General features: G+C 49.3%; 4 protein-coding genes and 1 long non-coding RNA gene across 11 annotated transcripts in view; 3 read left to right on the top strand and 2 right to left on the bottom strand.

The window, feature by feature from the left end:
* LOC306814009 (kin of IRRE-like protein 1) overlaps nt 1–11385 on the bottom strand; it is a gene marked incomplete at its 3' end in the record, with an annotated part of 29557 nt that extends 18172 nt beyond the window's left edge. The window contains exon 1 of the mRNA XM_079329706.1: nt 11112–11385. Coding sequence (XP_079185832.1) covers nt 11112–11163 — 52 coding nt within the window. The 5' untranslated portion in view covers nt 11164–11385. The remainder of the gene's footprint in view (nt 1–11111) is intronic.
* A 4584-nt stretch (nt 11386–15969) lies between these two features.
* LOC306813899 (uncharacterized protein) lies at nt 15970–21555 on the top strand. 3 transcript variants are annotated; one of them, XM_079329579.1, is made up of 5 exons: nt 15970–16083; nt 17718–18059; nt 18775–19083; nt 19825–19963; nt 21428–21555. In XM_079329579.1, the coding sequence occupies exons 1-5, from the start codon at nt 16011–16013 to the stop codon at nt 21477–21479; spliced, it is 915 nt and encodes a 304-aa protein (XP_079185705.1). In that variant the 5' UTR covers nt 15970–16010; the 3' UTR covers nt 21480–21555. The 3 variants fall into 3 exon arrangements, with proteins under 3 accessions (XP_079185705.1, XP_079185706.1, XP_079185704.1); XM_079329580.1 differs by having other exon boundaries at nt 17733–18059; nt 19825–19959; nt 21340–21549; XM_079329578.1 differs by having other exon boundaries at nt 19825–19959; nt 21340–21549.
* Nucleotides 21556–22595: 1040 nt separating this feature from the next.
* Nucleotides 22596–27840, top strand: LOC306813961 (uncharacterized protein). Of its 2 annotated transcripts, none has more exons than XM_079329645.1 (9): nt 22596–22709; nt 24361–24687; nt 25091–25390; nt 25504–25629; nt 26151–26224; nt 26858–26923; nt 27013–27072; nt 27435–27494; nt 27610–27840. In XM_079329645.1, the coding sequence occupies exons 1-9, from the start codon at nt 22637–22639 to the stop codon at nt 27658–27660; spliced, it is 1137 nt and encodes a 378-aa protein (XP_079185771.1). In that variant the 5' UTR covers nt 22596–22636; the 3' UTR covers nt 27661–27840. The 2 variants fall into 2 exon arrangements, with proteins under 2 accessions (XP_079185771.1, XP_079185770.1); XM_079329644.1 differs by having other exon boundaries at nt 24346–24687.
* Nucleotides 27841–30022: 2182 nt separating this feature from the next.
* COPA (COPI coat complex subunit alpha) lies at nt 30023–68723 on the bottom strand. Of its 4 annotated transcripts, XM_079329625.1 has the most exons (31): nt 68647–68723; nt 67790–67870; nt 67032–67108; nt 64353–64462; nt 60200–60309; nt 59179–59278; nt 58339–58474; nt 58173–58255; nt 57019–57169; nt 54920–54986; nt 53965–54040; nt 52060–52142; nt 50599–50738; nt 49430–49515; nt 48007–48145; nt 46392–46554; nt 44669–44815; nt 43229–43418; nt 40966–41061; nt 39585–39673; nt 38630–38753; nt 37941–38030; nt 37176–37285; nt 36983–37060; nt 36757–36825; nt 36398–36534; nt 34997–35183; nt 33417–33527; nt 32637–32798; nt 31862–32056; nt 30023–30423 (listed from the first exon to the last, which is right to left on the bottom strand). In XM_079329625.1, the coding sequence occupies exons 4-31, from the start codon at nt 64432–64434 to the stop codon at nt 30364–30366; spliced, it is 3261 nt and encodes a 1086-aa protein (XP_079185751.1). In that variant the 5' UTR covers nt 64435–64462; nt 67032–67108; nt 67790–67870; nt 68647–68723; the 3' UTR covers nt 30023–30363. The 4 variants fall into 4 exon arrangements, with proteins under 4 accessions (XP_079185751.1, XP_079185752.1, XP_079185754.1 ...); XM_079329626.1 differs by lacking the exons at nt 57019–57169; nt 58173–58255; nt 58339–58474; ... (4 more) ...; nt 67790–67870; nt 68647–68723 and adding an exon at nt 56856–56924; XM_079329628.1 differs by lacking the exons at nt 57019–57169; nt 58173–58255; nt 58339–58474; ... (4 more) ...; nt 67790–67870; nt 68647–68723 and adding an exon at nt 56388–56441.
* On the top strand, nt 43893–44227 carry LOC306813992. The gene is made up of 2 exons (XR_013777073.1): nt 43893–43946; nt 44028–44227. It is a non-coding gene; the product is annotated as an uncharacterized lncRNA (long non-coding RNA).
* Nucleotides 68724–69325: the final 602 nt, after the last annotated feature.

The raw sequence follows: 69325 nt of genomic DNA, 5'->3' as shown, positions 1-69325 counted from the left end.
CGCGGGGGTGTGGCCACAGGAGTGTCCCCAATCCCTTGGTGGCACCGGGATGTGGGACTGGTGACTTTAGGGATGTCCCCAAGCTGGTGGCACCAGGATTTGGTGACAAAGGGATGTCCCCATGATGGTGGCACCAAGTTGGTGACTTTAGAAATGTCCCCATTGCCATGGTGGCACCAGGATGTCCCCACGATGGTGACACTGGGATGATGTGGGGCCACAGGAATGTCCCCAAGCTGGTGACACCAAGTTGGTGACTTCGGGGTGTCCCCAAGCTGGTGGCACCAGGATTTGGTGACAAAGGGATGTCCCCAAGCAGGTGGCACCAGGATTTGGGGACTTTGGGGTGTCCCCAAGCTGGTGACACTGTCACTGGTCACCACAGCCGTGTCCCCATCCCTTGGTGACACCGAATTCCCACAGGGAAACTGAGGCACAGGTTTGGTTTTCTTTTACATGGGGAAACTGAGGCACGGGTGACCCTCTCCCCTCCCCCCTCAGAACTCCGCCCACATTAATTAACCCCGTTAATTAACCACGTCTCATTAAGGCATCTCCTAACGAGGGCGCAGCTCCGGGGGGGGGGGGGAGGGGAACGGTGCCAGCGCTTTTTTATATTTTTATTTTTATTTTTTTCTCCCTTTTTTATTTTTTTTTTTCCTCTCATTAAATTCGGGATTTTTATTTCTTTTTTCCCTCCCCCTCCCCTTGAAGACAAAAGTCTTAATTAGACATTGTTCCTGCACTAATTAATTAAAGCCGAGCCAATCAACGGCAGGAATTCCGACAGCCCGAGGAACGGGAGGGAAAAACGGGGGGGGAGGGGCGAGATTTGGGGGGGGAGGGGGGATTTGGGGGGTCCCGATTTGGGGGGGGGGGTCCCTGGAAACTTTGGGGATCAAATTGGGGAGAATTCGGGATTTTTGGGGGGGGTTTCAAGATTTTTTGGGATTATTTTTGGGGGGAATTCGGGATTTTTTTGGGGGGTATTCATGATTTTTTGGGGGGGTTTCAAGATTTTTTTTCATTATTTTTGGGGGAATTTGGGATTTTTTTTTTGGGATATTCGAGATTTTTTTTTGGGGGGGGATCTCAGGATTTTTTGGGATTATTTTTGGGGGGAATTCGGGATTTTTTTGGGGTATTGGTGATTTTTGGGGTGAAGGGGTTGGGAATTTTTTTGGGGGTGGATTGGAGATTTTTTTGGGAGGAATATTCACGATTTTTGCGGAGATTTTTTGGCTGTTTTCGTGATTTTTTAGGGGGGAACTCCAGGAATTTTTGGGGGGGATATTCAGGATTTTGGGCGGGATTTTTTTTGGTGGTTTTGGAGTTTTTTCTTAAGAAACTTCAGGACTTTTTTTGGGTGATCTCGGGATTTTTTAAGGAGAATATTCACTTTTTATGAGATTTTTTTTTTTTGCGATGATTTGGGGAGTTGGTTGAGAAACTTCAGAACTTTTTTCGAACAATATTCACGATTTTTTTGGGATTTTTTTTTTGGGCTGTTTTGAGATTCTTTTGGCTATTTCACGATATTTTTGGGGAGGATATTCACCATTTTTGTGGGGATTTTTTGGGGGATTTTTTTGGGCTCTTTTGAGATTCTTTCGGCTATTTCACGATATTTTTTGGCGAGGATATTCATCATTTTTTCGCTTTTTTTTGGCGTTATTTCCCCAATTTTCGGGGACCCCTCCAGGATTTTTTGGGGGGAACATTCGCGATGTTTTTGGCTCGATATTCACGATTTTTAATATGATTTTTTGGGACTTTTGGGGCTTTTTTTGGGGTGTCCCGCGCCCTCCCCCGCGCGCTCCCTTTTCCCTGCGGTCGATGATCCCACACTCCTGGAATTCCAGGAATTTCCTGCCCAGGCTCCCTCTGGAAAGACGAAAAAAAAAAAAAAAACCCAAAACCAAACTCCAATTTTTTAACCCTTTCCTCCCCACCCTGTCCCGAGATTTTTTTGGGGGCAATTTCATCAATTTTGAATTTTTTTTTTTACTATTTTTTAAATGATTTTTTAATTTCAGGCCTGTGAGGAAATCTCAAATTTATATGGAAAAAAAAAAAAAATCTGAATTTTTCTGCCTCGGTTTCACTGTTTTGATTGCCAAGGATTCAATTCTTGCTTTAAATCTAAAAATCCCCAAAATCGCCCAAAATTCACCCAAAATCTCCCTGAGGTTTTGCCCATCCCAAATCCCATCCAGGTGGGAAATTCCCATTTTCCCCCCAGCATTGTTTAAATAAAAATTTAAATAAAAATCCACTTTGAATTTCCTTTCCCCCCCCCCTTTTTTTTTTTTTTTTTCTTTTTCTCTTTATATTTTTCCATTTTCCACCCTCCCATTTTTTTCCCTTTTTTTCCCTTTTTTTTTTTTTTTTTTGGGAAAAAATCCATTCGGGGAAGTGGGGATGGGGAAAGTGAATTTTGGGAATATTCTGCCTGAGGAAATGGGAGGAAAATCGGAATTTTGGGGAAAATTCATTTGGAGAAGGGGGAAAAAGTGATTTTTTTTTAAACTGTGGGATTGGGGAAAAACGTGGATTTTGGAGGTGAAATGTGAATTTTGGGAAAAATCCACTTGGTTAAGGGGGAAAAAAAGTGGAATTTGGGGAAAATCCACGCAGAGAAGAGGGGAAAATGTGGATTTTTTGGGGAAAAAAAATTGATTTTTTTGAGAAATTTTTGGATTTTGGGAAAACCCCACTTAGCTAAATGAGGGAAAAAACCCAGAATTTGGGAAAAACCCACCTGGATTTTTTTTCCTTTGCACCTCCCACGGGACATCCCAAAAATTTGAACCTTCATCCTTCTCCTCCTCCCCCCCAAATCCCATCCGTGAATTACAAAAAAAACCAATAAAAAATTCTAAAAAAAAATTAAAATAAATTCGATTTTCCCCCCTCCCGTTCCCATGGCAACGCCGGGGAGCGCTCGGGGCTGGGAAATAAAAGTTGATTTTTCTTTCCCCTCCTCCCCCTCCCCCTCTTTCCCCCCCCGTTATTTTCATTTCCATTTGGATCATAATCCGCCCGTTGCCACGGCAACGCCGCCAGCCCTGCCTGGCCCAGCCCGCACAGAAAAGGCCTTTTTACCCTTTTTTACCCCTTTTTACCCCTCTTTTACCCCTTTTTTACCCCCTTTTTTACCCAATTTTACTCCCTTTTTACCCTTTTTTTGCCCCCCTTTTTTGCCCCTTTTTTACCCTTTTTACCTCTTTTTTACTCGCTTTTTTACCCCTTTTTTACCCCTTTTTAACCCCCTTTGACTCCTTTTTTCTCCTTTCCCATTTTCCCTTTTTTCCTCCTTTTTCCCCTTTTCTTCCTCCCTTTTTTCTCCTTTTTTCCTCCTTTTTTGCCCCTTTCCCCCATTTTATTCCCCGTTTTTCCTCCTTTTTATCCCATTTTTTTCTCCTTCCTCTCTTTTCCCTTCCCCTCCTTTTTTCCTCCTTCTCTCCATTTTCTCCTTCCTTCTTCCCCCTTTTTTATTCCTTTTCCCTCCCTTTTCTCATCCTTTCTTCCCCCTTTCTTCCTCTTTTCTTCCCTTTTTCTCCTTTTCCCTCCTTTTCCCTCGTCCTTCCTTCTCCCCTTTTTTTCCTCCTTTCCCCCCCTTTTTACTCTTTTATCTCTTTTTCCCCTTTTTGAGATCCCAAATCCCAAATCTGAGATCCCCAATCCCAGATCTCAAATCCCAAATCCAAAATTTGAGATCCCCGACCCAAAATCGGAGACCTCAGATCCCAAATCCCAAATCCCAGATTCCTCAGTCTCAGATCCCACATCTGAAATCCAAAACTTGAGATTCCCCATCTCAGATCCCAAATCTGAGATCCCAAATCCAAAATGTGAGATCCCTGAGCCCAGGTCCCAAATACCAGATCCCAAATTCAAAACTTGAGATTCCAGATCCCAAATACCAGATTCCCAAATCCCAGATCCCTCAATCTCTGATCCCAAATCTGAGATCCTAAATCCCAAATCTGAGATCCCTGGGCCCAGATCCCAAATCCCAGATCCCCAAATCCCAGATCCCTCAATCTCTGATCCCAAATCTGAGATCCTAAATCCCAAATCTGAGATCCCTGAGCCCAGATCCCAAATCCCAGATCCCCAAATCTCAGATCCCTCAATCTCAGATCCCAAATCTGAAATTTGAGATCCCAGATCCCAAATTCAAAATTTCAGATCCCGGAACCCAGATCTCAGATCCCAAATCCCAGATTTCTGATCCCACATCTCAAATCTGAGATCCCAAATCCCAGATTCCCAAATCCGAAATCTAAGATCCTTGATATCCAACCCCAAGCCCAGATCCCAAATCCCAGATCCCAAATCCCAGATTCCTCAATCTGAGATCCCAAATCTGAAATTTGAGATCCCAGATCCCCAAACCCAAAATTTGAGATTCCCAATCCCATAATCTGAGACTTCAGATCCCTGATCCCAAATCCCAAATGCCAAATCTGAGACCCCAAATCCGAAAGTTCAGATCCCCAAATCCCAGATCCCAAATCCCAGATCCCCAAATCCCGGATTCCTCAATCTCAGATCCCAAATCTGAAATTTGAGATCCCAGATCCCAAATTCAAAATTTCAGATCCCAAATCCCACATTCCTGATCCCACACCTCAAATCTGAGATCCCCAAATCCCAAATTCGAGTTCCCCGATCCCAAACCTGCCACCCCCGCGCCCCTCCCCCCCTTTTCCCGCTTTTATGCAAATGAGCCGCGTGCCCGGAGCCGCAATTAGCGGCTGAGCGCGATTAATTAACAGATAATAAAAGCAAAAGGAGGCTGGAGAGGGAAGAGCGGCGAGGCTTTGATGATTAAACCTCCAGCAATTAAATAATTCCCGATAATTCCCGATAATTCCCGGCGATAATTCCCGATAATTCCCGATAATTCCCTTGGCAAGGAGCCAAAACCAAACTGGGCATTCCCAGGATTTGGGATTTAGGCCGGCGTGGGGGGAGGGGGGGGGATTAAATTAATCCCCAATTAAAACTGGGGAGGGATTAAATGAATAGATTGATAGATTGATTAATTATTAAAATAATAAGTTTATAAATGAATGAGGTGGGGCAGAGTTCACCAGAGGGACAAAAAGGGAACGAGGAGAAAGTTCCAGGAGTTTGGTGGTTTTCACCCAAAATCGCCCCAAAATCGCCCCAAAATCATCCAAAAATCACCCCAAAATCATCCCAAAATCACCCCAAAATAATCCCCAAATCATCCCAAAATCACCCCAAAATCATCCCAAAATCATCCCAAAATTACCCCAAAATCATCCCAAAATCATCCCAAAATCATCCCAAAATCACCCAAAAATAATCCCAAAGTAATCCCCAAATAATCCCCAAATCACCCCAAAATCACCCCCAAATCATCCCAAAATCATCCCAAAATCATCCCCAAATCACCCCCAAATCACCCCAAAATCATCCCAAAATCATCCCAAAATTACCCCAAAATCATCCCAAAATCACCCCCAAATCACCCCCAAATTACCTCAAAATAATCCCCAAAATAACCAAAAACCACTTAAACCCACTCCAGAATTATCTAAAATTACCCGAAATCACTCGAAAACATCCTCGAAATCACCTTAAAATAACCAAAAATCACCCAAATCACCCCAAAATCATCCAAAATCGCCAAACATCACCTAAAATCACCCCAAAATTCAGCTAAAATCACTCCAAAATTCAGCTAAAATCACCACAAAATTCACTTAAATCACCAAAAATTACATTAAATCACCCCAAATTACTCAAATCACCCCAAATTACTCAAATCACCCAAAATCACCCCAAATCTCGTTCCCGGGTGATTCAGAGCCAGGACCCCAAAATGGGGAAAAAATGGGAAAAATGAGGAAAATGGGGAAAATCCAGTGGCAGCACCAGGAGGTTCTGTGGGTTCAGGAGCTGCTGAGGGAGGGGATGAAATTTGGGGTCCCATCCCAGTCCCATCCCAGTCCCATCCCAGTTCAATTCCAGTTTGATCCCAAATCCCACAGGATCCCAAATCCTCCAGAATCCCAAATCCTCCAAAATCCCAAATCCCGTGGGATTTACATGAGGGAAAGGAAGGAAGAAGAGTGGGGGAAAATATATAAAATCTAAAATACAAAATCTAAAATCTGAAATCTAAAATCTAAAATCTGAAATCTGAAATCTAAAATATAAAATCTAAAATGTAAAACACACAATATACAATATAAAATATACAATATAAAAAATGAAAATGAAAAAATAAAATATAAAATGAAACAAGAACATATGATGTATAATTAATATATCCTATATAGTACTTAATATATAGTGTATAATATATAATATATAATAGAAAATATATAATAGAAAAATATATAATATATAATATATAATATATAGTATATAATATATAGTATATAATATATAATATATAATATATAATATAATATATAATATAATATATATAATATATATAATATATAAATATATATTACAGATAATAGAAAATATTATATATTTATTATATATTATAAATTATGTATTGTATATTGTATACTGTATATTATGTAATTGTATATTTTATATTATATATAATATATAGTAAATAACATATATAACAAAGCACAAATAACACGAAATCAAACAAAAACAAAAAAAAAAGAAAATAAATACAGAACAAAAGAAACTCATCGCCTATAAAAGGCAACAAAATAAAACAAAATATAAAATAAAAAACGGAACAAAAAATGAAATAAAAAACCCCCAGAGAGAGAAAAAGAGCCGAAAATGAAGAAATATTTCAATTTGCAGCAGAATCAGGGTGAGTGATTGAAGGGGGAGAATAATGGGATTAATTTAGATAAAAATGGAAATTATTTAGTGAGAAAAGGAGCGATGGAGCCTCGGCCAGCCCCGCCCCCCGCGGGGACAAAATCCCAAAATTCCCCCGGAAAAGGAAAATCCAGGAAAATCGGGAAATTTTCAGCAAAATCGCCAGAAAATAAATGGATTTTGGAGAGTTGTCCTGTCCCAAAGTGGGACTGTGCAACCCCAAACTGGGACTGTGCAACCCCAAACTGGGACTGTCCAACCCCAAACTGGGACTGTCCAATCCCAAACTGGGACTGTGCAACCCCAAACTGGGACTGTGCAACCCCAAACTGGGATTGTCCAACCCCAAACTGGGGCCACCAACCCCAAACTGGGACTGTGCAACCCCAAACTGGGACTGTCCAACCCCAAACTGGAGCCACCAACCCTAAACTGGAGCCATTGATCCCAAACTGGAGCCACCGATCCTAAACTGGGACTGTCCCATCCCAAACTGGATCCACCAATCCCAAACTTGATCCATCCCATCCAAACTGGAGCCATCGACCCCAAACTGGATCCACCCCATCCCAAACTGGATCCACCCAATCCCAAACTGGATCCACCAATCCCAAACTGGATCCACCCCATCCCAAACTGGATCCACCAATCCCAAACTGGATCCACCCCATCCCAAACTGGATCCACCAATCCCAAACTGGATCCACCCCATCCCAAACTGGATCCACCCCATCCCAAACTGGATCCACCAATCCCAAACTGGATCCACCAACCCCAAACTGGAGTCATTGATCCCAAACCAGACTCATTGATCCCAAACTGGATCCATCCCATCCCAAACCGGAGCCATCCCATTTCATCTCACCCCAAACTGGAGCCCTTGATCCCAAACTGGAGTCGTCCCATCCCAAACTGGAACTGTCACATCCCAAACTGGAGCCATTGACCCCAAACTGGAGCCACCGATCCTAAACTGGGACTGTCCCATCCCAAACTGGATCCACCAATCCCAAACTGGAGTCATTGATCCCAAACCAGACTCATTGATCCCAAACTGGATCCATCCCATCCCAAACCGGAGCCATCCCATTTCATCTCACCCCAAACTGGAGCCCTTGATCCCAAACTGGAGTTGTCCCATCCCAAACTGGATCCACCCCATCCCAAACTGGAACTGTCCCATCCCAAACTGGAGCCATTGACCCCAAATTGGAGCCACCGATCCTAAACTGGGACTGTCCCATCCCAAACTGGATCCATCCCATCCCAAACTGGATCCACCAATCCCAAACTGGATCCACCAATCCCAAACTGGATCCACCCCATCCAAACTGGATCCACCCCACCCCAAATTGGATCCATCCCATCCCAAACTGGATCCATCCCATCCAAACTGGATCCACCCCATCCAAACTGGATCCACCCCACCCCAAATAGGATCCATCCCATCCCAAACTGGATCCATCCCATCCAAACTGGATCCACCAATCCCAAACTGGATCCATCCCATCCCACACTGGATCCACCCCATCCCAAACTGGATCCACCCCATCCCAACTGGATCCATCCCATCCAAACTGGATCCATCCCATCCCAAACTGGATCCACCAATCCCAAACTGGATCCATCCCATCCAAACTGGATCCATCCCATCCCAAACTGGATCCACCAATCCCAAACTGGATCCACCCCATCCCAAACTGGATCCACCCCATCCAAACTGGATCCATCCCATCCAAACTGGATCCATCCCATCCCAAACTGGATCCACCAATCCCAAACTGGATCCATCCCATCCAAACTGGAGCCACCAACCCCAAACTGGATCCACCAATCCCAAACTTGATCCACCAATCCCAAACTGGATCCACCAATCCCAAACTGGATCCATCCCATCCCAAACTGGATCCATCCCATCCAAACTGGATCCACCAACCCCAAACTGGATCCATCGACCCCAAACTGGATCCATCCCATCCCAAAATGGAGTCATCGACCCCAAACTGGATCCACCAATCCCAAACTGGATCCATCCCATCCCAAACTGGATCCCCCCTCTCCCCTCCCCCGGGGGGGTCCCATCCCTGCCCTTGACCCCAAAACCAATTTTTTGTTCCTTTTAACCCCGCCCCCCCATGCTCCAGACCATTTTTACATATTATTTTTTCTTCTTTTTTCAAATTTTTTCCCTTTTTTTCCTTCCCCTCTCTCCCCTCGGCGCCTCAGCGACGCCGCCCCCTTAATTAAAAATCAAATTGGATTTGGGGCTGCAGACAGGGGGGGACCCCCCAAAAAATCCCAAAAATAATTGGGACCCCCTCCCCCATTTCCCTGGGGGAAAGATTTTGGGGGGGATTCTCCCAAAAATTTGGGTTTTTTTCTCAGCGTGACCTTGGCAGAGCAGCTCCCCGTGCCTCAGTTTCCCTCTGGGGGGAGGGCACGGGGAAGATTTTGGGGGTTTTGGGGAAAGGGGGGTCGGGGTGGGAAAGGTGGGAAAAAATGGGAAAAATAGGGAAAAATGGGGGGAAATGGGTCCCCCCAGACCCTTTTCCAAGGACTGGGGAGAACCGGGTCCGGTCCCGTCAGAACCCCCCGGTACCGAATCGGATCCATTCACACGAACCCAGCTCAAGATTTCCAAAATCCGGGCCCGTGATTGAGAAGAACCAACCGCGATCCCACCAGAACCTGCCCCGGTACCGACACAACCAGAACCAGAACCAGAACCAGAACCAGTACCAGAACCATAATCCCTCGGTACCGACACAACCAGAACCAGAACCGGTACCAGAACCTGCCCCGGTACCGACACAACCAGAACCAGAACCAAAACCGGAACCGCTCCCGGTACCGACACAACCAGAACCAGAACCTGCCCCGGTACCGACAGAACCACCCCCAGAACCGCCCCAGAACCAAAACCCCGGTACCGACACAAACAGAACCAGAACCGGAACCAGAACCGCTCCCGGTACCGACACAACCAGATCCAGAACCGGAACTGCTCCCGGTACCGACACAAACCGTCTCCCGACCCCTTCCCCAGGGACCCCCTCTGAACTCCTGAACCCCCTCGGTACCAACACAAACACGGCCAGAACCGCTCCCGGTACCGACACAATCCCCCCCGGTACCGTGACAAATCCCCCCGATGCAAACATCCCCAGAGCCGCTCTTGGTACCGACACAAACAGAACCAGAACCAGAATCGCTCCGGTACCGACAGAACCACCCCCGGTACTGTCACAAATCCCCCCGAATCTCCCCGGTACCAACACAAACAGCCCCAGAACCAGAACCGCTGCCGGTACCGACACAAACAGAACCAGAACCCCCCCGGTACCGACAAAGACACCCCCCGAACCCCCTTAGAACCCGAACGTCCCCCGGTACCGACACAAACCCCCCCCTAGAACCAGAACCAGACACAACCCCTCCGGTACCGACACAAATCCTCCCGAATCCACCCGGTACCGACACAAACACCCCCAGAACTGCCCCGGTACCGACACAAACAGAACCAGAACCCCCCCAGAACCAGAACAGCTCCGATACCGACACAAACACCTCGAATCCCCCCCTGGAACCAGAACTCTCCCCGGTACCGACACAACCCCCCCGAACCCCCCTCCAGAACCCGAATCCCCCTGGTACCGACCCGAACCCCCCCTCCAGAACCTGAATCCCTCCGGTACCGACCCGAATCCCCCCTCGAAACCCGAATCCCCCTCCGGTACCGACCCGAACCCCCCCAACGAACCCGAATCCCCCCGGTACGAACCCGAATCCCCCCGGTACCGACCCGAACCCCCCCTCGGAACCCGAATCCCCCGGTACGAACCCGAATCCCCCGGTACCGACCCGAACCCCCCCTCGGAACCCGAATCCCCCCGGTACGAACCCGAATCCCCCCGGTACCGACCCGAACCCCCCCTCGGAACCCGAATCCCTCCGGTACCGACCCGAACCCAAATCCCGGTACCGACCCGAACCCCCCCTCGGAACCCGAATCCCTCCAGTACCGACCCGAACCCCCCCTCGGAACCCGAATCCCCCGGTACGAACCCGAATCCCCCGGTACCGACCCGAACCCCCCCTCGGAACCCCCTCACCCCTCCGGGACCGGACGGGACCTGGAGCGGATCCCTCCGAGTTGGGATCAGCGCCTTTACCGCGAACCCCCCAAAAATCCCCCAAAAATCCCCCAAATCCGCCGCGACCCCCCCCCAAAACCGCCCCCCGCACTCGCCCCTCGCCCCCCGCCGCTCGCCCACCTTGCCCGCGGCTCCCGGCGACCCCGAGCAGGCACAGGAGCAGGATCCGCATGCTCCCGTCCCGCGCTGCCGAGCGGGGCCCGCCGGTGGTCCCGGTGGTCCCGGTAGCCCCGGGGGCGGCGGGTGGTGGCCACCCCCTCCCCCTCTCTCTGCCCCTTTTATTTTTGGGGGTGGGATTTTCGGATTTTGGGGGGGGGTTTGGGTTTTTTGGGTTTTTTTTTGGTGGCCCCCCCAAGGGCCGGGAATGGCCACGGAGCTCCGGAGGCTCCGCTGAGAGAAGGGAGGGGGCGGGGCGGGAGGGGGGGGCGGAGGGGGCGAGGAGGGGGAGGGAGGGAGGGGAGAGGGGGAGGAGGAGGGGGGGGAGGGGGGGAGGGGGCGGGGGATGCGCGCGTGTCACGGGTGGGGAGCGCGGGGGGGAGGGAGGGAGGTTTGGGGTGAGAACGCGGGATTTTGGGGGGAAAATGGGGGGGGTGGGGTGAAAATTTGGGATTTTGAGGAGTAAATTGGGGATTTTGGGGGGCGAATCTGGGTGATTTGGGGGGAAAATGAGGGATTTGGGGGTGAAAATGGGGATTTTTGGGGTGAAAATTGGGATTTGGGGTAAGGATGGGGGGATTTTGGGGTGCGGGTGGGAAGTTTGGGGTGAGAACGGGGGATTTTGGGGAGAAAATGGGGGGCGTGGGGTGAAAATTTGGGATTTTGAGGAGTAAATTTGGGATTTTGGGGTATGAATCTGGGTGATTTGGGGTGTTTTGGGGGGAAATGGGGGAAATTGGAGTGAAAAATGGGGATTTTGGGGTGTGGGACTGGTTTGGGGTGAGAAACGGGGATTTTGTGGTGAAATAGGGATTTGGGGTGTGGATGGGGGTTGGGGTGAAAATTTGGGATTTTGAGGAGTAAATTTGGGATTTTGGGGTGTAAATCTGGATTATTTGGGGTGAAAAATGAGGGATTTTGGGGTGAAAATGAGGGATTTTGGGTTGAGAATGGGGATTTGGGGGTGTGGGAGAGTGGTTTGGGGTGAGAACGGGATTTTGGGGTGAAAATGGCGATTTTGGCATATAAATGGGGGATTTTGGCTGTAAATGTGGGATTTTTCGTGGTGTAAATGTGGGATTTTTGGGGCTCACATCTGTATTTTGGGGTTCACCTCTGCTCCTGTGCACACCTGGACACATCTGGCCCCGCCTGAGCACATCTGGGAGCTCCCCCATCTTCCCCAGAATTTCGAATTTATATTTTTTTTCCTCATTCCTCTTTCTTGATCTTTTCTCTCTCTCTCTCTCTCTCTCCATTTTTTTTTTCCTTTAATCTTAAATATAATTTATTTTTTTCCTCCCTGCCCCGAGGGATTTGGAGGAATCCTGGAAAAAATCCGGGAAGCGGCGCCGGCCCCGCTCCGAGCTCGGAATTTTGGCCAAGGGGATCAGAGGCCGCCCAGCTCCTCCTTCTCAATTTTTTTTTTTTTTTTTTTTTCCATGGAAAAACCCATTTTTTTCCCTCTCTCCTTGGGATTTCCAAACTTCTTTTAAATTTTTTCCTGCTTTCCATCCCGGCCGCCTCACATTCCCGTGACACTCCAAAAAATTCCCAAATTCACTCGAATCCCTGAAGTTTCCAACTCCAAACTCGCGACAAAAAAAGGACAAAAAAAGGGTGAAAAAAAAGCGGATTTTTTGTTATTTTGTTACACGGGGGAATCCCCACCGGGATGAAACTCGCGGGCCCGCGGATTTCATCCCGAATCCGCCCGAATTCTCTCCCAAATTCTTTTCCCGGGGCCCCTCGGAGCTGCCTCCACCCCCAGGAATGTGAGGAGGAGGAGGAGGAGGAGGAGGAGGAGGAGGAGGAGGGAAATCAGAGGTCACGGAGGAGGAGCCGCGAATTCGCTGACGGAATTTTGTGGGGTTTGGGAAAAGCTGCTGGGGAGGGGGAGAGGAGGAGAGACCCCAAAATCTGGGGAGAGAGGGAGGGGAAATCAAGAGCCCAGACCCAGCTGTGACCCAGAGTCATCCCAGAGTTTGGGGCGTTATCCAGAGTTTGCCTCATCCCAATATTTGCCCTGTTATCCCAGTTTTGGGCCCCTTATCCCAATCTTTGCTCAATTATCCTGATTTTTATCTCATTATCCCAGTTTTGGGTCCATTCTCCCAGTTTTGGGTCCATTATCCCAGTTTTGGGTTCATTATCCCAGTTTTGGGCCCATTATCCCAATCTTTGCTCAATTATCCTGATTTTTATCTCATTATCCCAGTTTTGGGTTCATTATCCCAATGTTTGGGTCTGTTATCTTGGTATTTCTCCCATTATTCTCATTTTTATCCCAATATTTGGTCCATTCTCCCAGTTTTGGGTCCATTATCCCAGTTTTGGGTCCATTATCCCAGTTTTGGGCCCCTTATCCCAATCTTTGCCCCATAATCCTCATTTTTTTGCTCATTATCCTGGTATTTGCCCCATTATCCCTGTTATGAGCCCAAAATTCCAGTATTTGCCCCATAATCCTTATTTTTATCTCCTTATCCCACTTTTGGGTCCATTATCCCAGTTTTGGGTTCATTATCCCAGTTTTGGGTCCATTTTCCCAGTTTTGGGTCCATTATCCCAATTTTGGGTTCATTCTCCCAGTTTTGGGTCCATTCTCCCAGTTTTGGGTTCATTCTCCCAGTTTTGGGTCCATTATCCCAGTTTTGGGTTCATTCTCCCAGTTTTGGGTTCATTCTCCCAGTTTTGGGTTCATTATCCCAGTTTTGGGTTCATTCTCCCAGTTTTGGGATTATTCTCAGTACTTTCCCCCAAATCCTGATTTTTGGCTCATTCCCACAGTTTTGGGCCCAAATTCTGGGGAGTTGCCATCCCTGGGTGAGTCCAAAAAAAGGATCCAGTGCTGGGATTTGGGATCCAGTGCTGGGATTTGGGATCCAGTGCTGGGGGACACTGGGGGACACTGGGGGACTCTGATCCCAGAATCACAAAGTCCCAAAATCCCAGAATTCCACAACCCCAAAATCCCAGAATTCCAGAATCCCAGGAACAGGAATCCAAAGATTCCAGGATCCCAAAATCTCAGAATCCCAGGAACCCAAAATTCCAGAATCCTGGAATCCCAGAATAACAAAAAGCCAGAATTCCAGAATTCTGGAACCCCAAAAATTCCAGAATTCCAAAATCCCAGGACCCCAAAATCCCAGAATTCTGAAACCCCAAAATCCCAGAATTTCAGAAATTCCTCGGACACCTCCAGGGATGGGAATTCAACTCCCCCAGGAGGAAATTCCTCCCAAAATTCCTAATTCTGGGGGAACAATTTTGGGAATTTGTGGCACCAAAAAAAAAACTAAAAAAAGCAACGACAAACCCCCCAGAAAACAACAACCAAAAAAAAAATATTTTTTTAATTCCCTTTTATTCCCTCCCCTCGTCCCCCTTAATTCCCGAAATCTCCTTGTTTTTGTCTGGGATTTTGTCTGGCTGTGGGACAGAGGTGACATCTGCCACCAAGGGGGGATTAGACACCTTGTCCCTCTAAATAATTAACTGGGAGGGGACTAATTAATTAATCACAACTAATCAATTAATAAGCTAAATTTATTAATTCAACTAATCCCCGAATAATAATTCATTATTAACCCCCAAACTCCTGAAAAAAATCTGAATTTTCCTCCTTTTTTTTCTCTTTTTTTCATCAAATTCCGGGGTGTTTTCCAGCCCTGCCCCATTCCCAATTCCTCCTTTCCCGGAGGGATTTTGGGATGAAAATTTGGGATTTTGGGATGAAAATTTGGTATTTGGGGTCGGGGACCGCTCATGGTCTCCTGCTGCCACCTCCCGGTCTTTTGGTTTGAAAAGAATTTTCAAAAAATTCCCGGAATTTTCCTTCCCTGCCGGCTTGGGGATGCGGGACGGGGCTGAGAGGAGAAAATCCCATAAAAATGGGGAAGATTTGGGGCTAGAATGGGGAATTTAGGGGATGGAAAGAGGAGGATTTTGGGGTTGGAAGGAGGAGGATTTTGGGATTGGAACGGGAATTTTGGGGATGGAAAAGGGACAAATTTGGGGTCGGAAGGAGAATTTTGGGGCTGGAAGGAGGTGGATTTAGGGTCTGGAAGGAGGAAGATTTGGGGTTGAAGGAGGAGGATTTTGGGGTTGGAACGGGAATTTTGGGGATGGAAAAAGGAAAAATTTGGGGTTGGAAGGAGAAATTTGGGGCTGGAACGGAAATTTTGGGGCTGGAACGAGGTGGATTTAGGGTCTGGAATGAGGAGGATTTTGGGGTTGGAATGAGGAGGATTTGGGGTTGGAAGGAGGAGGATTTGGGGTTGGAAGGAGGAGGATTTGGGGTTGAAATGAGGAGGATTTGGGGTTGGAAGGAGGAGGATTTCGGGGTTGGAATGAGGAGGATTTGGGGTTGGAAGGAGGAGGATTTTGGGGTTGGAATGAGGAGGATTTGGGGTTGGAATGAGGAGGATTTGGGGTTGGAAGGAGGAGGATTTCGGGGTCTGGAGCGGGGATTTTGGGGTCGAAAATTCATTTTGGGCTCGGATATTCCCCCCAGATCTCCCGGCCCTGCAGCCGCCGCCGTGTCCGGAGCCATCGCGATGTCCCCAAGTGTCGCCGGCGCTCGCTGCAAAAGGAAACCAAAACCCACCAAAAGAAAACCTCACACCCTCCTGGGGCACTTAAAAAGAATTAAAATTAATGCAATAAAATGAATTCCCGGCGCCTTTTGGGGTGAGCAGCGCCACCCACGCGACGTGTCCGTGTCCCCACCGCAAGAGGGGTGGCCTGGGGAGGCCGGGGGGAGGAGGAGGAAGGAGCGGAGGAGGAAGGAGCAGAGGAGTCGCCAGGTCGCCTCGCCAGCCCCGAGGGGTCCCCGCGGCTCGGGGGGGTCGCTCGGCGATGTCCCCGCCCGGGGGTCCCCGCTGTCCCCCGGCGCTGCTGGCGCTGCTGCTGGCGCTGGTCCCGAGCCCAGGTGAGGAGGGGGCGCGGGGAAATTCGGGAATTCGGGAATTCCAGGGGAAAGCTGGAAGGGATGGGGGATGGAGCAGGGGGTTAAATGAGGATTTTGGGGTTTTTTTCCCCCGGTTTTCTCACCCCCCCAAAGCGGAGCTCGGGGCCGGTGACGCGGGGCTGGTTCCCCTTCCTGGGCTGGGTGTGGGATTGGGCTGAAAGTCGCGACTTCCCTGTCACGACAGCTCCCGAACCGCCCAGCCAACACTTCCCAAATTCAAATCCCTTTTCTCAACCAGCACGGGCGCGTTTTCCCAGGATTTCGGGGCAGCTGCTGATGGCCGAGAGGTTTTGGTTTGGTTTTTTCCAAAAATCGGCGATTTTGGGGTGTGGGGAGCAGGGGAGCAACGGGATTTGGGAGAAGGTTTGGCCTTGGAGTGGGAAACAGCAGAATTTGGGAGATGGAGCCGCCCCGGGGCATCTCCCGGTGCCTGCAGCATCTTCTGGCCACACCACGGGGTGTTTTTGGTGAGGACTCCAGGATTCGCTGAATCCCAGGATTTCTGAGGTTGGGAAAGAGCTCCGAGGTTTTGGAGCCCAAGCTGGGGTCGATCCCACACCTGGAGACCCAAAGTTCCAGGAATTTCCTGGACACCTCCAGGGGTGGCCACTCCAAACCTCCCCGAGCCCGTTTCAAGGCCTTTTCCTTTTTCCAGGAGGAATTTCCCCAAATTTCCAACCCTGTCCCAGCTCGAGGCTATTCCCTCCTGTCCTGTCCCATTCCCTGGGATCAGAACCCAAATCCCACCCCTGGCAGATCCCGAAATTCCCCCTGGATCCCCCTTTGCTCTAGGCTGAGCCCCCCAGGTCCCCCAGGAGGATTTTGGGACCCTCTCCCACCCCCCTGGCAGCCGCAGGACAAGACAATTCCCGCCTGCTGCCAGAATTTTGGGATCTGGAGCAGCGGGAAAAGCCCCTTCCCATCAATAATCCCCACCCCCACTCCTGCAGGGAAGGATTTTCCACCTTTCCCTGCTCCAGCTTCTGGAATTCCCAAATTTCCTGATCCTCATGGTGTCCCCACACCTGCAGCTTCACCAAATTTTGGCTCTGGAGCCGCTGGAAACTGGATTTTCCAAAGCAAAACCGGCGGTTCTGGGGGACGAAATTCCTGGTGGAAAAAAAAACCCCAAAAAAGGGATGAGTGGAATTTGAAATGGGGGCGGTGGGAAAAAAATGTTTTTCTTTTTTTGGTGGAGGGGGGGGAGTTTTGTGGGTTTGAGCTGCCCCAGAGCTGCCCTGACCACGCAGAGCCCCAGGAAGCGGCGGCGGCCCCGCGGATGTTCCGTGGGGTTTATTTTGGGGGCCTGCGACATCCGGGCTGAGAGAAGAGAAGAGAAAATGCAGAAAGTTGAGAGGAAAGGGGACAGGGGGTGAAAATCCCTGGGATCGGGATGGGGGACGGGGGCAGAACCCGTCTGGGATGGTGGGGAGGGAGTGGGAAATTTGGGATGGGGATGGGGAATGGACAATCAACCGGTCTGGGATAATGAGCAGAGGGTGGAGTTGGAGATTTTGGGATGAGGATGGGGAATGTCTCCTGTGACCAGGAGTGGCCTCGGTGGCCGTGGGGTCTCCCCTGGGGTCCCGACTCAGGGATCGCGGGTTCAGGATTCCAGGAATTCCAAGACCGGGCTGTGACCGCCGGGGGATCGCTGTGCCTGGAGCCGGAGGAACCCGCGTGGGAGTGGAGGGAGATCCAGTGGAGAGCAGCAAAGGATTCGGGATCGCGGTGGAGGATCGCCACGGCCACCAGGGATGGGGATATCTCGTATCCCCCAGGTCCTTTCCATGGGAGAGTCAAATTCCAGCCGGGAATTCTCTCCCTGTGCATCTCCCTGATTGACAAAGGCGATAGCGGCGTCTATAGGGCTGAATTTGAGGATTCCTCTGAGAATTTCTCGATTTTCAACCGGTACTTCCGAGTGTCCGTGTGGGGTGAGTGGCTGGGTCCTTGTGTCCTTCTGTCCCTGTGTTCTTTTGTCCTTCTGTCCCCTCTCATTGTCCCTGTCCCCACAGACCCCATCCCGGAGCCATCCCTGCAATCCCAGATCCTGGAATGGGATCGGGGTTGGTGCCGCCTATCCCTGTGTCCCTGTCCCTGTGTCCCTGTCCCTGTGTCCCTGTCCCTCTGTCCTCATTCCCTGTCCCTCTGTCCCCTCACTCTGTCTGTCCCTGTCCCCACAGACCCCATCCCGGAGCCATCCCTGCAATCCCAGATCCTGGAATGGGATCGGGGTTGGTGCCGCCTGTCTCTGTGTCCCTGTCCCTGTGTCCCTGTCCCTCTGTCCTCATTCCCTGTCCCTCTGTCCTCTCTCACTCTGTCTGTCTGTCCCTGTCCCCACAGACCCCATCCCGGAGCCATCCCTGCAATCCCAGATCCTGGAATGGGATCGGGGTTGGTGCCGCCTGTCCCTGTGTCCCTGTCCCTCTGTCCTCATTCCCTGTCCCTCTGTCCTCTCTCACTCTGTCTGTCTGTCCCTGTCCCCACAGACCCCATCCCGGAGCCATCCCTGCAATCCCAGATCCTGGAATGGGATCGGGGTTGGTGCCGCCTGTCTCTGTGTCCCTGTCCCTGTGTCCCTGTCCCTCTGTCCTCATTCCCTGTCCCTCTGTCCTCTCTCACTCTGTCTGTCTGTCCCTGTCCCCACAGACCCCATCCCGGAGCCATCCCTGCAATCCCAGATCCTGGAATGGGATCGGGGTTGGTGCCGCCTGTCCCTGCTCTGCTCCAGCCCCGGGAACGGGAACGTCTCCATCAGCTGGGAATGTCCCGAGGAGCCCCCGGAATCCCCGAAATCCACAGAACCCCCAAACTCCACGGAACTCCCAAAATCCCCAGAATCCCCAGAATCCCAGCGGTTCCAGTGGGTCCCCGAAGATGCCGAACCCCAAATTTGTCTCTGCAACCTCAGCAACGCCGCGGGCTGGAGAGCGGCCCCGGCCCCGCTCACCTGCACAGGTGAATCCTCCTTGGGAATTCCAGGGAATTGCCTGAATTTTCCAGGATTTAAAGGTCAGAAGTGGGGTGGGGGAAAACTACTGGGGAAAAAATTAGGGAAATGTAATATCCTAATTACAAATACATATATATTTTTGTAGATATGAAATAATTATTTTTTAAATTTAGGTTTTGTGTGGAATTGATGCTATTCTTCGTGTGTGTTCTTTCAAAATCTAATCTTATTTTACATATGAAAAATCGATTTATAAATGCAAAAAACATACATATATTTATTTATATAGTATACTTATTTATGTATTTATTTGTGTAATATATTTATGTATAATTCATGTTTATTTTTATATAGGAATCTACTTATTTATATAACAGACAATTATCTCTATAAAATCTATACTTCTTTATTGATAAAATATAAATTTGTCTTCATATATAAAAATATATTAATTTATAAGTAAATATTAAACAAATTTAATTTGTATTATAACATTTGCAATTTATTTTTATTTTTATAATTATTACTATTATTATTAGTAGTAGTAGTAATAGTAGTAGTATTTCAATAATGAATTATATATTAAACCCAAACTCAATTTTAAATCATTAATCCTCATTAATTTCAACATTCTAAAATTCTACATTAGGCAAAATTACGGGTTTGGCTATTCCGGGATTTCTGGAATGGTTTGGGTGGGGACAGCCCTTAAATCCCAGCCCAGGATTCTGGGACCCCTTTTCCAGGAATTCCAGGGAATTTCAACCTCTGCACAGCGCTGGCTGTGGACATTGGGCAGATCTTGGTCATTGTCCTCATCTGGGTCTGCTGGATCTGCTGGAGGAGGACAACGAAGAGAAGGAAGGAGAATTCCCGGGAAGGTTTGTGGGGAATAACCAAGAGGGAGGGATTTGGGGGCTGTGACCCTGAAATCTGGGAATTCTGAGCCCAAAAGTCAGGGAATTCTGAGCCCAAAATCTTGGAATTCTGATGGCAAACTGACCCTTGGAACACCAAAATCTGGGAATTCTTACCCTTGGAAACCCTGCCCAAAATCTGGGAACCCTTATCCCAAAGTCACCCTTGGAACCTCTAAGTCCAGAAGTCTGGAAGCCCAAAATCTGGGAGTTCTAATCCCAAACTCACTCTTGGAATCCGAATTTGGGGGTTCTGACCCCAAAGTGACCCCAAAATCTGGGAATTTTGACTCTTGCATCCTCTGCAAAAATTCCGTGAATTCTGACCCAAATCAGACCCCGGGAACCCCAAGTTTAGAACCCCAAAATGTGAGAACGGCCCTTCCCACCCAAAAATCTGGGAATGGTCCTTTGTCCTAGGGTACAATGCAAAGATGTGCCCAAAAGTCCATGTTCATCACCATGTGTTAAACCAGGAGATGCAGTGACCCTTATCTCTGTGAGAGAAATCTCCTGTTAATGGGCCAGGTGTTGAATCAGGATATTTCCTGTTAATGGGCCAGGTGTTGAACCAAGATATCTCCTGTTAATGGGCCAGGTGTTGAATCAGGATATTTCCTATTAATGGGCCAGGTGTTGAACCAAGATATCTCCTGTTAATGGGCCAGGTGTTCAAAATCAAATGGGGCAGTGATTCTTATTTATGTGGGGATATCCTCTGTTAATGGGCCATCTGTTTAAAATCAGATGGAGCAGTTATCCCTATTTATGTGGGGATATCCTCTGTTAATGGGCCATCTATCAAATGGAGTAGTGATTCTTATTTATGTGGGGATATCCTTTGTTCATGGGCCATCTGTTAAAAATCAGATTGAGCAGTTATCCCTATTTATGTGGAAATATCCTCTGTTAATGGGCCATCTATCAAATGGAGTAGTGATTCTTATTTATGTGGGGATATCCTCTGTTAACGAGCCAAGTGTTGAAAATCAAATGGAGCAGTTATCCCTATTTATGTGGGGATATCCTCTCTTAATGGGCCATCTGTTTAAAATCAAATGGAGCAGTTATCTCTATTTATGTGGGGATATCCTCTCTTAATGGGCCATCTGTTGAAACCAGGAGAGGCAGTGATTTTTGTTTCTGTGCAAGACATCACCCATTAATGGGCCAGGTGTTAAAACCAGTTGGGACAGAGATTTTTATCTCTGTGTCAAATATCTTCTGTTAATGGGCCAGCTGTTATACACCAGGTGTGGTGGTGATCCTCATCTCTCTTAGGATATCTCCTGTTAATGGGCCAGGTGTTAAAACAAAATGGGGCAGCGTTCTTTATTTTTCCAGACCCGTCCTCCCTCCGGGAGATATCTCCTGTTGATGTACCATTAAATCTCCCTGTATGACTGATAAAATTACATCATCCCCTTGGAAGATGCTCTACCCGGGGGGAGGAGCCAAACCTTTCCTATCTGGATAAAACCTGAGATTTGGAACACCAGAGCAACCTTTACCCACTAGTTTGCAGATGACAAGAGCTACCAGGATGTTCTACAGGACCACAACAAGTCCATTTCATCTGGACTGCTGCCACTACCAGAACCAGCAGGGTGTTGGGTTGTATTCTCACTCTGGCAATTTTTTTTTTTTTTTTTTTTACTGTTGTATGGTTTGTTGTTTTTTTTCCTTCTTCTTTGCATATTAAATTGTATTTCTGCCTTGGACTCTCTCACTGGTTTTGCTTTCAAAGCATTACACCAGGAATCAAGGATCCCAAAATCCCAGGAATTTCTTGGACACCTCCAGAGATGGGGATCCAACCCTCACAGAGCCCCTTCCAGCCAGGAGGAAATTCCCCCTGAAATCGCTGATTCAGGAGGAACAAATTCGGGAATTGTGACACCAAAAAAATAAACCAAAACCAAAACAAAAACATCCCCAGAACCCACAACCACAACACAACCTAACAGGAAAAAATGGAAAGAAAGAAAAAGAAAATATAAAAATAAAGAAGGGGTGTTTTGGAGCAGCTCTGGCATCATTCCAAAATTTCTCCAAGGTGTGTTTTCATCCCCTTGGAATATTTTTTCCATTTTACTCACTCCCCTTGTTCCCCTTAATTCCCGAAATCTCTGTGAATTTTGGGGTTGGAAGGAGGAGGGTTTGGGAACAGAAAGGAGGAGAAATTTGGAGCTGGAATGAGGAGGATTCGGGGACTAGAATGAGGAGTATTTTAGGGTCTGGAGCGGGGATTTTGGGGTCGAAAATTCATTTTGGGCTCGGATATTCCCCCCCAGATCTCCCGGCCCTGCAGCCGCCGCCGTGTCCGGAGCCATCGCGATGTCCCCAAGTGTCGCCGGCGCTCGCTGCAAAAGGAAACTAAAACCCACCAAAAGAAAACCTCTCACACCCTCTTTGGGCACGTAAAACAAATTAAAATTAATGCAATAAAATGAATTCCCGGCGCGTTTTGGGGTGAGCAGCGCCACCCACGCGACGTGTCCGTGTCCCCACCGCAAGAGGGGTGGCCTGGGGGGGCCGGGGGGGAGGAGGAGGAAGGAGCGGAGGAGGAAGGAGCAGAGGAGTCGCCAGGTCGCCTCGCCAGCCCCGAGGGGTCCCCGCGGCTCGGGGGGGTCGCTCGGCGATGTCCCCGCCCGGGGGTCCCCGCTGTCCCCCGGCGCTGCTGGCGCTGCTGCTGGCGCTGGTCCCGAGCCCAGGTGAGGAGGGGGCGCGGGGAAATTCGGGAATTCGGGAATTCCAGGGGAAAGCTGGAAGGGATGGGGGATGGAGCAGGGGGTTAAATGAGGATTTTGGGGGTTTTTTCCCCCGGTTTTCTCACCCCCCCAAAGCCGAGCCCGGGGCCGGTGACGCGGGGCTGGTTCCCCTTCCTGGGCTGGGTGTGGGATTGGGCTGAAAGTCGCGACTTCCCTGTCACGACAGCTCCCGAACCGCCCAGCCAACACTTCCCAAATTCAAATCCCTTTTCTCAACCAGCACGGGCGCGTTTTCCCAGGATTTCGGGGCAGCTGCTGATGGCCGAGAGGTTTTGCTTTGGTTTTTCCAAAAATCGGCGATTTTGGGGTGTGGGGAGCAGGGGAGCAGCGGGATTTGGGAGAAGGTTTGGCCTTGGAGCGGGAAACAGCAGAATTTGGGAGATGGAACCACCCCGGGGCGTCTCCCGGTGCCTGCAGCATCTTCTGGCCACACCACGGGGTGTTTTTGGTGACGACTCCAGGATTCGCTGAATCCCAGGATTTCTGAGGTTGGGAAAGAGCTCCGAGGTTTTGGAGCCCAAGCTGGGGTCGATCCCACACCTGGAGACCCAAAATTCCAGGAATTTCCTGGACACCTCCAGGGGTGGCCACTCCAAACCTCCCCGAGCCCCTTTCAAGGCCTTTTCCTTTTTCTAGGAAGAATTTCCCCAAATTTCCAACCCTGTCCCAGCTCGAGGCTATTCCCTCCTGTCCTGTCCCATTCCTTGGGATCAGATCCCAAATCCCACCCCTGGCAGATCCCGAAATTCCCCCTGGATCCCCCTTTGCTCCAGGCTGAGCCCCCCCAGTTCCCCCAGGAGGATTTTGGGACCCTCTCCCACCCCCCTGGCAGCAGCAGGAAAAGACAATTCCCGCCTGCTGCCGGAATTTTGGGATCTGGAGCAGCGGGAAAAGCCCCTTCCCATCAATAATCCCCACCCCCACTCCTGCAGGGAAGGATTTTCCACCTTTCCCTGCTCCAGCTTCTGGAATTCCCAAATTTCCTGATCCTCATGGTGTCCCCACACCTGCAGCTTCACCAAATTTTGGCTCTGGAGCCGCTGGAAATTGTGGATTTTCCGAAGCAAAACCGGCGGTTCTGGGGGACGAAATTCCTGGTGGAAAAAAAAACCCCAAAAAAGGGATGAGTGGAATTTGAAATGGGGGCGGTGGGAAAAAAATGTTTTTCTTTTTTTGGTGGAGGGGGGGGAGTTTTGTGGGTTTGAGCTGCCCCAGAGCTGCCCTGACCACGCAGAGCCCCAGGAAGCGGCGGCGGCCCCGCGGATGTTCCGTGGGGTTTATTTTGGGGGCCTGCGACATCCGGGCTGAGAGAAGAGAAGAGAAAATGCAGAAAGTTGAGAGGAAAGGGGACAGGGGGTGAAAATCCCTGGGATCGGGATGGGGGACGGGGGCAGAATCGGTCTGGGATGGTGGGAAGGGAGTGGGAAATTTGGGATGGGGATGGGGAATGGACAATCAACCAGTCTGGGATAATGAGCAGAGGGTGGAGTTGGAGATTTTGGGATGGGGATGGGGAATGTCTCCTGTGACCAGGAATGGCCTCGGTGGCCGTGGGGTCTCCCCTGGGGTCCCGACTCAGGGATCGCGGGTTCAGGATTCCAGGAATTCCAAGACCGGGCTGTGACCGCCGGGGGATCGCTGTGCCTGGAGCCGGAGGAACCCGCGTGGGAGTGGAGGGAGATCCAGTGGAGAGTGAAAATGGATTCGGGATCGCGGTGGAGGATCGCCACGGCCACCAGGGATGGGGATGTCTCGTATCCCCCAGGTCCTTTCCATGGGAGAGTCAAATTCCAGCCGGGAATTGTCTCCCTGTGCATCTCCCCGATTGACAAAGGCGATAGCGGCGTCTATAAGGCTGAATTTGAGAATTCCTCTGGGAATTTCTCGATTTTCCACCGGTGCTTCCGAGTGTCCGTGTGGGGTGAGTGGCTGTGTCCTTGTGTCCTTCTGTCCCTGTGTTCTCTTGTCCTCCTGTCCCCTCTCATTGTCCCTGTCCCCACAGACCCCATCCCGGAGCCATCCCTGCAATCCCAGATCCTGGAATGGGATCGGGGTTGGTGCCGCCTGTCCCTCTGTCCTTATTCCCTGTCCCTCTGTCTCCTGTCCCTCTGTCTCCTGTCCCTCTGTCCTCTCTCACTCTGTCTGTCTGTCCCTGTCCCCACAGACCCCATCCCGGAGCCATCCCTGCAATCCCAGATCCTGGAATGGGATCGGGGTTGGTGCCGCCTGTCCCTGTGTCCCTGTCCCTGTGTCCCTGTCCCTCTGTCCTCATTCCCTGTCCCTCTGTCCTCTCTCACTCTGTCTGTCTGTCCCTGTCCCCACAGACCCCATCCCGGAGCCATCCCTGCAATCCCAGATCCTGGAATGGGATCGGGGTTGGTGCCGCCTGTCCCTGCTCTGCTCCAGCCCCGGGAACGGGAACGTCTCCATTAGCTGGGAATGTCCCGAGGAGCCCCCGGAATCCCCGAAATCCACAGAACCCCCAAACTCCACGGAACTCCCAAAATCCCCAAAATCCCAGCGGTTCCAGTGGGTCCCCGAAGATGCCGAACCCCAAATTTGTCTCTGCAACCTCAGCAACGCCGCGGGCTGGAGAGCGGCCCCGGCCCCGCTCACCTGCACAGGTAAATCCTCCTTGGGAATTCCAGGGAATTGCCTCAATTTTCCAGGATTTAAGCCCCGATTTAAAGGATTGAATTCGCAGCCTAATTCCAGGATTTTGGGAGATCTTTTTCAGGAATTCCAGGGAATTTGGGGCTCTGGGCAGCGCTGGGCGGGGCCGCGGGGCTGAGCCTGATCCTGATCCTGATCCTCGGGGTCTGCTGGAGGAGGAGGAGGAGGAGGAAGGAGAATTCCCGGGAAGGTTTGTGGGGAATGTCGGAGAGGGAGGGAATTTGGGGGCTGTGACCCCGAAATCTGGGAATTCTGAGCCCAAAATCTGGGAATTCTTATCCCAAAATCGGGGAAGTCAGAGCCAAGAATCTGGGAGTTTGTAACCCTAAAATCTGGGAGTTCTGAGCCCAAAATCTGGGAATTCTTACCCGAAACTCATCCTTGGAACCTCAAAATCTGGGAATTCTTATCCCAAAATCTGGGAGTTTGTAACCCTAAAATCTGGGAATTCTGAGCCCAAAATCTGGGAATTCAGAGCCGAGAACCTGCGAGTTTGGAACCCCAAAATCTGGGAATTCTGAGCCCCAAAATCTGGGAGTTTGGAACCTCAAAATCTAGGAATTCTGACCTGAATAACTGGGAATTCAGAGTCGAGAATCTGAGAGTTTGGAACCCCAAAATCTGAGAATTCTGAGCCCCAAAATCTGGGAATTTGGGACCCCAAAATCTGGGAATTTGGAACCCCAAAATCTGGGAATTCTGACCCCACAGATCCCCCCGGAGCCCCCGCGGGACCCCCGGAGCAGCAGCTGACCGTCTACGCCGAGGTGGGAGACAAGAACCCCGTGAGTGTCACCCCAAAATCCAGGAATGTTCCTTCCTATCCCAAAAATCCGGGAATCTTCTTTCCTTCCCATCCCAAAAAATCCGGGAATGTTCCTTCCTTCCCATCCCAAAAATCTGGGAATGTTCCTTCCCAAAATCTGGGTATGTCCCACCAGAAAATCTGGGACTGTTCCTATTCCCACCCCAAAATCTGGGAATGTCCTGGAATATTGGGAATCCAAATTTGATCCCTTTTAACCAGGAGGAAACTTCAGGAGGAAATTCCAAGAGAAAATTCTATGAGGAAATTCCAGGAAGAAATGACTTCTGTTTGGGAATATTTGGAATATTGGGAATGCCAAATTTGATCCTTTTTAACTATTCTATTCTATTCTATTCTATTCTATTCTATTCTATTCTATTCTATTCTATTCTATTCTATTCTATTCTATTCTATTCTATTCTATTCTATTCTATTCTATTCCATTCCATTCCATTCCATTCCATTCCATTCCATTCCATTCCATTCCATTCCATTCCATTCCATCCATTCCATTCCATTCCATTCCATTCCATTCCATTCTTCAATTTTAAAAATTTTGTTCATTTTTTTAATAAATAAATAATATTTTTTAAAATTTCTGTGTCCCCAGCCCAGGACCAGCGAGGCCCCTGGGGAAGGAGCCACCATCTACTCCGTGGTCACTCACAGGACACTGGTAGGGTCATTCCAAATTTTCAAAATCCATTTTTATCCCAACATTTGGGATTTTTTTGGTGCATCCTGAATCTTTTTTTCCCCTGGCAGGAGAATCCCAGGCACCAGGAGGAACCCAGGGATTTCACTGTTTATGCCACGGTCCAGAGGGTGAGGCTGTGCTGGAGGGTCCCCAATTTTGGGAACACCAAATTTATGTCCCCAACACCAAATCTGTGTCCCTAATTTTTGGAGACACCAAATCCACGTCCCAAAGTTTTAGAGACACCAAATCCTTGTCCCCAACACAAAATTCACATCCCCAATTTTTGGGAACACCAAATCCATGTTCCAAATCTTTTGGGGACACCAAATACATGTCATCAATTTTTGGGGGACACCAAATCTTTGTCCCCAACACCAAACCCATGTCCCCAAATCTTTTGGGGACACCAAATCCGTGTCCCCCGAGATTTTGGGATCATTTTCCTGCTTCTCCCAACTGTGATTTTCCCTTTTTTTTCCCCCCACAGCCTCCCTCCATCAAGAAGAAGAGGCTGGACCGAGCTCTGGTCTCCACTGCCTACTTGGAGGTGATGGAAAAATTCACTTGGGGTTTTTTGGGATCCTAAAAAATCCCAAAAATCTCCTAAACCCGACCTTTTTTTTTTTTTTTTTTTTTTTTTTTTTTTTTTTTTTTTTTTGTAGGATAATGTGGATTACAGGTACTTGGGACTCCCAAATCCTAAACACCCCTAAAATCTTGGAATTGTCATCCCCATGGAATTCAACTGCAGCATCCAATGGGATCCCATCCGATGGAATAGAAAGATCCAGGAATTTGGAGTTTTTTTCCCAAAATTCAGCCCCAGCAGCACCTTGGAGAGAAGATTTTGGGGTGGAAAATTCTTTGGAATGGATGGATTTGGGATTGGGGGGAGAGGGAATTTTGGGGGGGGGTTTAGGGTTAGGAAAATCTGGGAATTTTTTATTTTTAATTTTTTTTTTTTGTAAATACAGCTGGGCTGCACAATTAACTCGTTTGGATTTTTTTTTCCCTCCTAAAATCCATCCAAAAATCCCATTAGAGAGGAAGAATTTCCCCTAAAATTCCCCAAATTCTCTTTAGGGAATTCCTTAAATCCCACCCAAACCCCCCCCGGACCATCCCCACCCTCTCAAACCCCAAACCGTAATTAACCGCCCTCATTTGCATACAGCATTAATTAACATCGCGCCACCGCGGGGAGGTGACATTGGTGACACCGGTGACGTCATCGGCGCAGGGACGGAAATGGGGCAGGGCCCAGCGGGGGTCGCGGGGGTCCCTTTGTCCCTTTTTGTCCCTTTTTGTCCCTTTTTGTCCCTTTTGTCCTTTTCCGTGCCCCGCCCGTGGGAAAAGCCCGCGGCCCTTTGTCCCCAGGGAGGGGCGGGGAGGAAACCCCGGCGGGAATTGCGGTCCCACAGAATTCCCAAAGAATCCTCGGGATTTGGGGAAAGAATTCCCAAAGAATCCTCGGGATTTGGGGAAAGAATTCCCAAAGAATCCCCGGGACTGCTTTGGGGTTTAGGGAAAGAATTCCCGGGATTTGGGGAAAGAATTCCCAAAGAATCCCCGGGACTGCTTTGGGGTTTAGGGAAAGAATTCCCGGGATTTGGGGAAAGAATTCCCAAAGAATCCCCGGGATTTGGGGAAAGAATTCCCAGAGAATCCCCGGGACTGCTTTGGGGTTTAGGGAAAGAATCCCCGGGATTGGTTTGGGGTTTAGGGAAATAATTCCCGGGATTTGGGGAAAGAATTCCCAAAGAATCCCCGGGACTGCTTTGGGGTTTAGGGAAAGAATTCCCGGGATCTGGGGAAAGAATTCCCAAAGAATCCCCGGGACTGCTTTGGGGTTTAGGGAAAGAATTCCCGGGATTTGGGGAAAGAATTCCCAAAGAATCCCCGGGACTGCTTTGGGGTTTAGGGAAAGAATTCCCGGGATTTGGGGAAAGAATTCCCAAAGAATTCCCGGGATTTGGGGAAAGAATTCCCAGAGAATTCCCGGGATTGGTTTGGGGTTTAGGGAAAGAATTCCCGGGATTTGGGGAAAGAATTCCCAAAGAATTCCAGGGATTGGTTTGGGGTTCGGGGAAGAATTCCCGGGATTTGGGGAAAGAATTCCCAGAGAATTCCCGGGATTTGGGGAAGAATTCCCAAAGAATTCCCGGGATTTGGGGAAAGAATTCCCAGAGAATTCCTGGGATTTGGGGAAAGAATTCCCAAAGAATCCCCGGGACTGCTTTGGGGTTTAGGGAAAGAATTCCTGGGATTTGGGGAAAGAATTCCCAGAGAATTTCAGGGATTGGTTTGGGGTTCAGGGGAGAATTCCCACAGTATTCCCAGGATTGTTTCAGGGTTGGGAGAAAGAATTCCCAGGATTGTTTTGGGGTTTGGGGAAGAATTCCCAAAGAATTCTAGGGATTGGGGGAAGAATTCCCATGGAATTCCCGGGAATGTTTTAGGGTTTGGGGAAAGAATTCCAGGAGAAGCGAGGCTGAGCTGGGATGGATCCCAGAATTCCAGGAATTCCCTCCAGGGATGGGGATCCAACCCTCCCTGAGCCCCTTCAAATCCTCCCAACCCTTTTTCCATGGAAAATTCATCCCAAATTTCCAACCCTGGCACAGCTCGAGGACATTCCCTCCTGTCCTGTCCCATTCCCTGGGATCAGATCCCAAATTTCCCCTGGGATCAGATCCCAAATCCCCCCTGGCAGATCCCAAATTTCCCCTGGCAGATCCCAAATCCCCCCTGGATCCCCCTTTTCTCCAGGATTCCCTGCACATTCCCAGCAGGACAATCCCTGGAATTGCATCCCTGGATTCTCCCCTGTTTTTATTTCCACCCAAATTTGGGAATCCTGGGGCCAAATCTGGGAATTCCAAAGGACAAAACTCCACCAGGAAAAACCCTCAGGGTTAATTGGGGCACTAATTACACCCCACTAATTAACACACCCAGCTCCAAATCATCCCAGGATGATAATCCCACCCTCTGGAAAACTCTCAGCTCTCCAAACTGGGAAAAGGGATTAAATTCCAATTTTTTATGTTTTGAGCTGCAAAGCAGGAAAATCCAGGTGATTAACGAGCTTTTATTAACGAGGGGAGTTCAGGACACAAGGAGCAGCAGGATTTCCCTGGATTTGGGATTTACAGAGCCAGACCCAGCTTTTCCAAGAAGTTTTTTGGGATTTTAAGAGGAGCAGAGGAATTCCAGGATTTGGGAAGAACCACCCTTCCCTCTCTGGAAAAAAAGCACAGTCTGGGAACAAGGAAAAAAAAAAAAAAATCCTGCTGAATGTGGGGGGAAAAACTTCAATCCAGGGTGGGGAAAAAAGCTGGAAAAGAGGATGGGAATGGTCAAGGGAGGGGTTGGGGTGGAAGGTGGAGAGGGAATTCCCTGATCCAGGAGAATTCCTAACGGAACTGCAGCGGGCTGATGCGCAGCCCCAGCACGTCCTTGCCGATCTCCGTCACCTGCAGAGACAAAAATGGGATTTAGGGTGGAAATTTGGGGATTTAGGGTGGAAATTGGGGATTTAGGGGTGGAAATTTGGGGATTTAGGGGTGGAAATTGGGGATTTAGGGTGGAAATTGGGGATTTAGGGGTGGAAATTTGGGATTTATGGAGATATTTCCACGGATGGATGAAACGCCCCCTCAGCCTCCTCCAGACCAACCAGGCCCAACTCCCACAGGCCTCCCCTGTGGGAAAACTGTGCCAGAGCCCAAATCCCCTCTCAGAGGAGACATTTCCATGGATATTGGAGATACTTCCATGGGTACTGAAGATATTTCCATGGATATTGAAGATATTTCCATGGATATTGGAGATACTTCCATGGATATTGGAGATACTTCCATGGATATTGGAGATATTTCCATGGATTGATGAAATCCCCCCTCAGCCTCCTCCACACCAACCAGGCCCAACTCCCACAGCCCTTCCATGTGGCATGATGGCTCCCTGCCCCTTAACATGGCAATCCCCTCAGCACACACACACACACACCATGTCAGCCCTGAGGGCAGCCCTGAGCCCTCACAGCCGAGCCAGGCCAGGATGATGGCTCCCAGCCCCTCAGCACACGCCATGTCAGCCCTGAGCCCTCACTGCTGAGCCCAGGCGGGATGATGGCTCCCATCCCCTCAGCACACGCCATGTCAGCCCTGAGGGCAGCCCTGAGCCCTCACTCCCCTCACAGCCGAGCCCAGGCGGGACGATGGCTCCCATCCCCTCAGCACACACACACACCATGTCAGCCCTGAGCCCTCACAGCCGAGCCCAGGCAGGACGATGGCTCCCAGCCCCTCAGCACACACACCATGTCAGCCCTGAGCCCTCACAGCCGAGCCCAGGCAGGACGATGGCTCCCCGCCCCTCAGCACACACACCATGTCAGCCCTGAGCCCGCAAAGCCGAGCCCAGGCGGGACGATGGCTCCCTGCCCCTCAGCACACACACCATGTCAGCCCTGAGCCCTCACAGCTGAGCCCAGGCGGGACGATGGCTCCCATCTCCTCAGCACACACACACACCATGTCAGCCCTGAGCCCTCACAGCCGAGCCCGGCCAGGATGATGGCTCCCATCCCCTCAGCACACACACCATGTCAGCCCTGAGGGCAGCCCTGAGCCCTCACTCCCCTCACAGCCGAGCCAGGCCAGGATGATGGCTCCCAGCCCCTCAGCACACACACCATGTCAGCCCTGAGCCCTCACAGCCGAGCCCAGGCAGGATGATGGCTCCCAGCCCCTCAGCACACACACACACCATGTCAGCCCTGAGCCCTCACAGCCGAGCCCAGGCGGGACGATGGCTCCCAGCCCCTCAGCACACACACACACACACACCATGTCAGCCCTGAGCCCTCACAGCCGAGCCCAGGCAGGACAATGGCTCCCCGCCCCTCACCGTGGTGACGCGGCAGATCTGCCCGCGGAACTCGGGGCTGTAGCAGGCGCCGCTGAGGGGGCAGCGCTCCAGGGCCTTGCCGCGGTAGATGGGCCGGAAGGAGGCGGCGCAGATGTCGAAGGGGTTGTGCTGGTCGTAGTTGAGCTGGTGAGTGTCCACCGGGTTCTTCTCGCACGCCGCAAGGATCTTCCGCGTCTGCGCGGGGACAGCGCGGGAATTGAGGGATTGAGGGGTTAGGGGATGGGACAGAACAGGAATTGAGGGGTTAGGGGATGGGACAGAATGGGAATTGAGGGGTTAGGGGATGGGACAGAACGGGAATTGAGGGGTTAGGGGATGGGACAGCCCGAAAATGGGGCATGGTGGGGGTTAGGGGACAAGAACATCCCAAAAAAAGGGTCACAGCTTGGGTTTGGGGACAGGGGCATTTGGGCACAGGGACATTTTGGCACAGGAACATTTGGGCACAGGGACATTTGGGGACAGGGACATTTGGGCACAGGAACATTTGGGCACAGGAACATTTGGGCACAGGGACATTTGGGGACAGGAACATTTGGGACAGGGATATTTTGGCACAGGAACATTTGGGCACAGGAACATTTGGGCACAGGAACATTTGGGGACAGGGACATTTGGGCACAGGGACATTTGGGGACAGGGACATTTGGGGACAGGGACATTTGGGCACAGGAACATTTGGGCACAGGAACATTTGGGGACAGGGACATTTGGGCACAGGGACATTTGGGCACAGGGCCACTCGGGGTCCCACCTGCTGGGCCACCTCGGGCTTGGGGCCGAGCTCGAGCAGGCGCCGGGCGAAGGTGGCGGCGCTTTTGAAGTTCTTGAGTTTGAAGAAGAGGTTGAGGGCGGTGCGGAGCACCAGGATCATGTGCACGGGCTGCAGGTTGGAGTGTGTGAAGTAGGCGGCCATCTGCCAGGGAAAGGAGACAAAACTGGGGTTAAATCCTTGGCAATAAAGGGAATTATGACAGGGAATCCCTCGGTGCCAGGCAGCCCCTGTTGTGTTTGCGTTGAAGAGAGAATTCCAAATTTCCAGTGAGGCTTTTTCCACCTCAGGAATCTCACATTTCTCCCTTCAGGAATTCCGCATTTTCCACCTCAGGAATTTCACATTTTCCACCTCAGGAATTCCGCATTTTCCACCTCAAGAATTCTCACATTTTCCACATCAGGAGTTTCCACATTTTCTCCTCAGAAATCCCACCTTTTTCCCTCAGTAGTTCCCTCATTTCCCTCTCAGGAATTCCACATTTTCCACCTCAGGAATTTCCATATTTTCCCCCCAGTAATTCCCACATTTCCCTCTCAGGAATTCCACATTTTCCACCTCAGGAGTTTCCATATTTTTCCCCTCAGAAATCTCACATTTTCCACCTCAGAAATTCCCACATTTTCCCCTCAGTAATTCCCTGATTTTCCCCTCAGTAATTCCCTGGTTTTTCCCCTTGGGAATTTTGTGGTTTTCCCTCAGAAATTCCCACATTTTCCACCTCAGTAATTCCCTGTTTTCCCCACATTCTCCCCTCACCTCACAGATCCTCTTCTGCTGCTCCAGTGTCTCCTTGGGCAGTTTCTTCCTCTCGATCTCCATGGACAATCCCACGATGTATTCCCGGCAAATGGCGACCAGCTGCTGTGCCTTTGGGTCAAACTCAAGAGTCAAACCCTTCCCTGGGGACACCCCAGCATTCCCCCTCAGCAATTCCCAATTTTTCCCCCCTCAGAAATTCCATATTTTCCAGGGCAGCATTCTCACATTTTCCCCTCAAGGACTCCCACATTCCTCCCTCAGAATCCCCACATTTCCCCCTCAGAATCCATCCTCACATTTCCCCCCTCAGCATTCCCACATTCTCCCCTCAGAAATCCCCCCCATTTCCCCTCAGAATCCCCACATTTTCCCCTCAGAATTCCCACATTCCCCCCTCAGAATCTCCACATTCTCCCCTCAGGATTCTCACATTCCCCCCTCAGCATTCCCACATTCCCCCCTCAGCATTCCCACATTCTCCCCTCAGAATCCCCCCATTTCCCCTCAAAAATCCTCACATTCTCTCCTCAAAAATCCCCACATTCTCTCCTCAGAAATCCCCACATTTCCCCCTCAGCATTCCCCACATTTTCCCCTCAGAAATCCCCACATTTTCCCTCTCAGAATCTCCACATTTCCCCCTCAGAATCCATCCCCACATTTCCCCCCTCAACATTCTGACATTCCCCCCTCATAATCCCCACATTCCCCCCCTCAGCATTTCCACATTTCCCCCTCAGAATCCCCACATTCCCCCCTCAGAAATCCCCCCCATTTTCCCCTTCGGAATGGAATCCCCACGTTCCCCCCTCAACATCCCCACATTCCCCCCTCAGAATCCCCCTATCCCTCCCTCAGAATTCCCACATTCCCCCCTCAGAAATCCCCACATTTCCCCCTCAGAATCCATTCCCACATTCCCCCCTCAGAATCCCCCCATTTCCCCTCAGAAATCCCCACATTTCCCCCTGATAATCCATCCCCACATTTCCCCCTCAACATTCCCACATCCCCCCTCAGAATCCCCACATTCCCCCCTCAGAATCCCCCTATCCCTCCCTCAGAATTCCCACATTCCCCCCTCAGAAATCCCCATTCCCCCTCAGAAATCCCCACATTTCCCCCTCAGAATCCATTCCCACATTCCCCCCTCAGAATCCATTCCCACATTCCCCCCTCAGAATCCCCCCATTTCCCCTCAAAAATCCCCCCATTTCTCCCTGATAATCCATCCCCACATTTCCCCCTCAACATTCCCACATCCCCCCTCAGAATCCCCACATTTCCCCTCAGAATCCCCACATTTTCCCCTTAGAAATCCCCACATTCTCCCCTCAGAATCCATCCCCACATTTCCCCCCTCAGCATTCTGACATTCCCCCCTCATAATCCCCACATACCTCCCCTCAGCATTTCCACATTTCCACATTTCCCCCTCAGCATTCCCACATTCCCCCCTCAGCATTCCCACATTCCCCCCTCAGCATTCCCACATTCCCCCCTCAGAATCCATCCCCACATTCCCCCCTCAGAATCCCCCCATTTCCCCTCAGAATCTCCCCATTTCCCCTCAGCACCTCAGCGATCTCCTGCTTGTTGTCCACCACCAGCAGGGGCACGCTGAGCAGGATCAGCCGGAATTTCTCCACGGCCTCCTCGAATTTGCCGGCGGTGGTCAGCTGGTAGCAGAGCTGCAGCCGCTGGATCAGATCGTTCAGCTTCAGCCCCACGGCCGGCAGCGCGTTCTTCAGCCCAGCCTCCTTCCTGCCATCCAGAATTTGGGGTTAGGGATTGGGGAATGAGGGGAGAGCGGCTGGTGTTGGTCCCCTATTTCCTGCCATCCCAAAATTTGGGGGTTTAGGGATTGGGGAATGAGGGGAGAGCGGCTGGTGTTGGTCCCTTATTTCCTGCCATTCCAAAATTTGGGGTTAGGGATTGGGGAATGAGGGGAGAGCGGCTGGTGTTGGTCCCTTATTTCCTGCCATTCCAAAATTTGGGGGTTTAGGGATTGGGGAATGAGGGGAGAGCAGGTGGTGTTGGTCCCCTATTTCCTGCTATCCCAAAATTTGGGGTTAGGGATTGGGGAATGAGGGGAGAGCAGGTGGTGTTGGTCCCCTATTTCCTGCTATCCCAAAATTTGGGGGTTTAGGGATTGGGGAATGAGGGGAGAGCAGGTGGTGTTGGTCCCCTATTTCCTGCTATCCCAAAATTTGGGGGTTTAGGGATTGGGGAATGAGGGGAGAGCGGCTGGTGTTGGTCCCTTATTTCCTGCCATTACAAAATTTGGGGTTTAGGGATCAGGGGAGAACAGGTTGTGTTGGTCCCCTATTTCCTGCCATCCCAAAATTTGGGGGTTAGGGATCAGGGGATAAGCAGGGGTTGTGTGGTCCCCTCTTTCCTGGCATCTCCAAAAATTTGGGATTTAGGGATTAGGGGAGAGTGGAGGTTGTGTTGGCCTCCTCTTTTTGCCATCCCAAAATTTGGGATTTAGGCATCAGGGGGATGAAAGGAGAGTGAGAGTTGTGTGGGCCCAGTGAGGGTGGGATGGAATTCCAGAAGCAGCAAGGCCAGAGTTCCCAACTCCTGGGAATTCCCTCCAGGGATGGGAAAGCACCTCCCTGAGCCCCTTCCAGTGGTTCCCAACCCATTTCCCATAGAAAAATCATCCCAAATATCCAACCTAAACCTCTCCTGGTGTAACCTGAGGAGCTCCCTCTTATCCTGTCCCATTCCCTGGCATCAGATCCCAAAATTCCCCCTGGATCTCCCTTCTGTGCCCCCCACAATTCCCAGCTCTCCCCACAAACTGGAAATTCCAGCTCCTCCCCATCCCTGGAGAGGATTCCCAAAGAATTCCTGGACATTGCTCTGGTGTCAGCCATTCCCAACATCACAAATCCAGGATTTCTCCCTGGAAGAGCATTCCCAGGAGCCTGGAAAGCCCCTGGAATATGGGAAAGGCTCATCCCAGCACTCACCAGTTTCGGTGTGGGAACCCATACATGGCAGGGAGGCTGGGAAGAGCCTGGAATATTGTCCTGCCTCGGGAAAAGGTCTGCATGAAGAGCTGCTTGTAGGGGCCAAAGTTGGTCACTCCCACCTGGTCATGGAGCAGCTGAGGGGGGAAAACAAAAAATTAAAAAAAAAAACAATAAATCATGGATTGGGTGGGGAAAACCTGGGTCAGGCAGTGCTGGAGCCTCGCTTTGGGTCAAATCCACGGAAAAATGGGGGTGGGATATTCCCAAATGGACTCACAGCAAAGATTTGGGGTGGGGAGGGTGAAGTAAGAGGGAAAGGAGGAGTTTATCCATCCAAAATTCCATGGAGAACTCACCCTCATGGCTGTCTCGAAGGATCCTGCCAGGATGTGATCCACAGGCAGCTGGGAGTTGTTGCACCACACCTGGAAAAGAAAAATAATCCAGGTGGGATTGGGATGGGCAGAGTTCCCACAAAGGAATCCCCATGCTGGGCTCACAAATACTAAAAAAAAAAACCCAAAAAAAAAGAAGGGGCAAAGGAGGAAATTCCTGGTTTTCTGAGGAAATCCAGGGTTTTACCTGGGCTGGGCTGGTGCCTTTGGTGGGGGGCACGAAGAATCCATCCTCAGCCGCTCCTGCAGGGCCAGCAGGGACATCCTGAGGGAAAATGCAGGAATTCCAGCTGAAATCCCAGCTGGATGAACCCACAGAACATTCCCTGCTTCCCAAATTCCCAAGGAATGGATGCTGGGATGCCCCAGGGCTCTCCTACCAGCTCAGGGGGAAGATCCAAATCTTCTTCCACTTCCCATCCTCCTCCTTCCTCCTGCCCTTTTCCCGTTCCTTCCTCTCCAAATCCTTCCCCGGCATCCACGAATCCGTCTGCAGGGAGCAGGGAATGCCAGGGGGATCCCAGGGAATGCCAGGGGAATCCCAGGGAATGCCAGGGGAATGCCAGGGGAATGCCAGGGGAATGCCAGGGGGATCCCAGGGAATGCCAGGGGGATCCCAGGGAATGCCAGGGGAATGCCAGGGGAATGCCAGGGAATGCCAGGGGGATCCCAGGGAATGCCAGGGGGATCCCAGGGAATGCCAGGGGAATGCCAGGGGAATGCCAGGGGGATCCCAGGGAATGCCAGGGGGATCCCAGGGAATGCCAGGGGGATCCCAGGGAATGCCAGGGGGATCCCAGGGAATGCCAGGGGAATGCCAGGGGAATGCCAGGGGGATCCCAGGGAATGCCAGGGAATGCCAGGGGAATGCCAGGGGGATCCCAGGGAATGCCAGGGGGATCCCAGGGGAATGCCAGGGGGATCCCAGGGAATGCCAGGGAATGCCAGGGGAATGCCAGGGGGATCCCAGGGAATGTCAGGGGGATCCCAGGGAATGCCAGGGGAATGCCACGGGGATCCCAGGGAATGCCAGGGGAATGCCAGGGGGATCCCAGGGAATGCCAGGGGAATGCCAGGGGGATCCCAGGGAGCACAGGGAGCACAGGGAATGGTTTTGCCAAGGGGAAATTCCAGGATTTTCCCACCTTCATCCAGCTGCAGCTCGGCGTCCTCGCCCCAGCCCTCGGTGCCCACGGTGTCCATGTCGATGTCGGCGGCCAGGGCTCCTCCCTTCCCTAAAAAAACACAGGGAAAACCCTTGGGAAAGGATTCCATGAAGGGAAAACCCCACCCAGCAGCTGTGCTGTCACATCTCCCCCTGGAATTTTGGGATTTATGAAGGTGGGGTGGGATCTGTCTCCAGCTGGACACCCAGAATTCCAGGAATTCCCTGCAGGGATGTGGATCCAACCCTCCCTGAGCCCCTTGAATGCTTCCCAACCCTTTTTCCATGGAAAAATCATCCCAAATGTCCAACCCTGGCACAGCTTGAGGTCATTCCCTCTTGTCCTGTCCTATTCCCTGGGATCAGATCCCAAATTCCACCTGAAAGGTCCCGAAATCTCCCCTTTTCTCCAGCCTGAGCCCCCTCTGGGATTCTCCATCCCCTTTTCCAGCTGCTCATCCCATGATTTCCCACAGCCCTGGCAATTCCCAGGATCAATCCCAATCCTGATCCCACTCCAAGTCCCTCCCAGCCTCACACCCAGCTCCTTTCCCACTTTTCCATCCCCTTTTCCCCCTTCCCAAAACACTCCACAGGTTTCCCACGACCACAGCTGCAGGACCCCCCCCAGTGCTGATCCCAAATCCTGGGAATCCCAGGAATTCTGACCTTTCCCAGCGATGGAGCCCTCAAAGAACCCTTTGGACACGGTCAGGAGGGGCCAGTTGGTGTCCAGGGGCAGCACCGGGGCCGGGGGCTGCAGCAGCCGCGCCTCGGGATCCACGGCCGGGATCTGGGATGGGCCAGGAAAACGTTGGGATGGGCCAGGAAAATCCCATTCCCAGCCCCAACCTGAGGTGAGGATGCTCCTCCCTCCTTCCCAAATTCCTGGTTTTTCCAGGAGTCCTCCCATCCCCACTCAGATCCCGCTGTTCCCTTCCTGAATTTCAGGAGTTTTTCAGGAGCCTCATCCCCATTGGATCCCGCTGTTCCCAAATTCCAGGAGTTTTCCAGCAGCCCACATCCCCTCCTGCCTAAATTCCAGCAGTTTCCCAGGATTTCCCCCATCATCCCCATCCCCTCCTTCCCAAATTCCAGGAGTTTCCCTCACTGGATCTCACTGTTCCCAAATTCCAGGAGTTTCCCTCACTGGATCTCACTGTTCCCAAATTCCAGCCATTTTCCTCATTGTATCCCACTGTTTCCTTCCCAAATTTCAGGAGTTTTCCTCACTGGATCCCGCTGTTCCCAAATTCCAGGAGTTTTCCAGGATCCCCCATCCCCTCCTTCCAGAAGTTTTCTAGTTCTCCCCATTGTATCCCCCCGTTCTCTCCTTCCCAAATTCCAGGAGATTTCCAGGATTTCCCCCATCCCTTCCTTCCCAAATTTCAGGCATTTTCCTCACTGGATCCCACTGTTTCTTTCCCAAATTCCAGGAGTTTCCCTCACTGGATCCCACTGTTTCTTTCCCAAATTCCAGGAGTTTTCCTCATTGTATCCCACTGTTTCCTTCCCAAATTCCCAGATTTTCCCAGGCAGGATTTCTCCCACCCCCTCCCTTCCTTCCCTCCCAAATTCCAGGAGTTTTCCAGGAGTTTTCCTGGAGTTTTGCTGCCATTCTCACCGTCTCTTTCTCGGGATCGAAGGATTCCCGCAGGCTCTCGGCCTCCTCGTCCAGCCCGTGCGTGGCGGCCGTCAGGAACGCCAGGGACTCTGGAAAAAAGGGAATGACCATGGGAACAGCCATGGGAATGACCATGGGAATAATGGGAATGAACATGGGAATAGCCATGGGAATAATGGGAATGACCATGGGAATCATGGGAATAATGGGAATGACCATGGGAACAGCCATGGGAATGACCATGGGAATAATGGGAATGAACATTGGAATAGCCATGGGAATAATGGGAATGACCACGGGAATAATGGGAACAATGGGAATGACCATGGGAATCTTGGGAATAATGGGAATGACCATTGGAATAGCCATGGGAATAGCCATGGGAATAACAAGAATGACCATTGGAATAATGGGAATGACCATGGGAATAAGGTGAATGACCATGGGAACAGCCATGGGAATAACAGGAATGACCATTGGAATAATGGGAATGATCATGGGAATCATGGGAATAATGGGAATGACCACTGGAATAACAGGAATGACCGTGGCAATAATAGCAATAACTGTGGGAATAGCTATGGGAATAATGGGAATAACCATTGGAATGACCATGGAAATAATGGGAATGACCATTGGAATAGCCATGGGAATAATGAAAATGACCATGGGAATCATAGAAACAATGGGAATGACCATTGGAATAATGGGAATGACCATTGGAATAGCCATGGGAATAATGGGAATGACTACTGGAACAATGGGAATGACCATTGGAATAATGGGAATGACCATGGGAATAACCATTGGAATAATGGGTTTGACCATTGGAATAATGGGTTTGACCATTGGAATAATGGGAATGACCATGGGAATAACCATTGGAATAATGGGAATGACCATTGGAATAGCCATGGGAATAATGGGTTTGACCATTGGAATAATGGGAATGACCATTGGAATAGCCATGGGAATAATGAGAATGACCATGGGAATAATGGGAATAGCCATGGGAATAAGAGGAACGACCATTTGAATAATGGGAACGACCATGGAAACAGCCACGGGAAAAACCATGGGAATGTCCACTGGAATAATGGTAAACACTGGGAATAACCATTGGAATAATCAGAATTCCTTGGGTTTAAGGATGGGATGACTGCTGGAATAACCACTGGAATAATCATGAGATAAGCACTGGAATAATGGGAATGACCACTAGAACAACTGGAAATAATGGGAACAACCACAGGAATAATGGGAATAAGCATTGGAATAACAGAGATGCTTGGGGATCCAAGAGCCTTTCCTGAGCTCCTGGGGCAGAATTCCTGTCAGGAATGATTCCCTGTGCCCAGAATTCCCTCTGGGAATGACTCACTCTGGCCGCAGTTGCGCAGGATCCGCACCCTCTCGGCCACGTCGCCCAGGTACAGCGCGTTCTGGTAGTGCCCGCTCATGTCCTTCCGGATCTCCGCTGCTCGGGAATCAGCCATGATCAATGGGAATCACCCACCATTAATGGGAATCACCCACAGTTCCCAGGAATCAGCCATGATCAATGGGAATCACCCACCATTGATGGGAATCACCCACCATTGATGGGAATCAGCCACAGTTCCCAGGAATCAGCCATGATCAATGGGAACCAGCCATGATCAATGGGAATCAGCCATGATCAATGGGAACCAGCCATGATCAATGGGAATCACCCACCATTGATGGGAATCACCCACCATTAATGGGAATCACCCACAGTTCCCAGGAATCAGCCATGATCAATGGGAACCAGCCATGATCAATGGGAACCAGCCATGATTGATGGGAACCAGCCATGATCAATGGGAACCAGCCATGATTGATGGGAACCAGCCATGATCAATGGGAATCACCCACCATTGATGGGAATCACCCACAGTTCCCAGGAATCAGCCATGATCAATGGGAACCAGCCATGATCAATGGGAACCAGCCATGATCAATGGGAACCAGCCATGATCAATGGGAAACAGCCATGATCAATGGGAACCAGCCATGATTGATGGGAACCAGCCATGATCAATGGGAACCAGCCATGATCAATGGGAATCACCCACCATTGATGGGAATCAGCCACCATTGATGGGAACCAGCCATGATTGATGGGAACCAGCCATGATCAATGGGAACCAGCCATGATTGATGGGAATCAGCCATGATCAATGGGAACCAGCCATGATTGATGGGAACCAGCCATGATCAATGGGAATCACCCACCATTGATGGGAATCAGCCATGATCAATGGGAACCAGCCATGATCAATGGGAATCACCCACCATTGATGGGAATCAGCCACAGTTCCCAGGAATCAGCCATGATCAATGGGAACCAGCCATGATCAATGGGAACCAGCCATGATCAATGGGAATCACCCACCATTGATGGGAATCAGCCATGATCAATGGGAACCAGCCATGATCGATGGGAACCAGCCATGATCAATGGGAACCAGCCATGATCAATGGGAATCACCCACCATTGATGGGAATCAGCCATGATCAATGGGAACCAGCCATGATCAATGGGAATCAGCCATGATCAATGGGAACCAGCCATGATTGATGGGAACCAGCCATGATCAATGGGAACCAGCCATGATCAATGGGAACCAGCCATGATCAATGGGAATCAGCCATGATCAATGGGAACCAGCCATGATCAATGGGAATCAGCCATGATCGATGGGAACCAGCCATGATCAATGGGAACCAGCCATGATCAATGGGAATCACCCACCATTGATGGGAATCAGCCATGATCAATGGGAACCAGCCATGATCAATGGGAAACAGCCATGATCAATGGGAACCAGCCATGATCAATGGGAACCAGCCATGATCAATGGGAACCAGCCATGATCAATGGGAAACAGCCATGATCAATGGGAACCAGCCATGATCAATGGGAATCACCCACCATTGATGGGAATCACCCACAGTTCCCAGGAATCAGCCATGATCAATGGGAACCAGCCATGATCAATGGGAATCAGCCATGATCGATGGGAACCAGCCATGATCAATGGGAATCACCCACCATTGATGGGAATCACCTACAGTTCCCAGGAACCAGCCATGATCAATGGGAATCAGCCATGATCCATGGGAACCAGCCATGATCAATGGGAACCAGCCATGATCGATGGGAATCAGCCATGATCAATGGGAACCAGCCATGATCAATGGGAATCAGCCATGATCAATGGGAATCAGCCATGATCAATGGGAATCACCCACCATTGATGGGAATCAGCCATGATCAATGGGAAACAGCCATGATCAATGGGAACCAGCCATGATCAATGGGAACCAGCCATGATCAATGGGAACCAGCCATGATCAATGGGAATCACCCACTATTAATGGGAATCACCCACAATTCCTGGGAATCAGCTGCCATTCCCAGGAATTACCCACAATTCTCTGGGACCACCCACAATTCCCAGGAATTACCCACAATTCCTTGGGATCACCCACAATTCCCAGGAATTACCCACAATTCCCTGGGAATTACCCACAATTCCTTGGGTTCACCCACAATTCCCAGGGAATTCCCCCCCATTCCCAGGATCCCCCCCATTCCCAGGATTCCCCCGGGCACTCACCGATCTTCATCATCTTGCGGAGCTTCTCCAGGTTGCCGGTGATGAGGTAGAGGAAGGAGAGGCGGTCGAAGTTCTTGGTGCGCTGGTAGCACATCTCCACCACCTGGTGGTTGCCCTGCAGCAGCGCCACCTCGCCCAGCTTCTCCCAGCAGCCCTTGTCATCCAGAGCCTTGGCGGCTTCCAGGGCGATCTGTCCCAGGGAATTATGGAATTAGAGGGATTGGGAATGGGGTTTGCAGCAGGGCCACCTCGCCCGGCTTCTCCCTTGTCCTCCAGAGCTTTGGCTGCTTCCAGGGTGATCTATCCCAAGGAACGTCCCAAAATATCCAAAACTGAACTTTGCAAAACATCCCAGAACATCGAAACCCAAACTTCCCAAAACGTCCAAAACTGAAAGTCCCAAAACATCCAAATCCAAACTTCCCAAAACATCCCAAAGCACCGAAACCCAAACTTCCCAAAACGTCCAAAACTGAAAGTCCCAAAACATCCAAATCCAAACTTCCCAAAACATCCCAGAACATCGAAACCCAAACTTTCCAGAATGTCCCAGAACATCGAAATCCAAGGTTCCCACAATGTCCCAAAACATCCAAACCCAAAGTTTCCAGAATGCCTGGAACATCCAAAACCAAACTTCCCAAAACGTCCAAAACCAAACATGCCAAAACATCCAAATCCAAGGTTCCCACAATGTCCCAAAACATCCAAATCCAAAGTTTCCAGAATGCCTGGAACATCCAAAACCAAACTTCCCAAAACGTCCAAAACCAAACATGCCAAAACATCCAAATCCAAGGTTCCCACAATGTCCCAAAACATCCAAATCCAAAGTTTCCAGAACGCCCAGAACATCCAAATCCAAACTTCCCAAAACATCCCAAAACATCCAAAACCAAACTTTCCAAAACATCCCAGAACATTGAAACTCAAACTTCCCACAATGTCCCAAAACATCCAAAACCAAACTTCCCAGAACATCCCAGAACACCCCAAACCCCCAGAACAACCCAAACTCCAGAACACCCCAGAACAACCCAAACCCCCAGAACACCCCCAAACCCCCAAAACACCCCAGAACACCCCAAACCCCCAGAACACCCCAAACCCCCAGAACACCCCAAACCCCCAAACCCCCAGACCACCCCAAACCCCCAGAACACCCCAGAACACCCCAAACCCCCAGAACACCCCAGAACACCCCCAACCCCCAGAACATCCCAAACCCCCAGAACACCCCCAACCCCCAGAACACCCCAGACCACCCCAAACCCCCAGAACACCCCAGACCACCCCCAACCCCCAGAACACCCCAGAACACCCCAGAACACCTCAAACCCCCAGACCACCCCAGAACACCCCAAACCCCCAGAACATCCCAAACCCCCAGAACACCCCAGACCACCCCCAACCCCCCCAACCCCCCCCGTCCCACATCACCTCGATGTTGCTGCACTCCAGGGCCAGGCTGAAGCGCGTTTTCTCGTCCTTGACGAAGTGCAGCGCCACCTCGGGGTACCCCTTGCGCTGCAGGTAGGCGATGATGGACTGTCCCACCAGCTTGGCGTTCCTCACCATGTGCAGCACCTGCATCCCAAAATAACCCTCGGGACAGGCTCCTCCCATCCTGGGCAAAGGCTCTGCCAGCCCCTTCCCAAAATCCTCAGGAATGGCTTTTGCACGTTCCCCCCATTCCCAGAATTCCTGACCTTGTCATATTTCCTGTTGAGGGCAAGTTTGAACTAGAACTTGGTGGGGTCGATGCTGAGCTCTTGGAGCTCACCCATGTTTCTCCCACCATTCTCATTCCCATTTCTCCACCATTCCCAGCCCCATTTCCCCTCATTCCCATTCCCAGATTTCCTGACCTCATCACATTTCCTGTCGAGGAGGGCGAGTTTGAATTGATGTCAGTGGGGTCGATGCTGAGCTCATGGAGCTCAACCACATTTCTCCACCATTCCCAACTTCATTTCTCCACCATTCCCAATCCCATTTCCCCTCATTCCCAATCCCATATTTCCTCATTCCCAGATTTCCTGACCTCATCATATTTCCTGTTGATGAGTGCCAGTTTGAACCTGAACTCGGTGGGGTCGATGGTCAGCACACAGAGCTTACCCACATTTCTCCACCATTCCCAACCCCATTTCTCCACCATTCCCAGCCCCATTTATCCACCATTCCCAACCCCATTTCTCCACCATTCCCAACCCCATTTCTCCACCATTCCCAACCCCATTTCTCCACCATTCCCAACCCCATTTCCCCCATCCCCATTCCCAGATTTCCTGACCTCATCATATTTCCTGTTGATGAGTGCCAGTTTGAATCTGAACTCAATAGTGTCGATGGTCAGCACGCAGGGCTCACCCACATTTCTCCACCATTCCCAACCCCATCTCCCTTCATTCCCAACCCCATTTCTCCACCATTCCCAGCCCCATTCTCCACCATTCCCAGCCCCATTTCCCCCATCCCCATTCCCAGATTTCCTGACCTCATCATATTTCCTGTTGATGAGTGCCAGTTTGAATCTGAACTCAATAGTGTCGATGGTCAGCACACAGGGCTCACCCACATTTCTCCACCATTCCCAGCCCCATTTCTCCACCATTCCCAGCCCCATTTCTCCACCATTCCCAGCCCCATTTTCCACCATTCCCAGCCCCATTTCCCCTCACTCCCAATCCCAGATTTCCTGACCTCATCATATTTCCTGTTGATGAGTGCCAGTTTGAACCTGAACTCGGTGGGGTCGATGGTCAGCACACAGGGCTCACCCACATTTCTCCACCACTCCCAGCCCCATTTCTCCACCATTCCCAGCCCCATTTATCCACCATTCCCAACCCCATTTCTCCACCATTCCCAACCCCATTTCTCCACCATTCCCAGCCCCATTTATCCACCATTCCCAACCCCATTTCTCCACCATTCCCAGCCCCATTTCCCCCATCCCCATTCCCATATTTCCTGACCTCATCATATTTCCTGTTGATGAGTGCCAGTTTGAACCTGAACTCGGTGGGGTCGATGGTCAGCACACAGGGCTCACCCACATTTCTCCACCATTCCCAACCCCATCTCCCTTCATTCCCAACCCCATTTCTCCACCATTCCCAACCCCATTTCCCCCATCCCCATTCCCAGATTTCCTGACCTCATCATATTTCCTGTTGATGAGTGCCAGTTTGAACCTGAACTCGGTGGGGTCGATGGTCAGCACGCGGGGCCGGCACTCCCGGTCCAGGCAATAAACGTTGTTGCCCTTGACCCGCGTCACGTAGATGGGCAGGTCCAGGGTGCGGATGATGCCGTGATCCCTGGGAGGGAGAGAGGGATAATTCCCACTGAGATATGGGATGGGCAGGGGGAGAATTCCCAGTGAGATCTGGGATGTGCAGGGGGAGAATTTTCAGTGATTCCTGGGTATAAAATTCCCAGAGATTTCTGGTGATCCCCTGTGATTCACAGAGGGATAATTCCTGGTCATTCACTGGTGCTTCCTGTGGGGATAATTCCCAGTGATTCCCATAGGGATAACTCCTGGTGATTCCCAGTGATCCCTATGGGGATAATTCTCAGTGATCCTCATGGGCACAATTCCCAGTGATCCCCTGTGACTCCCATGGGGAAAACTCCCCTGGGGATAATTCCCAGTGATCCTCATGGGGATAATTCCTGGTGATTCCCAATGATTCCCCTGGGGATAATTCCCAGTGATCCCCAATGATTCCCATGGGGATAATTCCCAGTGATCCCCAATGATTCCCCTGGGGATAATTCCCAGTGATCCCCAATGATTCCCATGGGGATAATTCCCAGTGATCCCCAATGATTCCCCTGGGGATAATTCCCAGTGATCCCCAGTGATTCCCATGGGGATAATTCCCAGTGATCCCCAATGATTCCCATGGGGATAATTCCCAGTGATCCCCAATGATTCCCCTGGGGATAATTCCCAGTGATTCCCAGTGATTCCCATGGGGATAATTCCCAGTGATCCCCAGTGATTCCCCTGGGGATAATTCCCAGTGATCCCCAATGATTCCCCTGGGGATAATTCCCAGTGATCCCCAGTGATTCCCCTGGGGATAATTCCCAGTGATCCCCAATGATTCCCCTGGGGATAATTCCCAGAGATCCCCAGTGATCCCCAATGATTCCCCTGGGGATAATTCCCAGTGATCCCCAGTGATTCCCCTGGGGATAATTCCCAGTGATCCCCAGTGATTCCCATGGGGACAATTCCCAGAGATCCCCAGTGATTCCCCTGGGGATAATTCCCAGTGATCCCCAATGATTCCCCTGGGGATAATTCCCAGTGATCCCCAATGATTCCCATGGGGATAATTCCCAGTGATCCCCAATGATTCCCATGGGGATAATTCCCAGTGATCCCCAATGATTCCCCTGGGGATAATTCCCAGTGATCCCCAATGATTCCCATGGGGATAATTCCCAGTGATCCCCAGTGATTCCCATGGGGATAATTCCCAGTGATCCTCATGGGGATAATTCCTGGTGATTCCCAGTGATTCCCATGGGGATAATTCCCAGTGATCCCCAATGATTCCCATGGGGATAATTCCCAGAGATCCCCAGTGATTCCCATGGGGATAATTCCCAGTCATTCCCAGTGAACCCCAGTAATTCTCATAGTGATAACTCCTAGTTAATCCTGGTGATTCCCAGTGATCCCCTGTGACTCCCATGGGGATAACTGCCCTGGGGACAATTCCCAGTGCCCCCCTGGGGATAATCCCAGCCCTGACCCCGAGGTGACGGCGTATTTGATGTGGTTGGACGTGGTGTAGATGAAGACGCCGCTCTCGTCCCAGGCGCCGCTCTTGACCCGAATGTTCTCGTGGATCTGGCACAGCGACTCCAGCTTCCGGTTACAGATCAGGATGGCTGCAAAAACAGGGAGCTGCAATTCCCTCAGCCCCATCCCCGGGCTGGCATTCCAGCAAAAACGGGGAAATTCCACAGAAAAAATGGAAATTCTGGTCAAAAACTGGGGTTTTTTCGTAAAAATCCTGGGGTTTTCCATAAAAATCTTGGGGTTTTCCATCAAAACCTTGGGATTTCCATAAACGCCTTGGGATTTTCTAGAAAACCTGGGATTTCCATAAAAGCATTGGGATTTTCTATAAAACCTGGGATTTTCTATAAAACCTGGGATTTTCCATCAAAACCTTGGGATTTTCCATCAAAACCTTGGGATTTTCCATAAAAGCCTTGGGATTTTCTATAAAACCTGGGACTTTCTATAAAACCTGGGATTTTCCATCAAAACCTTGGGATTTTCCATAAAAGCCTTGGGATTTTCTAGAAACCTTGGGATTTCCATAAAAGCATTGGGATTTTCCACCAAAACCTTGGGATTTTCCATCAAAACCTTGGGATTTTCCATAAAAGCCTTGGGATTTTCTATAAAACCTGGGATTTTCCATAAGCGCCTTGGAATTTTCTATCAAAACCTTGGGATTTTCTAGAAAACTTGAAATTTCCATAAAAGCCTTGGGATTTTCCATAAAAGCCTTGGGATTTTCTATAAAACCTGGGATTTCCATAAAAGCCTTGGGATTTTCTATAAAAACCTTGGGATTTTCCATCAAAACCTTGGGATTTTCCATCAAAACCTTGGGATTTTCCATAAAAGCCTTGGGATTTTCTATAAAACCTTGGGATTTTCCATCAAAACCTTGGGATTTCCATAAAAGCCTTGGGATTTTCTAGAAAACCTGGGATTTTCCATAAAAGCCTTGGGATTTTCTATAAAACCTTGGGATTTTCCATAAAAGCCTTGGGATTTTCTATAAAAACCTGGATTTTTCCATAAAAATCTTGGGGTTTTCAATAAAAATCCTGGGGTTTTCCATTAAAAAATGGTTTTTTTTTCACAAAAATCCTGAGATTTTCTATAAAACCTTGGGATTTTCTATAAACTGTGATTTGCTATAAAAGCTGAGATTTTTCCATAAAAACCTGGGATTTTCTATAAAAAACTAGGATTTTCTATAAAAACTGGGATTTTTCCCTAAAAAACCTAGAGTTTTCCATTAAAAACCCAGGATTTTGTATAAAAATCTGGGATTTTCTATAGAAACACAGGTTTTTCTATAAAACCTGGGATTTTTTCCATAAAAATCCTGGGATTTTTCCATAAAACTCCTGGAATTCCCCCGAGCTCACCGTGCTTGGCCAGCAGTGCCACGTGGGACATGTCAGCAGACCAGATCACGTATTTCACCTTGGAGATCTTCACTGAGGCCAAAGTCCTGGAAAAAAAAACAAATCCAGGATTAGGGATGTCCCAAAATCCAGCCCTGGAATCTCTGGGATCCAAAAAACCCCAATGGATTCAAAAAATATCAGCAGATCCCAAAAAACATCAAAAGGTCCCAATAAATATTAATGGATCCCAAAACCCATCAATGGATCCCCCCAAAAATCTGTGGATCCCAAAATATCAGTGGATCAAAAAACCCCCAAAACAACAGAGCAGGATTTAGGAGAAGCAGGATTTAGGAGAAGTGGGATTTAGGAAAAGCTGGATTTAGGAGGAGCAGGATTCAGGAACCCCAGGATTTAGGAACCCCAGGATTTAGGGAACCCCAGGATTTTGGAATCCCAGGATTTAGGTGACCCCAGGATTTAGGGGGTCCCAGAATCAGGGGACTCCAGGATCAGAAACCCCAGGATTTAGGGAACCCCAGGATTTAAGAAACCCCAGGATTTAGGAACCCCAGGACTTAGAGGTTCGCAGTATTTAGGGGTTCCCAGTATTTAGGAACCCCAGTATTTAGGGGTTCCCAGTATTTAGGAACCCCAGTATTTAGGGGTTCCCAGTATTTAGGGGTTCCCAGTATTTAGGGGTTCCAGGATTCAGGGGTTCCCAGTATTTAGGGGCTCCCAGTATTTAGGGGCTCCCAGTATTTAGGGGTTCCAGGATTCAGGGGTTCCCAGGATTCAGGGGTTCCCAGTATTTAGGGGATCCCAGGATTCAGGGGTTCCCAGGATTCAGGGGTTCCCAGTATTTAGGGGTTCCAGGATTCAGGGGTTCCAGTATTCAGGGGTTCCCAGGATTCAGGGGTTCCAGGATTCAGGGGTTCCCAGGATCAGGGGTGCAGCACCGTTTCTGCTGCACGTCGAACAGTGTCACGGATTTAGGAAGAGCAGGTTTTAGGGGATCCCAGTATTTAGGGGACCCCAGGATTCAGGGGTTCCCAGTATTCAGGGGCTCCAGGATTCAGGGGTTCTAGGATTCAGGGGTTCCAGTATTCAGGGGCTCCAGGATTCAGGGGTTCTAGGATTCAGGGGTTCCCAGTATTTAGGGGTTCCCAGGATCAGGGGTGCAGCACCGTTTCTGCTGCACGTCGAACAGCGTCACGGCGTCGGCGTCGCGCAGCAGGAGGTTCCCGGTGCCCGCGTAGAAAATCTCGTCGCAGTTGGGAACTGGAACCTTCTTGGTGATCTCATTCTTCAGGTTCTTGATCAGGATCTGCCCCCAGGCAGGATTCCCAGAGTTTTTAGGGAATTCTGGGAGGTTTTGGGGTTTTTTTGGGATTCCCCCCTCCCCTTTTGTTTTATTTTGAGGGTGCACAAAGAGCTTGGTTGGGAATCTGGGTTTTCCCAGAATTTTGGGATTGGGAGGTTGGGAAAGTCCTGCAGGAGCATCAAACCCACCCCAAATTCCCAGAATTCCTTCCAGGGATGGGGATCCAACCCTCTCTGAGCCCCTGGAACACTTCCCAACCCTTTTTCCATGGGAAAATCATCCCAAAAATCCAACCCTGGCCCAGCTCGAGGCCGTTCCCTCCTGACCTGTTCCATTTCCTGGGATCAGATCCCAAATTCCCACTGGAACATCCCAAATTCCCCCTGATCCCCCTTTTCTCCAGGCTGAGCCCCCCAGGATTCTCCATTCCCACTTTTCCTAACCTCTTTTTCTGGGATCAGGCCCCCTGGATCCAACCCCCATTATCCCAACCCCAAACCCTTTTTGGGATCAGCCCCCCTGGATCCAACCCCACTATCCCAACCCCAAACCCTTTTTGGGATCAGTCCCCCTGGATCAAATCCCCATTATCCCAACCCCAAACCCTTTTTGGGATCAGTCCCCCTGGATCAAATCCCCATTATCCCAACCCCAAACCCTTTTTGGGATCAGCCCCCCTGGATCCAATCCCCTAATCCCAACCCCAAACCCTTTTTTGGGATCAGCCCCCCTGGATCCAACCCCCATTATCCCAACCCCAAACCCTTTTTGGGATCAGCCCCCCTGGATCCAATCCCCTAATCCCAACCCCAAACCCTTTTTGGGATCAGCCCCCCTGGATCAAATCCCCATTATCCCAACCCCAAACCCTTTTGAGGTCAGCCCCCCAGTCCCAGCCCGTTTTGGGGTCAGTCCCAGCCTGTTTTGGGGTCAGCCCCAGCCCGTTTTTGGGCTCATCCTCCAGCCCCAGCCCGTTTTGGGGTCAGCCCCAGCCCGTTTTTGGGGTCAGCCCCAGCCCGTTTTTGGGGTCAGCCCCAGCCCGTTTTGGGGTCAGCCCCAGCCCGTTTTTGGGGTCAGCCCCAGCCCGTTTTGGGGTCAGCCCCAGCCCGTTTTTGGGGTCATCCCCCAGCCCCAGCCCGTTTTTGGGCTCATCCCCCAGCCCCAGCCCGTTTTTGGGGTCAGTCCCAGCCCGTTTTTGGGGTCAGTCCCAGCCCGTTTTTGGGGTCAGCCCCAGCCCGTTTTGGGGTCAGCCCCAGCCCGTTTTGGGGTCAGTCCCAGCCCGTTTTTGGGGTCAGCCCCAGCCCGTTTTTGGGGTCCATCTCACCGAGTGCATCCTGTCCAGCACCGCGAATCGGTTCCGCGCCACCCACACGGCCGTGAGCCCCGAGGAGCGCTTCCCTTCGGGGGCTGGGGGCACAGGGGGGCACAGGGACCCCAAAAACACACAGGGGTGAGTGACAGGGGACCCCAAAATACACAGGGGACCCCAAACACACAGGGGAACCCCAAAACACACAGGGGTGAGTGACAGGGGACCCCAAAATCACACAGGGGTGAGTGACAGGGGACCCAAACACACAGGGGAACCCCAAAATACACAGGGGTGAGTGACAGGGGACCCCAAAAACACACAGGGGTGAGTGACAGGGGACCCAAACACACAGGGGAACCCCAAAATACACCAGGGAACCCCAAACACACAGGGGACCCCAAAACACACAGGGGTGAGTGACAGGGGACCCAAACACACAGGGGAACCCCAAAATACACCAGGGAACCCCAAACACACAGGGGACCCCAAAACACACAGGGGTGAGTGACAGGGAACCCCAAAATACACAGGGGAACCCCAAAATATACAGGGGAACCCCAAAATATACAGGGGTGAGTGACAGGGGACCCAAAACACACAGGGGAACCCCAAAATACACAGGGGAACCCCAAAATACACAGGGGTGAGTGACAGGGGACCCAAAACACACAGGGGAACCCCAAAATACACCAGGGAACCCCAAAATACACAGGGGTGAGTGACAGGGGACCCAAAACACACAGGGGAACCCCAAATACACACAGGGGACCCCAAAATACACAGGGGACCCCAAAAATACACACCAGAGAACCCAAAATACACCAGGGAACCCCCAAAGACACAGGGGAACCCCAAAATACAGACACGGGAACCCCCAAAGACACAGGGAACCCCAAAATACACAGGGGACCCCAAAATACACCAGGGAACCCCAAAACCATCAGGATAACACTGGGTCCTTTGGGATGGGATTTGAGGGTTTTTCCCAAAAAATGTGGGATTCAAGAAACATTTCCCCCCCAAAAAATCTGGGATTTGAGGGGGTTTTTTTTCCCCAAAATTCAGATTTTTGAGGTTTTTTCCCCCCAAATCTTTCCCTTCTCCCTCCTCTGCCAGTGGAATTTTCCTTTTTTCCGTTTTTTAATTTTATTTTTTGGGAGCTGCTGGTTTGAAATTCCAGCTGCTCCTCTGTCACAGGCAGGGATTTGATTGATTTTCCCAATATCCCAGCTGGACAAAACTTCCCCAAAAAAATACAATTATTTTTGTCTCATTTTGTCCCTGGAAAAATCCCCAAATCCATCATTTATCTCCCCCTGGCAGGGGGAGCAGCTGGAATTTAAAACCAGGAAAAAATAAAAAAAAAATATATTAAAAAAAGAGAATTTGGGAGTTTTTATCCCATTAAATCACAGCTTGGAATTGTAAATTCCTCCAAAAAAAAAGAAATAAATTTTTGTGGGGTTTGGCAGAGAAAAGAAAACAAAATAATTCCTGGAATTGTCATTTTTAAAAGGTTTTTTTATCCCAAAAATCCACCCCCAGCTCCATCAATTTTGGACAAAGCCAGGAAATCTCCAGCTGAGAGAGAAATTTGGGAAGGGAAAGGAGAATTCCTGATAAAATATGGATGGGGGTGGAAAAGTTTGAATTTTTCAAGGGAAAAGCTGCCAAAAATCTGGGGAAAAAAAAGATTTTTTGGTGGGGGGAAAAAGAAGATTTTTGGGAGAAAAAATGGGATTTTTTGGGGGGAAAAATGAAGATTTTTTTTGGGGGGGAAAAACCAGATTTTTGGGGGAAAAATTAGGATTTTTTTGGGGGGGAAAAAGAGATTTTTAAGGATAAATAAAGGGGGAAACTGGAGGGGGGTTGGGGATGGGAATTTGGGGGATTTTTGGGATTTTTGGGAACACTCACCATCAGGATTTTGGGAATCTGCATCCTTGGGAATGGTGTACAGGTCATAGGTGCTGTTCTCCAGGTTGCTGGCACGCTGGGGGATACAAAATTGGAGATTTTAGGGATTCTCCAAAAAAAAAAAATTAGGAATTTTAGAGATTCTTCTCAAAAAATCTGGGATTTGAGGGAATTTTTCCCCAAAAAAATGGAATTTAAGGGTTTTTTTTTCCCCAGAAAAATGAGGAATTGAAGGGATTTTCCCACCAAAAAAAAAAAAAAAATGTAATTCAGATGTTTTGCCCCTAAAATCAGGATTTTGGGGATTTTTGAGATTTAGGATTTGGGGATTTTAGGGCTTGAGGATTTTGGGATTTGGAGATTCAGGATTTGGGGATTTTAGGGTTTGGAGATTTTGGGATTTTGGGATTTTGAGATTTAGAATTTGGGGATTTGGGAATTTTGAGATTTAGAATTTGGGGATTTAGGATTTGGGATTTTAGGGTTTGGGGAATTTAGGGTTTGGGGATTTAGGGGTTTGAGGATTTTGGGGTTTGGGGATTTTGGGGTTTGGGGATTTTGAGATTTAGGATTTGGGGATTTTAGGGTTTGGGGTATTTAGAGTTTGAGGATTTTGGGGCTTGAGGATTTTGGGATTTGGAGATTTTGGGATTCTGGGATTTTGAGATTCATGATTTGGGGATTTAGGATTTTGGGGTTTGGGGATTTAGGATTTGGGGATTTTGGGATTTGGGGATTTTGGGGTTTGGGGATTTGGGGGTTTGAGGATTTAGGGGTTTGGGGATTTTGGAGTTTGGGAATTATGAGATTTAGGATTTGGGGATTTTATGGTTTAGGGATTTGGCGTTTGGGAATTTTGGGGTTTGAGGATTTTGGGATTCTGGGATTTTGAGATTTGGGGATTTTGGGGATTTTGGGATTTGGGATATTAGGATTTTAGAATTTAGGAACTCACAGTGCAGAGCAGCACAGCATTCTCAGCAGGGTTGTAGGACATGCTGAACACTGGGAACTTGGAACCACTGGGGAAAAAAATGGGAAAAATGAAAATTTGAGGATCTGGGGAGAATTGATGAGATTTATGGGATTGATGGGATAGGATGGGACTGGGATTTATGAGACTGGGATGGGATTTATGGGATGGGAGGGATGGATGGGATTGGGATGGATTTTATAGGATGGGATTGGTGGGATTGGGATTGATGGGATGCATAGGATGGGACTGGGATGGGATTTATAATATTTTTTAGGATTTATGTGATTGATGGGATTTCTGGGATTTATGGCACTGATGGGATATGACTTATGGGGTTTATGAGATTTCTGGGGTTTCTGGGATGGGACTCCTGGGGTTTCTGGGATGGGATTCCTGGTGTTTCTGGGATGGGATTCCTGGGGTTTCTGGGATGGGATTCCTGGGGTTTCTGGGATGGGATTCCTGGGGTTTCTGGGGTTCCTGGTGTTTCTGGGGTTTCTGGGATGGGATTTCTGGGGTTTCTGGGATGGGATTTATGGGGTTTCTGGGATGGGATTTCTGGAATGGGATTTCTGGGGTTGGTGGAATGGGATTTCTGGGGTTTCTGGGATGGGGTTTCTGGGATTTTTAGGGTTTCTGGGATGGGGTTTCTGGGATTTTTAGGGTTTCTGGGATGGGGTTTCTGGGATTTTTGGAGTTTATCCTGTGCCTGTGGAGCTGCATGACAGCCACATCCTGGGAGCTGCCACAGGAAGGATTGATGGGATTGGGATGGGATTGATGGGACTGACAGGGTATGATTTATGGGATTTCTGGGATAGGGTTTATGGGATTTCTGGGGTTTATGGGATGGAGTTTATCCCATGTCTGCAGAGCAGCATCACAGCCACATCCTGGGAGCTGCTGAAGTCAAGCTGCCACAGGAAGGATGGATGGGATGGGATAGGATTTATGGGGTTTATGTGGTTTATGGAATTTCTGGGATTTCTGGGGTTTCTGGGATGGGGTTTCTGGGGTTTATGGGATGGGGTTTATGGGATTTTTGGGGTTTATCCTGTGCCTGTGGAGCTGCATCACAGCCACATCCTGGGAGCTGCTGAAGTCGAGCAGCCGCAGGGAGGATGGATGGGATGGGATTGGGGTTTATGGGATTTCTGGGATGGGATTGGGGTTTATGGGATGGGATTTCTGGGGTTTCTGGGATGGGATTTATGGGGTTTATGGGGTTTCTAGGATGGAATTTATGGGGTTTCTGGGATGGGGTTTATCCCAGACCTGCGGAGCTGCATCACAGCCACGTCCCGGGAGCTGCTGAAGTCAAGCAGCTGCAGGGAGGATGGATGGGATGGGATTGGGGTTTATGGGGTTTCTGGGATGGGATTTCTGGGGTTTATGGGATTTCTAGGATGGGATTTCTGGGGTTTCTGGGATGGGGTTTATCCCAGACCTGCGGAGCTGCATCACAGCCACATCCTGGGAGCTGCTGAAGTCGAGCTGCCGCAGGAAGGATGGATGGGATGGGATTGGGGTTTCTGGGGTTTCTGGGGTTTCTGGGATGGGGTTTCTGGGGTTTCTGGGATGGGGTTTATCCCAGACCTGCGGAGCTGCATCACAGCCACGTCCCGGGAGCTGCTGAAGCTGAGCAGCCACAGGCAGGATGGATGGGATGGGATTGGGGTTTATGGGATTTCTGGGATGGGATTTCTGGGGTTTATGGGATTTCTGGGATGGGATTTCTGGGGTTTATGGGATGGGATTTCTGGGGTTTATGGGATTTCTGGGATGGGATTTCTGGGGTTTATGGGATGGGATTTCTGGGGTTTATGGGGTTTCTGGGATGGGGTTTCTGGGATGGGGTTTCTGGGATGGGATTTCTGGGGTTTCTGGGGTTTCTGGGATGGGGTTTATCCCAGACCTGCGGAGCTGCATCACAGCCACGTCCCGGGAGCTGCTGAAGTCGAGCTGCCGCAGGAAGGATGGATGGGATGGGATTGGGGTTTATGGGGTTTCTAGGATGGGATTTCTGGGGTTTATGGGGTTTCTGGGATGGGGTTTCTGGGATGGGGTTTATCCCAGACCTGCGGAGCTGCATCACAGCCACGTCCCGGGAGCTGCTGAAGTCGAGCTGCCGCAGGAAACGATCCTTGACATAGAACAGGGAATTCCCGTGCACGGCCAGCGCCGGCCGCTCCCGCTCCAGCTTGAACACCAGCATCCCTCCATCATGGCCTGGGAAAAACAGCTGGAATTACAGCTGGAATTATGGGATGGAATGGGCATTGAACACCAGCATCCCTCCATCATGGCCTGGGGAAAAACAGCTGGAATTACAGCTGGAATTATGGGATGGGAATGGGCATTGAACACCAGCATCCCTCCATCATGGCCTGGGGGAAAACAGCTGGAATTACAGCTGGAATTATGGGATGGGAATGGGCATTGAACACCAGCATCCCTCCATCATGGCCTGGGGGGAAAACATGGAAAAACAGCTGGAATTACAGCTGGAATTATGGGATGGGAATGGGCATTGAACACCAGCATCCCTCCATCGTGGCCTGGGGAAAAACATGGAAAAGCAGCTGGAATTATGGGATGGGAATGGGCATTGAACACCAGCATCCCTCCATCATGGCCTGGGGGGGAAAAACAGCTGGAATTACAGCTGGAATTATGGGATGGGAATGGGCATTGAACACCAGCATCCCTCCATCGTGGCCTGGGGAAAAACAGCTGGAATTACAGCTGGAATTATGGGATGGAATGGGCATTGAACACCAGCATCCCTCCATCATGGCCTGGGGAAAAACAGCTGGAATTACAGCTGGAATTATGGGATGGAATGGGGATTGAACACCAGCATCCCTCCATCATGGCCTGGGGGGCAAAAACATGGAAAAACATTGGGAATTACAGCTGGAATTCTGGGGTGGGAATGGGGATTGAACAGCAGTGTGCCACCATTGTGTCCTGAGAGGGAAAACATCCAGAATTCCAGGAAAACATTGGGAATTACACCAGGAATTCTGGGGAGAACAGTGAGAATAACAGCAGGAATTCTGGGGAGAATCAGCAGGAATTTGGGATGGCAATGACAGAAAGGAGTTCCTGGGGAAATCTGGGGGTTCCTGAGAGGATTTTGGGGTATCCCAGCTGGAATTGGGGGTTCCCAAGGGGATTTGGGGCTCCCCCATCTGTATTTTGGGGTTCCCCAGGGGATTTGGGGTCTCACCAGCAGCAAACAGGTTGAGGTTGGGATGTGCTGCCAGCACCCAGAACCGGTCGTGGTCGCGCCGGAACGTTTGGACTCCAGTGCTGGGGGTGGAAAAAAAAAAAGGGAATTTTGGGAATTTTGGGAATTCCCAAAGCTCATTCCCACCCCCTGGCACCCCCCTCACCGTTTGGACATGTCCCAGACACGGATGCTCTTGTCCTCAGAGTTGCTGAGGATCAGCTCCTGGCGCGGGTGGAACACGGCGCAGGAAACGTTGTTGTAGTGCCCACGGCAGGTGTCCACCTCCCAGGCCTTGGATTCTGGGAAAAATGGGGAAAAAATTATGGGATGGGGGAATACAGCAGGGGAATGGGGAGAAAAACAGAGAAAAATGGGGAGAAAGCACAAGGGAATGGGGAGAAAGCACAAGGAAATGGGAAAAAAATCTATTGGAGAAATGGAAAAACCAGCCTGGTGTGTGTTCATCTCCCAGGCCTTGGGCTCTGGGGAAAAATGGGGAAAATTGGGAAAAGCAGGAAAAAAACTCATGGGATGGGGAAACACAGCAAAGGAATGGGGAGAAAAACAGAGAAATGGGGAGAAAGCACAAGGAAATGGGGAGAAAGCACAAGGAAATGGGAAAAAATCTACTGGAGAAAAGGAGAAATCAGCCCAGCAAGTGTTCACCTCCCAAGCCTTGGATTCTGGGGAAAAATGGGAAAAAATCATGGGATGGGGAAAAACAGCAGCAGAATGAAAAGAGTGGGGAAAAAAAAAAAAAAAAAACAAACAGGGAAATGGAGAGAATTGGGGAGGAAAAGCAGGAAAATGGAAGGAATGGGGATAAAAACAGAAATGGGAATAAAAACGCCGAAAACAGAAGGAATGGAAGAGAAAATCTCCCACAATTGGGGAAAAAAGCAGGAAAAGGCTGGGAATGGGGGCTGATTCCCCTTTGCCCCATCCTGAGGGATTTTCCCCATTTTTTTCCCATGTTTGCTGTTTTTTCCTGTTTGCCTCTCACCGTTCATCCTCCAGATCTTCACCTGGCGATCGTCGGCGCCCGACACGATGAGAGGCATGGACGGGTGGAAAGCAGCCCAGTTCACACCCCGGTCATGGCCCTGGAAAAAACCCAGGGAATGTCACTGGGAATGGGGGAAATCCAGGGAATGTCACTGGGAATGGGGGTGGAAAGCAGCCCAGTTCACACCCCGGTCATGGCCCTGGAAAAAACCCAGGGAATGTCACTGGGAATGGGGGAAATCCAGGGAATGGGCACTGGGAATGGGCACTGGGAATGGGGGAAATCCAGGGAATGGGCACTGGGAATGGGGGGAAATCCAGGGAATGGGCACTGGGAATGGGCACTGGGAATGGGGGGAAATCCAGGGAATGGGCACTGGGAATGGGCACTGGGGATGGGCACTGGGGATGGGGGTGGAAGGCAGCCCAGTTCACACCCCGGTCATGGCCCTGGAAAAAACCCAGGGAATGTCACTGGGAATGGGGGAAATCCAGGGAATGTCACTGGGAATGGGCACTGGGAATGGGCACTGGGAATGGGCACTGGGAATGGGGGTGGAAGGCAGCCCAGTTCACACCCCGGTCATGGCCCTGGAAAAAACCCAGGGAATGTCACTGGGAATGGGGGAAATCCAGGGAATGGGCACTGGGAATGGGCACTGGGAATGAGGGGAAATCCAGGGAATTGTCACTGGGAATGGGCACTGGTATTGGGCACTGGGAATGGGCACTGGGAATGAGGGGAAATCCAGGGAATGGGCACTGGGAATGGACACTGGGAATGGGGAAAACCCCCGGGAATTATCACTGGGAATGTGGTGAAAAATCTAGGGAATGGTCACTGGGAATGGGGGAGGAAGGCTCAGTTCGCTCCCTGGTCATGGCCCTGGAATCTGGGGAATTTTCATTGGCAATGGGGGACAAAATCCAGGGAATTTTCACTGGGAATGGGGGGAACTGCAGGGAGCTGTGGCTGTGCACAGGTGTGGAACTCCCAGGGAATTTTGGGATCCTGGCACCTCCAGGACGTGCTTGACCACGGCGTCGGTGGTGCCGAACAGGTCGACGCCGGTGATGCCGCGCACGTCCGACTCCACGGCCCCGGGGGACAGGTTCTTCTTCCTCAGCCCTGGGAGCAGCAATTCCAGAGGGTTTCCCTCATTCCCTGGCATCAGATCCCAGATTCCCCTGGCAGATCCCAAATTCCCCCTGGCAGATCCCAAATTCCCCCTGGCAGATCCCAAAATTCCCCCCTGGATCCTCCTTTTCTACAGGATTCTCCATTCCCTTCTCCTGCGGCTCCAGCCCGGGATTTTCCAGCTCCACCTTTTGGGAACCACAAATCCCAAATTCCTGGGATTGGCAGAATTCCAAGGATCCACAGATCCCAAATCCCTGGGATTGGGACAGAATTCCAAGGATCCCAAAATCCCTGGGATTGGGAGAGAATTCCAAGAATCCCAAAAGTCCTGGGATTGGGAGAGAATTCCAAGAATCCCAAAAGTCCTGGGATTGGGAGAGAATCCCAAGAATCCCAAAATCCCTGGGATTGGGAGAGAATTCCAAGGATCCCAAAAGTCCTGGGATTGGGAAAGAATTCCAAGGATCCACAAATCCCAAATCCCTGGGATTGGGAGAGAATTCCAAGGATCCCAAAATCCCTGGGATTGGGAAAGAATTCAAAGGATCCACAAATCCCAAATTCCTGGGATTGGGAGAGAATTCCAAGAATCCCAAAATCCCTGGGATTGGGAGAGAATTCCAAGGATCCCAAAATCCCTGGGATTGGGAAAGAATTCCAAGGATCCACAAATCCCAAAATCCCTGGGATTGGGAGATAATTCAAAGGATCCAGAGAATCCCAAATTCCTGGGATTGGGAGATAATTCAAAGGATCCACAAATCCCAAATTCCTGGGATTGGGAGTGAATTCCAAGGATCCCAAAATCCCTGGGATTGGGAGAGAATCCCAAGAATCCCAAAATCCCTGGGATTGGGAGAGAATCCCAAGAATCCCAAATTCCTGGGATTGGGAGAATTCCAAGGATCCAAAAATCCCTGGGATTGGGAGAGAATCCCAAGATCCCTGGGATTGGGAGAGAATTCCAAGGATGCATGAATCCCAAATTCCTGGGATTGGGAGATAATTCAAAGGATCCACAAATCCCAAATTCCTGGGATTGGGAGAGAATTCCAAGGATCCACAAATCCCAAATTCCTGGGATTGGGAGAGAATTCCAAGCTCATCCAGTCCAAGCTGTGCCCAATCCCCACTTGGACATTCCAAGGAATTCCAGGAATTCCCTCCAGGGATGAGGATCCAACCCTCCCTGAGCCCCTTGAACACTTCCCAATCCTTTTTCATGGAAAATCATCCCAAAAATCCAACCCTGGCCCAGCTCGATGCTGTTTCCTCCTGCCCTGTCCCATTCCCTGGGATCAGATCCCAAATTTCCCCCTGCAGATCCCAAAATCCCCCTGATCCCCCTTTTCTCCAGGATTCTCCATTCCCTTCTCCTGCTGCTCCAGCCCCGTTCCCATCCTGGGATTTTTTGGGATCCCTCATCCTTTTCCCAGGATATCCCAGATTTTTCCATGGGATCTCACCAGATACATCCCACACCCATTCCATTTGATTTCCCAGATATTTTTTGGGATTTCTTACCAGAAATGTCCCACATCCATCTCACACCCATCCCTATGGATTTCCTATTCCCATTCTCAGTTTTTTTGGGAATTCCCACTGGATATATCCCATACCCTTTCCCATGGATTTCCCATTCCCATTCCCATTTTTTTGGAAATTCCCATTGGATATATCCTATTCCCATTCCCATCCCATTCCCATTCCCATTCCCATGGATTTCCCACTCCCATTCCCATTTTTTTGGGAATTCTCACTAGATATATCCCATACCCATTCTCATGGATTTCCCATTCCCATTCCCATTCCCATTTTTTTTTTTGGGAATTCTCACCAGAGATGTCCCACACCCTGACAGTCTGGTCCATCCCATTCCCAACTTTTCCCATTCCCATTCTCATTTTTTTTGGGAATTCTCACCAGAGATGTCCCACACCCTTTCCCATGGATTTCCCTTTCCCATTCCCATTTTTTTTTTGGGAATTCTCACCAGAGATGTCCCACACCCTTTCCCATGGATTTCCCTTTCCCATTCCCTCTTTTTTTTTTTGGGAATTCTCACCAGAGATGTCTCACACCCTTTCCCATGGATTTCCCTTTCCCATTCCCATTCCCATTCCCATTTTTTTTGGGAATTCTCACCAGAGATGTCTCACACCCTTTCCCATGGATTTCCCTTTCCCATTCCCATTCCCATTTTTTTTTTGGGAATTCTCACCAGAGATGTCCCACACCCTTTCCCATGGATTTCCCTTTCCCATTCCCATTTTATTTTTGGGAATTCTCACCAGAGATGTCCCACACCCTTTCCCATGGATTTCCCATTCCCATTCCCATTCCCATTCCCATTTTTTTTGGGAATTCTCACCAGAGATGTCCCACACCCTTTCCCATGGATTTCCCATTCCCTTTCCCATTCCCATTCCCATTCCCATTTTTTTTTTGGGAATTCTCACTGGATATATCCCATTCCCATTCCCAGGTTTTCCCATTCCCATTCCCATTTTTTTTGGGAATTCTCACCAGAGATGTCCCACACCCTTTCCCATGGATTTCCCTTTCCCATTCCCATTCCCATTCCCATTTTTTTTTTTTGGGAATTCTCACCAGAGATGTCCCACACCCTGACAGTCTGGTCCATCCCATTCCCAGGATTTCCCATTCCCATTTTTTTTTTGGGAATTCTCACCAGAGATGTCTCACACCCTTTCCCATGGATTTCCCATTCCCACTCCCATTCCCATTTTTTTGGGAATTCTCATTAGATATATCCCATACCCATTCTCATGGATTTTCCATTCCCATTCCCATTTCCATTCCCATTCCCATTTTTTTTTTGGGAATTCTCACCAGAGATGTCCCACACCCTTTCCCATGGATTTCCCTTTCCCATTCCCATTTTTTTTTGGGAATTCTCACCAGAGATGTCTCACACCCTTTCCCATGGATTTCCCATTCCCATTCCCTTTCCCATTCCCATTCCCATTCCCATTTTTTTTGGGAATTCTCACCAGAGATGTCCCACACCCTTTCCCATGGATTTCCCTTTCCCATTCCCATTTTTTTTGGGAATTCTCACCAGAGATGTCCCACACCCTTTCCCATTCCCATTCCCATTTTTTGGGAATTCTCACCAGAGATGTCTCACACCCTTTCCCATGGATTTCCCTTTCCCATTCCCAGGATTTCCCATTCCCATTTTTTTTTGGGAATTCTCACCAGAGATGTCCCACACCCTTTCCCATGGATTTCCCTTTCCCATTCCCATTTTTTTTTTGGGAATTCTCACCAGAGATGTCCCACACCCTTTCCCATTCCCATTCCCATTTTTTGGGAATTCTCACTGGATATATCCCATTCCCATTCCCAGGTTTTCCCATTCCCATTCCCATTTTTTTTGGGAATTCTCACCAGAGATGTCCCACACCCTTTCCCATGGATTTCCCTTTCCCATTCCCATTTTTTTTGGGAATTCTCACCAGAGATGTCCCACACTCTGACAGTCTGGTCCATCCCATTCCCAGGATTTCCCATTCCCATTTTTTTTGGGAATTCTCACCAGAGATGTCCCACACCCTTTCCCATGGATTTCCCATTCCCTTTCCCATTCCCATTCCCATTCCCATTTTTTTTTTGGGAATTCTCACCAGAGATGTCTCACACCCTTTCCCATGGATTTCCCTTTCCCATTCCCATTTTTTTTGGGAATTCTCACCAGAGATGTCCCACACCCTTTCCCATGGATTTCCCATTCCCTTTCCCATTCCCATTCCCATTCCCATTTTTTTTTGGGAATTCTCACCAGAGATGTCCCACACCCTTTCCCATGGATTTCCCTTTCCCATTCCCATTCCCATTTTTTTTTTGGGAATTCTCACCAGAGATGTCCCACACCCTTTCCCATGGATTTCCCTTTCCCATTCCCATTTTATTTTGGGAATTCTCACCAGAGATGTCCCACACCCTGACAGTCTGGTCCATCCCATTCCCAGGATTTCCCATTCCCATTTTTTTTTGGGAATTCTCACCAGAGATGTCCCACACCCTGACAGTCTGGTCCAGGCTGGCTGACACCACCAGGTCCTCAGCAGGGTGGAACTGGGCACACATCACGTAGTGGTTGTGTCCTGTCAGCACACTGAGCCAGGAAAAAATGGGAAAAACGGGATAAAAACTGGGAAAATGCTCCAGCAAAATCAGGAAAACATTCTAGCAAAACCTGGGAAAAATGGGATAAAAACTGGGAAAATATTCCAGAAAAAAACAGGGGAAAACAGGAAAAAACAGGGGGAAAAATGGGATAAAAACTGGGAAAATGCTCCAGCAAAATCAGGAAAACATTCTAGCAAAACCTGGGAAAAATGGGATAAAAACTGGGAAAATGCTCCAGCAAAATCAGGAAAACATTCTAGCAAAACCTGGAAAAATGGGATAAAAACTGGGGAAATGCTCCAGCAAAATCAGGAAAACATTCTAGCAAAACCTGGGAAAAATGGGATAATAATTGGGAAAATGCTCCAGCAAAATCAGGAAAACATTCTAGCAAAACCTGGGAAAAATGGGATAATAATTGGGAAAATGCTCCAGCAAAATCAGGAAAACATTCTAGCAAAACCTGGGAAAAATGGGATAAAAACTGGGAAAATATTCCAGAAAAAAACAGGGGAAAACAGGAAAAAACAGGGGGAAAAATGGGATAAAAACTGGGGAAATGCTCCAGCAAAATCAGGAAAACATTCTAGCAAAACCTGGGAAAATTGGGATAAAAACTGGGAAAATGCTCCAGCAAAATCAGGAAAACATTCTAGCAAAACCTTGGAAAAATGGGATAATAATTGGGAAAATGCTCCAGCAAAATCAGGAAAACATTCTAGCAAAACCTGGGAAAAATGGGATAAAAACTGGGAAAATATTCCAGAAAAAAACAGGGGAAAACAGGAAAAAACAGGGGGAAAAATGGGATAAAAACAGGGAAAATGCTCCAGCAAAATCAGGAAAACATTCTAGCAAAACCTGGGAAAATTGGGATAAAAACTGGGGAAATGCTCCAGCAAAATCAGGAAAACATTCTAGCAAAACCTGGGAAAAATGGGATAATAATTGGGAAAACGTTCCAGAAAAAACAGGGGGAAAAATGGGATAAAAACAGGGAAAAACCATGAAAATGTTCCAATAAAACTTGGGGGAAAATGAGAAATAAACAGGAAAAAAATGGGATAAAAACAGGATAAAAGTGGGGAGGATCCAGGATTTATCCCTAAAAATCCCAAATTAATCAGGACAGGGAATCCTGGAATGGTTTGGGATGGAAAAAATCCTAAAATAATCCCTAAAAATCCAATCCCAGGGATGGGGAATCCATGGAATTTTCTCCCCATGGTGGCAGGGAAGGGTTTATCCCAAAATCCTGGTGGAATTCCAGGGAAATTCCAGGGAAATTCCAGGACAATTCCAGGACAATTCCAAGGAAATTCCATGGGAATTCCAGGACAATTCCAGGACAATTCCAGGGAAACTCTAGGAAAATTCCAGGAAAATTCCAGGAAAATTCCATGGAAATTCCAGGGAAATTCCAGGACAATTCCAGGGAAATTCCAGGGAAACTCCAGGGAAACTCTAGGAAAATTCCAGGAAAATTCCAGGGAAATTCCAGGAAAATTCCAGGGAAATTCCAGGGAAATTCCAGGACAATTCCAGGGAAATTCCAGGGAAACTCTAGGAAAATTCCAGGAAAATTCCAGGAAAATTCCAGGAAAATTCCAGGACAATTCCAGGGAAATTCCAGGGAAATTCCAGGAAAATTCCAGGAAAATTCCAGGGAAATTCCAGGGAAATTCCAGGGAAATTCCAGGGAAATTCCATGGGAATTCCAGGGAAATTCCAGGGAAATTCCAGGGAAATTCCATGGGAATTCCAGGGAAATTCCAGGACAATTCCAGGAAAATTCCAGCACAATTCCAGGATAATTCTAGGGGAATTCCAGGAAAAATCCAGGACAATTCCAGGACATGTCCAGGAAAATTCCAGGAAAATTCCAGGACAATTCCAGGACATTTCCAGGACAATTTTAGGGAAATTCCAGGATAATTCCAGGGAAATTCCAGGATAATTCCAGGACAATTCCAGGGAAACTCTAGGAAAATTCCAGGACAATTCCAGGATAATTCCAGGACAATTCCAGGGAAACTCTAGGAAAATTCCAGGACAATTCCAGGACAATTCCAGGGAAATTCCAGGGCAATTCCAGGGAAATTCCAGGACAATTCCAGGGAAATTCCAGGACAATTTCAGGACAATTCCAAGGAAATTCCATGGGAATTCCAGGAAAATTCCAGGACAATTCCAGGAAAATTCCAGGGGAATTCCAGGAAAATTCCAGCACAATTCCAGGATAATTCTAGGGGAATTCCAGGAAAAATCCAGGACATTTCCAGGACATGTCCAGGAAAATTCCAGGAAAATTCCAGGACAATTCCAGGACATTTCCAGGACAATTTTAGGGAAATTCCAGGACATTTCCAGGACAATTTTAGGGAAATTCCAGGATAATTCCAGGACAATTCCAGGATAATTCCAGGACAATTCCAGGGAAATTCCAGGACATTTCCAGGACAATTTTAGGGAAATTCCAGGACATTTCCAGGACATTTCCAGGACAATTTTAGGGAAATTCCAGGACATTTCCAGGACATTTCCAGGGATCTCACCAGACACAGGTCCGGGACTGCCAGTTCCACACCCTGATGGTTTGGTCATCAGAAGCACTCAGGATCCAAGGATATTCCTGGAAAAAACACAAATAAAACCAAAAATAAAAATAAATTTAAACTATAACTGTGGCTGTAAGTTAAAATAAAAACCTGCATACAAATTAAAATGTAAATATAAATATAGAAGTAGATATTAAGTGTATCAATATATAAACATACAAATATAAAAATAAAAATATGAGAATGCAAATATTAAAAACTGGAATAGGGTGCAGGGAGAAATTCCCAATTTCTCAGAGAAGGGATCCTGGAGGATTCCCAGAAATGCAAAATTTCCATTAGAGAAGATTGCCAAAAAAAAAGAGAATTCCCAATAAATGACAAAATTTCCATGAAGAGATTCCTGGGAGAGGATTTTAATGGGATGATTCCCATTAAAAAAATTCCTAAGAATTGATTCCCATTAAAAAATTCCCAGAAATTGATTCCCATTAAATTAAAAAATTCCCATTGGAGATTCCCAGGAAAGAATTCCCAGAAAAGCAGAATTCCCATTAGAGGAGATTGCAAAAATTCACAATAAATGACAAAAATTCCATGAGGAGATTCCTGAGAAACAATTTTTATGGGAAAATACCCATTAAAAAATTCCTAAGAATTGATTCCCATTGAAGATTCCCATTAAAAAATTCCCAGGAATTGATTCCCATAAATAGAAATTCCCAAAATTCCAGTGGAAATTCCCAAATTCTCACATGGTGGAAGAAGGTTGTCCTGATGTAATCCAGGTGTCCCAGCAGAGTGAAGAGGCAACGCCTCAGTTTGTAATTCCAAACCTAAAAATTCCACAAATCCCAAAATTAATTTGGGAATTCCATGTTGGGAATTCCACCTCCACTGCAGAATCACAAAATTCCCATTTTTTCCCCCCATTTATTCCCAAATTTCCCTTTTATTTTCCCACCTTAACCACATTTTCCACCCCAGATTTCCCCCCTCACATATCCCAATTCCCAAATTTTATTCCCACAAAATCCCAACCTGAAAAACCTCCAACTCCAAAAACAGAGAACCAAACCAAAATTCTTATTTTTTATCCCAACAATTTCCCCATTTTTCCCAAATTTCCCCTCAATTTTCCCACTTTAACCCCATTTCCCATCCCAGATTTCCCCCTCAATCCCAATTCCCAGATTTTACTCCCACAAAATCCCAACCTGGAAAATCTCCAGTTCCAAAAACAAGAAATCAACCCAAATTTCCTATTTTTTATCCCAAGAATTTCCCCATTTTTCCTCTCAATTTTCCCACTTTAACCCCATTTCCACCCCAGATTTCCCCCTCAATCCCAATTCCCAGATTTTACTCCCACAAAATCCCAACCTGGAAAACCTCCAGCTCCAAAAACAGGGAATCAAAATTCCCACTTTTCCCCCCAGAATTTTCCTTTTTATCCCACGAATTTTCCCATTTTTTCCCACTTTAACCCCATTTCCACCCCAGATTTCCCCCTCAATCCCAATTCCCAGATTTTATCCCCACAGATCCCGAGCTGGGCTCACCCCAGGCTGGGATTTTTGGGGGATTTTGGGGTATTTTGGGCATTTCCCACCTTGATTTTGTAGTCGTCCCCCCCCCGACACGAAGAGCGGCTGCTGCTTGTGGAAATCGATCCCTCGGACAGGCCCTGCAAGAATTCCCAAAAAACCCTCAGCAAATCCCAAATTCTGGGCAAATCCCAACAAATCAGGATATTGGGAGTGATTCCTGGGGTTTTTTTAGGTTTTTTTCTCCTTTGTTTTTGCTGGTTTTGGTCCGTGGGAAGTTTAAAATAATCAGGGATTGCCCCAAATGTTGAGCCCAAATCTGGGTTTTTTTTTATGGGATCAGGGATTCCCAAAATTCCACCTGGATTCTGGGTTTTTCCCAGATCCCAAAAATTCTCCTTGGAAGAGAGGGAAGTTTTGGGAATCCATCCCAAAAAATCTCTGGAGTCCATCCCAAAAAATCCCAGGAATTTATCCCAAAAATCCTCAGAACCCATCCCAAAAATCCTCGTAATTGATCCCAAAAATCCCCAGAATCCATCCCAAAAAATCTCTGGAATCCATCCCAAAAAATCCCTGGAATCCTTCTCAAAGAAATCCATGGAATCCATCCCAAAAATCCCCAGAATCCATCCCAAAAATTTCTCAGAATGGATCCCAAAAATCCCCAGAATCCATCCCACAAAAATCCCTGGAATTCATCCCAAACTTTCCTCAGAATCGATCCCAAAAAATCCTCAGAAT

The sequence above is a fragment of the Erithacus rubecula genome (genome assembly GCF_903797595.1).
Source record: "Erithacus rubecula genome assembly, contig: SUPER_33_unloc_1, whole genome shotgun sequence".
In the NCBI taxonomy this organism is placed as follows: Eukaryota; Metazoa; Chordata; class Aves; order Passeriformes; family Muscicapidae; genus Erithacus; species Erithacus rubecula.
The sequence above is the reverse complement of the archived record's forward strand: the minus strand, read 5'-3'. Positions and strand labels throughout refer to the sequence as shown.

Bases quoted from the DNA above. Each gene is read 5' to 3' on its own strand.
- LOC306813899 (XM_079329578.1), top strand. From the start codon at position 16,011: ATGTCCCCGCCCGGGGGTCCCCGCTGTCCCCCGGCGCTGCTGGCGCTG. The intron at 16,084-17,717 runs GTGAGGAGGGGG...GTCCCGACTCAG, and splicing joins GGCGCTGGTCCCGAGCCCAG to GGATCGCGGGTTCAGGATTC. The intron at 18,060-18,774 runs GTGAGTGGCTGG...CTGTCCCCACAG, and splicing joins CTTCCGAGTGTCCGTGTGGG to ACCCCATCCCGGAGCCATCC.
- LOC306813961 (XM_079329644.1), top strand. From the start codon at position 22,637: ATGTCCCCGCCCGGGGGTCCCCGCTGTCCCCCGGCGCTGCTGGCGCTG. The intron at 22,710-24,345 runs GTGAGGAGGGGG...GTCCCGACTCAG, and splicing joins GGCGCTGGTCCCGAGCCCAG to GGATCGCGGGTTCAGGATTC. The intron at 24,688-25,090 runs GTGAGTGGCTGT...CTGTCCCCACAG, and splicing joins CTTCCGAGTGTCCGTGTGGG to ACCCCATCCCGGAGCCATCC.
- COPA (XM_079329625.1), bottom strand. From the start codon at position 64,434: ATGTGTGCCCAGTTCCACCCTGCTGAGGACCTGGTGGTGTCAGCCAGC. The intron at 54,041-54,919 runs GTGAGTTCCTAA...TGTATCCCCCAG, and splicing joins ATGCTGTGCTGCTCTGCACT to CGTGCCAGCAACCTGGAGAA. The intron at 38,754-39,584 runs GTGAGAATGGCA...GGCCCATCCCAG, and splicing joins TCGATCCCGAGAAAGAGACG to ATCCCGGCCGTGGATCCCGA.